The following is a 72,089-nucleotide window of genomic DNA, read 5'->3' as shown; positions in this document are numbered from 1 at the left end:
TAGGGACGGCAAGGTGAACTGCAGCTTGATGTATAATATTTTAAATGCTTATTGCATTTGCCTCATCAGGGACATCTAGGGACGACGAGGTGAACTGCAGCTTGATGTGTAATATTTTAAATGCTATTGCATTTGCCTCATCAGGGACATCTAGGGACCTTGAGGTGAACTGCAGCTTGATGTATAATATTTTAAATGCTATTGCATTTGCCTCATCAGGGACAACTAGGGACGACAAGGTGAACTGCAGCTCTTTGTAGAATTATTTGGATACTATAATATTCACTTCCCACTGCTAATCTCGTCCCATAATTCTTTGCAGGGGCTTGATCTCAAAATCATCACCTCTCTCACTGCTTGCTGGAAGCTAATTTCACTTTATGTGAAATGACTATATGCATTTTAGCATGTAGAAATGCTTGTTATTTTACCTTGAATATATGAGGTTTCTGTTTTAATAATTGGAAATCTGACGGAACGAAACATTGCAGATTTATTGTACCAAGTTCCGCCAATTCTGCACACCCCTACTTTAAATACCCCTGCACCCCATAATCATAACCCACCCTTAAAATACCCCAACACCCTTAAACACTAACTCATCTTAGCCCTATAAATATACCCTGTACCCCAAAACCCAAACCTATCCCTAAACCCTATAAATAGCCCTGTACCTCAAAACCCAAACCTACCCCTGAACCCTAAAAATACCCCTGTACCCCAAAACCCAAACCTACCCCTGAACCCTAAAATACCACTGTACCCCAAAACCCAAACCTAGCCCATAACCCTTAAAATACCCCTGTACCCCAAAACCCAAACCTACCCCTGAACCCTAAAAATACCCCTTTGCCCCAAAACCCAAACCTAGCCCAGAACCCTAAAATACCCCTGTATCCCAAAACCCGAACCTAGCCCTGAACCCTAAAAATACCCCCGTACCCCAAAACCCAAACCTAGCCCTGAACCCTTAAAATACCCCTGTACCCCAAAACCCAAACCTACTCCTGAACCCTAAAAATACCCCTATGCCCCAAAACCCAAACCTAGCCCTGAACCCTAAAAATACCTCTGTACCCCGGAACCCAAAACTATATCTGAACCCTTAAAATACCCAAACACCCCAAAACATATACCTCAGTACCCCAAAACATATACCCCTATACCCATACTTGCCTTATCTAAACATTTAAAAAAAACATGCTTTTATCATTCATGCATTTACAACGAATTTTGTTGTAAATGTATGCGTGGTAAAAGCATATAAAATGTAATGCCACGCGTTATAATGGCACTGCGGAGTCATGGTACTTTCGTAATGAAAGTATGCGGAGTGATGGTATGCGGAAATAAAGATGCGGAATAATGGGTGTTTACCCTCCCCCGTAAGTACATTGCTGGCACGGCGGCCCACATCTCCAGCAACATACTCATATTTTTTCACCACCAATTGGAAAAATGCACAGGTCTCTCTCATTGATGCCCAGCACCGACATACACTTTTAGACACACCTCCCACCACAAGTTCTAGAATTACGAACTTTAGAGATGGGGAGCTACGTTTGAATCTCGGCATCAGCTCAACATCCTGTGATTCCAGACAAATCGCTTTGTCTCCCCGTGCCTACCACAAATGAATGTGTTCTTATGTAATGTAAATTGTGCTCATGCCATGTTGTCGAGTTCGCGCTATATAATATTGCAAGGAAAATAAAGTAGGGAAACTCGAGTTCACACACTACTGAACGCGCACTCTTAAGTGCATCAGCAGTGCACTGTGAATCGGAGCATTTCACAGGCCTGTCACAGATAAGAAATGCTATCAAAACGAAATCCTACGAAACAATATACTACTGGCCGGCAGCAAATCATACCCGGACAACGTTGGGACGGGCTGCTAGTCCATACTACTATTATAAAGAGAGAACAGACACCTTTTGGCAAGGTAAACTCGGGAACTACAGCGCCAATCCACACACCCAATACAGCGTTGGAAAGGCAGTTGCAGCAGAAGGACATAGGCTATGCAGACTCCCACCATATACATTTAAAAGGTAAAAGAACAGTGCCAGGAAAGTAGTCCCTTGTGGGCGTGTCTGCATTGTGCTGTGGGTGTGTGCTGGGGGCGTGACAATCGCTGGGGGCATTCCGTCACGAGTTTTGTTTTTTCTTCCCAGGTTCTATACATTCCTGCTCCCTTTAAATAGTAATTCAGTGGAGGTCCCATTCTCTTAGAACCACCCCAAGCACAGTTATGGGCAACAATACAACTAAAAGGCCCTGAAAAGCATTATGGGATAAGATTAGCATAATTTTTAGCATTCATGAAAGGGTTTCAATGTTTTTGAATTTTACTCATCAGGGACATCTTGGGACGACGAGGTGAACTGCAGCTTGATGTATAATATTTTAAATGCTATTGCATTTGCCTCACCAGGGACATCTAGGGACGGAGAGGTGAACTGCAGCTTGATGTATAATATTTTAAATGCTATTGCATTTGCCTCATCAGGGACATCTTGGGACGACGAGGGGAACTGCAGCTTGATGTATAATATTTTAAATGCTATTGCATTTGCCTCATCAGGGACAACTAGGGACGGCGAGGTGAACTGCAGCTTGATGTGTAATATTTTAAATGCTTTTGCATTTGTCTCATCAGGGACATCTAGGGACCACGAGGTGAACTGCAGCTTGATGTATAATATTTTAAATGCTATTGCATTTGCCTCTTCAGGGACAACTAGGGACGACGACGTGAACTGCAGCTCTTTGTAGAATTATTTGGATACTATAATATTCACTTCCCACTGCTAATCTCGTCCCATAATGCTTTGCAGGGGCTTGATCTCAAAATCATCACCTCTCTCACTGCTTGCTGGAAGCTGATTTCACTTTTGTGAAATGACTATATGCATTTTAGCATGTCGAAATGCTTGTTATTTTACCTTGAATATATGAGGTTTCTATTTTAATAATTGGAAATCTGACGGAACGAAATATTGCGGATTTATTGTACCAAGTTCGCGGCGATTCCGCCCACCCCTACTTTAAATACCCCTGCACCTCATAATCATAACCCACCCTTACTCTATAAAATACCCCATCACCCTTAAACGCTAACCCATCTTAACCCTATAAATATACCCTGTACCCCAAAACCCAAACCTATCCCTAAACCCTATAAATACCCCTGAACCTCAAAACCCAAACCTACCCCTGAACCCTAAAAATACCCCTGTACCCCAAAACCCAAACCTACCCTTGAACCCTAAAATACCACTGTACCCCAAAACCCAAACCTAGCCCATAACCCTTAAAATACCCCTGTACCCCAAAACCCAAACCTACCCCTGAACCCTACAAATACCCCTGTACTCCAAAACCCAAACCTAGCCCAGAACCCTAAAATACCCCTGTATCCCCAAACCCAAACCTAGCCCTGAACCCTAAAATACCGCTGTACCCCAAAACCAAAACCTAGCCCTGAACCCTTAAAATACCCCAAAACCCAAACCTACCCCTGAACCCTAAAAATACCCCTATACCCCAAAACCCAAACTTAGCCCTCAACCCTAAAAATACCCCTGTACCCCAGAACCCAAAACTATATCTGACCCCTTAAAATACCCAAACATCCCTAAACATATACCTCAGTACCCCAAAACATATACCCCTATACCCATACTTGCCTTATCCAAACATTTTTAAAAAACATGCTTTTATCATTCATGCATTTAATACGAATTTCGTTGTAAATATATGTGTGGTAAAAGCATATAAAATGTAATGCCACGCGTTATAATGGCATTGCGGAGTCATGGTACTTTCGTAATGAAAGTATGCAGAGTGATGGTATGCGGAAAGAAAGATGCGGAATAATGGGTGTTTACCCTCCCCGTAAGTACATTGGTGGCACGGCGGCCCACATCTCCAGCAACATACTCATATTTTTTCACCACCAATTGGAAAAATGCACAGGTCTCGCTCATTGATGCCCAGCACCGACATACACTTTTAGACACACCTCCCACCACAAGTTCTAGAATTACGAACTTTAGAGATGGGGAGCTACGTTTGAATCTCGGCATCAGCTCAACATCCTGTGATTCCAGACAAATCGCTTTGTCTCCCTGTGCCTACCACAAATGAATGTGTTCTTCTGTAATGTAAATTGTGCTCATACCATGTTGTCGAGTTCGCGCTATATAATATTGCAAGGAAAATAAAGTAGGGAAACTCGAGTTCACACACTACTGAACGCGCACTCATAAGTGCATCAGCAGTGCATTGTGATCGGAGCATTTCACAGGCCTGTCACATATAAGAAATGCTATCAAAACGAAATCCTACGAAACAATATACTACTGGCCGGCAGCAATTCATACCCGGACAACGTCGGGATGGGCTGCTAGAATGATATATTTATGCTTGTCACTCATAGTAGACTGTTTTTCTCAGCAGTTGGTTTCTTTATTTCTTAATATTTCTTGCTTGTATTTTTGCATAATGTTTTATATCTCAATATGTAATGTGCTTTTTAACCCTTTATGTATCCCTTGTTCTCCTTACTCCACAGGTATTTATGATGTTATTATTGCAACATTTAGCGTGTCTCTAGTTTGCCTGCCTTCTTTAGCATATTTAGATTATATGACTATGCTCGTTTCAACTAGTAGACTGTTTTGCTCAGTTGATAGTTCTTTGTTTCTTCATTTTCTTGCTCATGTTTCTTCATAATGTTTTTATCCCATTCTGTTATGTACTTTTTATGCCTTTATTTATTTTATCTGGTGATGCTATATTGACTTCTGTCCTCCATTTTAGAAGATATTTGATATTATTGTGAATATTTTCTTTTCTTCTATACTTTTCTTGGTCTGTTCCCCTGACTCAATTTGGGTTGCGTGGTCTTGCTTTTATCAATGTTCGTTCGCTGGTGGTCCCACTATTTGACTCCTCCATGTCCCCCCTGGCATAATGATGGTCGTCTCTAGACCTCCCCTTGTGGGTCTTTCTCTCTATTCCTTTCTTCCCCTTTTTCTTCTTTCTTTCTATCTTTTTCTTTCCTTTCCTTTCCATTTCTTTTCTCTTCTTTTCCTGTGCCTCTTGGATCCTCTGTTGGTGCGTTATTGTTTTGTTACTATCAGTGATGTATTTTTGTTGCGGTGGTTGTGATTGTTTCATTTTATTTGCATTTATGGTTGAATGATGCCTGGTTTGAATGTGGTTTCCCTTAATGTAAAGAGACTGAATCATCCAGTCAAGAGGGCAAAAAATCTTGATTATGGTAAATCTTTATCTGCAGACTTGCTTCTATTACAGGAAACAAAAGTCTCCCGTACGGAGGCTCTGTGGTTGAAGAAGGATTGGGTTCTGGATGTGGCCTTTTCGGACGCCCGTGGCAAAAAGAATGGAGTGATAACACTTATATCTAGGAATTCTGGGCTATCGTTTATCTCTACTAAACAGGATTCTGAGGGCAGGTTGCTTATTTTGAAGTTATCTGATGGGGTTTCGGATCTTTATGCTATGAATATTAATGCGCTGAACAATGATGACCCTGGTTTTTGGCAAAACATTATTAAAGTTCTTGCTCATTTACAGCATAATGGCAATTTAATAGTTGGTGGTGACTTTACCTTGCCTTTGGACCCTCTCTTGGATAGAAACTCAGCTTTTACCTTCCGTCCCCCTAGGTCCCACAAGCAATTGTTGAATATGTGCTCTTCTGCCAACCTTCAAGATATTTGGCGTCTTCAGAACCCTACGGGTAGTGAATTTTCCTTTTTCTCCTCTCCTCATTTTAGCTTTTCTCCTATTGATTATCTCTTAGTACATTCGTCCTTAGTACAATCCTCGTCTTCACCGTATACTCATCCTATTCTTGTTTCGGATCATGCGGCGGTTTCCTTCTCCTTGTCAAGTTTTGCTCCCAGGAAAAAATATTCTTCATGGAAATTGAATACGGAGATTCTGCATGATGCTTCTCAAATTCAGGCCATACAATCTGAAATCCAGCGGGCCTTCTCTGAAAATGTAGGTTCCGTTAGCTCTCCAGTGGTCTTATGGGATGCATTTAAATGTACTCTTCGAGGGCAAATCATTAAAATTATGGCTAAGAGAAATGCTGATATTAAAAAGGAACTGGTTGTTCTATCAGATAGTATTCGCCAACATGAACTTCTTTTTCGGCAATCTAGAGATAAACAACTGTTGCAAATCATTAAAAACTTGAAATACTCCTATAATTCTATTGTTACTAGGAGGGTGCATATTGGGGTTCAGGCCCAGAAATCGAAACGGCTTCTTTTGAAAAATCGGGCTGGTAGGATCCTTGCGACCACATTAAAGTTTCAAGAGTCTAGTTCTAGGTCCTCTCAAATTTCTTCTATCACTGACGGTTCTGGTACTAAGAGATTTCAATCTAAAGAGATTCTTGAGGTTTTTTGAGATTTTTATAATACTTTATAAACACCCACTAATCAGTCGACTTTTGAGGATTGTCAGGAGTTCTTGAAATCTCTTCCTCTTAAATCTGTCTCCATGGAGGATGGGAGATATTGGGTTCCCCGATTACACATAATGAGATTATTCAGGCAATTAAATCCACTCGATCTGGCAAGGCTCCTGGTCCGGATGGTTTTCCCATCTTGTTTTAAAAAACCTTTCTCCCTTCTATGGTTCCTCGCCTTAAAGATGTTTTTGATTTATTTATTCAACAGAGTGCGGTTTCTGGGACGGCGGCGGATGCTACTATTGTGGTAATCCCGAAAGAAGGGAAGGATCCTTCTGATCCCAAAATTTTTTGTCCTATATCACTCCTCAATATGGAGGCTAAAATATTTGCTAAGATGCTTGCTAAGAGATTGGAATACTATATTCCCATGTTGGTTCATCCATCTCAGACAGGTCTTGTTAAGGGTCGGCTTGCTAGAGATAACATTCGTACTTTTTCCCATATTCTAGGCACAGCCAAATATTCCACACTTCCGGCTGCAGCATTAGCCTTAGACGCCGAGAAGGCTTTTGATAAGGTCTCTTGGCCTTTTCTTCATGCTGTTCTTCATGCACATAATCTTGGGGATTCTTTTGTGAACATGGTTATGTCCCTTTATGCCAACCCTAGGGCGAATATTAGAGTTAATGGGGATACTTCGAACTTTCTTAATCTTCGTCAGGGTACGCGCCAGGAGTGTCCGTTATCTCCGCTATTGTTTTTGTTAGCTATTGATCCGCTCCTGCGATTACTTGATCTCCACCCGGCGTATGCGGATGATGTTCTTATTTTTTCTGATGATATCGTTTCGGCTATCCCGGCGATTACGGATACTATTGTTCTTTTTTCTAAGGTATCTGGGTATACTCTTAACAGAGATAAGACAGAGATGTTTCAGCTCAATGCATATTGCTTCCCATCACATATGGGATCAGCGGGTTTTAAATGGCAATCAAAATACCTTAAGTATTTTGGGGGTCTGGTTCTGTGGTACCCTTTATGACACTGTAGCTTATAATGAGGCTCAGACCTTAATTAAAGTACGGCGTCTTTTAGATACTTGGTCCCCTAAGCTTATTTCCTGGTGGGGTCGGGTACAAACCTTTAAAATGATGATCACCCCTATCATTAATTTTATTTCTTCTATGCTTCCTGTGAAGCTGTCTTCCTCCTTCGTTCGGGAGATTGATTCTATTACTTCTAAATTTCTCTGGAGTGATAAGCGAATTGCATATAAGTCTTTAAGAAAGCCCTACGAGTTGGGTGGTTGTAATTTTCCAGGCTGGGAAAAATACCAAGTGGCTTTTTTGGAATCGCAGGGAGCCTTGTGGTTTTCTTCTCTCCCTGGTCTCACACCTTCGTGGATGTTCATTGAACAACATCTTTCTTCTCCTCTACCGGTCTCTTCCTTTTTAACCACGTCCACATTAGCTATTCCATTTTCTCGTACTATCGTACTGGATACTATTGCTGCTATTAGAGCCATCGACTAGAAAGTGACTACCCCGATCCACAAATCAAGGTGGTCTTCCTTGTGGCATAATCCTAAATAAAAAATGTATATGGATCCTTCTCTGATACATTCCTGGGCTTCCAAGGGACTTACGTTGGTTCGTCATTTATATGACTATCATAATGATCCGCTACCGTTCTCCTCCTTGGCTCGCCAATTTGCGCTCTCGAATTTAGATTTTTACGCCTTCCTCAAAATTAAAGTGTCCCTCGCCAGGGTATGTTTGGTGCCCACTTCTTCCACTATCGCGTTATTCTCTTTGTGGCTTAAGACTGGTCATACTGCTTCACGAATTTATACATTTTTACTATCAACTTCCTCTGGCTCAGATACCGTTGCACAGCAGAAGTGGCTACGTCACTTTGATAAGGAAATTATTGACCATATTTCTCCGGAAACATGGCAGCTGATTGGTAAGCTCTCTCTACGTGATAAAATTGCTCCCTCTTTGTTTCAATCTAAAAAAAATTCTGTTAATATTGTTCATTGGACTCCTGTGCGATTACATACTCTCCACTTAAAAGATGATGATCTTTGTTGGAGTTGTAGTTTAGCTGCTGGGGATTTTCCGCATATGTTTTTCCACTGCTCGCTATTGCAACCCTTTTGGGATCTTATCCATAAACATCTTATATTAATTTTTAAAATTGAGTTCCAGCTTTCCTTCCCTATGATTTTGCTGGGGCCTTTGGCTTCTCGAGATCCTTTACCGCTGGATACTGCAGATATGCAGTTATTAGATTTGTTATTGACGGTTGCTGTTAAAGTGATTCTTATGGAATGGAAGTCTTTCCCTTCGGTTTCATATCATACATGGTGGGCATGAGTTTCTTTCTTGCGAAGTGCACACACTTCTGTTGATGCTGCTCACCTCTCCCCCGCTATTTCCAGTAATGTATGGAGAGTTTTAGATATATATGGATTTGGCCTCAAAGGGCTTGGTTGATCAGTATCCCTTTCTGCCGTCTACCTGATTGCTGTTTGTCTTTTTGTGTATATGTGGCGCCACAGTACATCCTTCTCTTTTCCTCTTTTGTCTTTCCTCTTTTTCTTCTTCTTCTGGTTCTTTTATTTCTTCTTCTCTCTCCTTCTGATTTCATTCTCTTCTTTCTTTATTTCTTTCTTACCTTGCTGACAATGATATTTTTGAGGGGCTGTACGGTTCATTACTGTGACTATGTTATTTTTCCTCCGTACTTGATATGAATATTAATTGAAATGTTTTACTTATCCTCTGATCAATTCCTTTAATGAACTGCTGTATTTCTTTTCTTTCCCTACCTCAATTGTATCATTATATATTGTATTTTAATTATTCTTACTCTTTTAAAAAATTCTAATAAACTTATTGAACTAAAAAAAAACTAAATAGCACACAAACGATATGTGGAAAATAGGTTTGAATGAAAATGTATCGTTTGCACATTACCAAGTAAGGTGTCTTGATCTGTTTTGATCCTATTAATATTTTCATTTTTACCACACTTCAGAATTAAAAATATGCCTCATTTATGATACATTTTGAAATATTTGCACAGTTCATTTACAGGTATTTACATTTTGTTGAGAGTTAGAAAATAATGACGTTCTACAACTTTTCCTTTCACACTCCCTTATCCTAGTTAAATTGTCACCTAGTTTACTTTACAAGTCACTCTTTAGCGTACCTCTGCTGCTTAAGTTCTTCCAGTTCGCATTTGACACAGTTGTTGCCATGCTCGTCAGCACAGCTTTAGGCCAATCAGTGGAGCATCAACTAGTCGTTAGTTGATGTTATTTTATGTGTAAATCGCACTATCTCCCAAAAGGCTATCCTGGTGCTGAGTCTATCCCTGCGTAGGGTACTTTGGTTGATTGAAAAGCCAAGTCTTCAGCTTCTGGCGGAATTCAAGAAAAATACAAGAGGCTCTGTTCACCTGTATTATGGCAATCGCCGCTGTGAAGAGGAAATACAAGTTTATGAGTAAATGCAATTTGTGCTGAATGGACATCGCTTCTAACAGACCATTTGGATTCATTTGTGAGTGAGTGAGTAAGGATTTGTAGAGCGCAACTTTGCCCATAGGCATCAAGGCGCTGAGGATGGTACTAGCTGTATGGAGGGAGAAGGGGTGCACCAACTATGGGTAGGCCTCCCTGAAAAGCCAAGTCTTCAATGCCTTTCAGAAGAGAGGATAGGAGGTTTGTCCTTTAAGCTCAGCCGGAAGTGTGTTCCAGATCCTGGGGGCGAGGGAGGAAAATGCTCTCCCGCCCCATCTGGCTTTGATGACTCGTGACACAGAAAGAAGATTTTTATATGCTGAGCGAAGTGCCCTGCCGGGGGTATAGAGGGACACAAGGGGTCTGATGTCTTCAGCACCGGATCCATACAGGGCCCGGTGGGTGAGACACAGGACCTTAAACTCTATCCTGGCCTGCATGGGGAGCTAATGCAGATTCTTCCTGATAGAGGAGCCTGATGAGAGCCTCTGGGCATCAGCAACGAACCTGGCTGCTGCATTTTGCACTGTTTGAAGGCGGTGGACTAGTTGTTTGTTGATTCCTAGGTGTAATGCATTGCAATAATCTAGCCTTGAGGAAATGAGGGCCACAGTGACCTGTTTATGGGCCTCGATGGAAAGATAGTGTACAATTTTCCTCAAGATTCTTAGGACCCCACAGCAGGTTGAGGCAGTCCTGCTGACTTGTTTGTCGAAGGAGAGCTTAGTGTCAGAAATTACACCCAAGTTGCGGGCAGACTGTGAGGACGTGGGGCATGCTCCAAGAGCAGAAGGCCACCAATCCATCAACCAGATCTCCTCCTTACCTCCAAAGATAAGGACCTCCGTTTTCTCCCCATTTAATTTGAGGAAGTTCCTTATCATCCAGCCCGCCACTGCTTCTGCATTTGTGAAACCTGGTTGGGCAAGAGAGACTTCATCATACCTATATTTAAAATACTAGCCCAATGTCTGCAATTTTTGATAATCTTATTGCCACAAGGGACATGAATTCAAGGCAGTGTTGTTGGACCATAAAAACAATATTAAGATAATCTCATTAAATTACAAAGTGATGAAGGGAATCCTAACTAGCTTGCTAACTAACTCACTAAAGCAGGCCAAAAAAGATGCCTGCAAAACTCCAAACCCCTTCTCCTCATTCCTCCTAAATTCAAGAAAACCAAATCCCTTGCTCGATCCTTCTCTGGAAACGCCCCGAGAATTTGGAATGTCCTTTCTAAAGAACTGTGTGCCTACCAATCCTACCTTCACTTCAGGAAAAACTTAAAACTGTTTCTTCTCAATAAATTCCTAAACTTATCCACCTAAAGCACCTTGCTTGACCTACCTAGTACCCCATCCAACAAAGTCAATGATGACTCTGAACTCAATTCCAACGCTCCACTAGATACCCCACCACTGCCATACACTGAGTCAAAATATGCGTCCAACCTGTATCCATATCCTGTAAACGAGCCCTGTTTACCTGCTTCCTGCCCTATTTTGTACTACTTTACCGTCCCACTTCTGTTATGCCTACAGCAAACAATGTAAACGGCACACATGTAACTCTTGTAAAGGCGTATCCTACGGTTATAGCTCCTATAATCAATTAATATGAAATTCTTGTGAAGCGCTTTGATGCCCTTGAGTCTATTTTGCTCTATATAAAACTCAAAATAAATACCCATATAAACTGTGTAATAGTTGTGTGGCTCTCCATCACAACCACCCTATTCAGGGTCCATATATGTGCATCTTCTATCTTGACTGGGTTCTTAAACACCTTTAGCACCCTCATGTGTGTGTTGAATTTTGACCATTGATTATTGCCTACAGGTGCTTTGATTTTAACTAAGTCACCAACCTGAGCTTTTATACTCTTCATTGATTTCCCTTGTTTCAGAATATCTTTTTCTAGCTTCAATGTTCACTTTTACCTTTCTCTGCATGGTCCACTATTACCTGCATCCACTCTGCCTTTATCAGGATTTATCCAGCCAGGAAACGTCAAGGCATTTAGTTTTATTCCCCTAGCAACTTAAAGTGACACTCTCCCTTAGTACCAAGTTGTGTCAATCGGTAAATATCTATTCTTATATTCAATTGGCTTCTCCAATACTTACAATCGGTAAATATCTATTCTTATATTCAATTGGCTTCTCCAATACTTACAATTATACTTAGCGGTTAGAATGACAACTTTCAAACTTTTATTCAGTCTCTCCAAAATTCTGTTGGCTTCTGGATAGTTATTGAGCCTTTTTTTGAATACCCCTCTCTCAAGTAACCACGTGTTTTCTTTGAGGTAGGAATACGAATTGATTTAGAAAACCTCTCAGGATTGAGCACCTCATTTCAAAATTTAACGATCATTCTAGTGCCGATCTAATTAGCAATTGTCACTTCCTGACACCATGAGTATAAATCAATTAAGGCCCTGATTACAAGTGAAGGTGCTATTTATCACACTTGATCAAGAACAATAATGCAGGGTATGGTATTTTGATAAATACTGCCTATACCAAATTTGCGGGGAATAACTTGTGAATTTTGGTGTTCAAAGTACTAAAATTGGCATGGTACCATTCCCATTTGCACTGGTAAATTTGACCAAAGTTGAGGTATTTATTTATAATTATCAGATGTATTAAGTAATCTACACTCATAACTCCAGCCTGTGCACAAGCGAGGGTTTAGATAAGGGTCAGAATACACAACCCACTAGTAAGCAGGCCACCAGTATTAAATATATACCTTGCCCAGCTTCTTGTTAGAGACCCATACTTCATGACTTTCTTCTGCCACTGCTCATATAGATATCATCTGTTGCTCTCTGGTTTCGTGAATTTTGTTACTCTGTATGTATTCAAAACAATTCCATACTTTCCTCTCGACGTCTCTGTCTAAACCCGGCTTCCAAAAATCTAAGCAAATCCTTTCCTTTGAGCTACATAATCCTTGATGCCCATCATTAGCCAAATTGATCAACCTCTTTTTTTAAGATTCATGTGCCAACCTCATGCTTCTAAGTAGCATCTCATCACATTCAGATACTTCTCTTTCCACCACAGAATAGGTTTTCTAGGCATTACTCAAAACCCTTCAGATAAAAACAATTGTGCTTTTAGAATTCCCCACTATCTCCAGCACCACAGAACCTAAACCTGATGTTTCAGCATCCATCACTACAATGTTCTTTACCTCGACATCAAAGCTATATAGACTTTTGCTTCATCTATTTCCTCCTTTAGTTACCTAACTCTCACTAACACCTATCATCACATTTAAATTCTGTTTGACTTAAGCAATGCTCTCATAGTATGTCTTGTTGGGAAATTTGGCTACAAATTTCCTGCAAAATACAATCAATGCCATACATGATATCAACTTCATCTTCTTGTTAGGTGCAGGCATTCTCTTAATGGAACTCAATAGTCATCGTTATCTTTTATCCCTTCTGTGATCAATCCTTGACCCAAAAATTCCACCTCTTCCCTTACTGTCAGGAGCTGAAGTGAACTCTTACCGCCAAAACTTGCACAGGAACAGAAGTCGCTAATCCCCCGAATTCATCTAAAAGATTCCTCAGAGCCCGTTATAAAACTTGGCTCCCAGGGACCCTCCAGGGGGAAGGGGAAGTGGATAAAATAATAAACAACAGAAGAGACTGCTCTGAAACTGTTCTTGCTGCTTCTCTTGTCTGGTCCGTCCCGCAGACTTCACTTCGGAGAAACCTCATATTATATTAAGGGAGAGGTTGACATGCTTCCTAATCTACTCTAATAATCTATCTCTTCTCGTATCTATTTTTACCTAATGTCCAAGAAAACTTGCTCCTCTTCTTCTCTTGTTTTATTCTCTTGTTTGTTCAATTTATTGGTTAAGATGATACCTAGTTAACAGGATAGTGGCTATTTATTTATATTTCTTAGTCTTTATCTTTTATGTTTTGTTTTTAGAATTTAATCTCTTACCATCTCAGTCTTTTTAACTCTCCAAAATTCTCCTTGTAAGAAGATTTAAGAACTAATCCTAAATACCTAAGTCTAGTGTAACTAAATCTAATTATTGCCTAGCATCAGTCTTTAGACTGCCTAACCTAACCTACCCTAAAGTGTATGTTCCTAATGAATTATTTAGAGTACCTTAGTTATTAACTAAGAGAACTATTCTAACTATTAATGTATTTTTCTCTAGTACAGGTTGTCAAGGATGTCAATACTCTGGTAAGTGTCTTTTCTTATTTTCTTTCTTCTTCGGAGAGCAATTTATATTTATCTCTTCTCTCTCATTGTCAGGTAGACCGCTGCCGGTGGAGACCTCTTGACGAATTGAAGATTCGAAGATATGTCCAAGGTTCGCTTTCTCCAAACAGGATTGTTGACATCCAGAAGGCAAGCGCAACAACCACGTTCTGTGACAAACGCGATAACAGGAGCTTGCGCATGGTAACTACAAAAGGGGCAGGAATACTCTCAGAGCACAGAACCTAACGTCTTACTCGGGAAAGTTCTCTAGTGAAGTGCGCATTAATTCTATCTTGCGCGCTTCACCTTGGTTTTAGCACCTTTGGAAGGACCGCACCACTAGACCGCAACATCGTCTTCAAAAGCGGTAGCCATCTTGGAATTCCGCTTGTGTCACAAATACAGCCAATGATTGCTTAAGGTATGGTCTTCCCTACAAATAGAACGTGGTTAACCTTTTAAAGTGGATACCACATGGATGGCTTGATTAGGAGTTCTGACAGTACCCCCCCAACAAGGAGGATCCTTCCATCTTTGTTTTTTTCGGAAATTTTTGGTGGAAGGCCTTCACCAGTCTGGGAGCGTGTACATCCGAACAGCATTCCCAAGATCGTTCTTCCGGCCCACAACCTTTCCAGTCCACCAAATAATACAGTTGTCCTTTGACCTTGTGGAGAAGTGTGGCTCACTGGTTAGAGGAGGCAGACCCTGATGCAGAGGTCAGACCCGGGACCAGGGTTCAATTCCCAATGCGGCAGGGTCTTGAGCTCAAAATGTCCACGGACTCGATAATTCTCGCCTCGGTGCCTACTCGAATCATGGGTTCACACTCTGCAACTCTGGGCACTAGCTTGCTTAATCTCCACTATGGCCCTACCGCGATGGGATGCCTGGTCTTCACCTTGGGGATGCCCAGTAGGGGTTATTATCTCGCAGGGAAAGCCAGGACGGGTTCCCAAAGCAAGCGCTAAGAGACCTGTCGGTGATTTGGCGCTATATAAATCGAAATTAACATAACATAACCTTTTTGGAGTCCAAAATTTCTTTAACTTCATATTCAACTCCAGACTCAAACTGGATAGGTTTTCGAGGTGAATTTTTTCGTAGATCTGGTGATGTCTTTTTTAACAAAGAAACATGGAAAACGGGGTGAATTTTCCATTTTGCAGATAGTTTCAATCAGTAGGTCACTTGATTTATCTGTTTCTCAATCGGATAAGGATAGCATTACTGTTTCCTTTTAACCCCAAGTTTTTAGTACTTAGCCACACATTGTCAACTTCTTGTAAACAAGGGGCCTCTCTTCTTTTTCTGTCAGCATAGATTTTGTACATTCTCTTAGCCTGTTCTAAATTTTGGGAAGCAGCTTGGTGAACCTTCTTCAAATGAGTCACCAAATCCTGTACTGCTGGGACAGAAAAGTCTGCATGGGTCTCTGTAGAGTTCGGGTGTCTACCATAATTTAAATAGAATGAAGAATGACCTGTAGAGACATTTTTTGCGTTATTGTGTGCGAATTCAGCACCCAAAGGTAATCTGACCAATCTCCAGCTTGTTTCAAAAGAAACAACCCCAGATACTGCTCCAATTCCTGGTTCACTCTCTCGGTCTGTCAGTCTGTTTCAGGAGGGTAACTGGTGGAATATCGAGCCTCAATACCTAAACTCACCAGGAATGGCCTCTAGAAACGGGATAGGAATTGAGAACCTCGATCCGAGATGATAACCTTTGGAATTCTGTGAATTTTAACTATGTGTGTACTAAAATGGTTAGCAAGCTGTTTTGCAGTTGGAACCTCTTTTAAGGCCAAAAAGTGTGCCATTTTGGAAAATGCATCCACCACCACCAGAATTGTATTATACCCCTGACTAGAAGGCAAGTCAACTATTAAGTCTAATGTGATCGTGTGCCAAGGACCCAGAGGAGTCGGTAGGGGCTGTAACAACCCCTTCGGGGCCTGTCGTTCCGATTTTCCCTGAGCGCAGATTTCACATGCTTAACGTAATCCTCAATATCCACAGCCATTCTTGGCCACCAATAGTGTCTCTTGACCAATTCTTCGGTCTTGGCTTCACCCTTATATCCTGCTAAGGGGCTGTCATGACATTTGTACATTACTTGATGTTGCAATTCCTTGGTAGGTAATTACAGGAACACCTTGTGATAAGGCAGTTGGTGTCGAATTTCTCTGTCGGGTTCTTCCTTGACCCATTCCTGCATATCCTTGGGGCTCATGGCCTTGACGATCTGTTTATTCAAGGCGACGGGTACTGTGGTACAAATTATCTTAGAATCTGGTATGATTGTTTGGTCCTTCTCCAAGGGTTTGTGACTATCCGTTCCTATCCTGGATAAGGCATCTGCTTTTCCATTCCGAGTTCCAGGTCGATAAGTAATCACAAAATCATATTCAGCAAAATACAGCAAGCACCTCAGTTGTCTGGGCGTTAGAGTCTTGGCTGATTTCAAGAACTTTAGATTCCGATGATCAGTGAAAACTGTTACTTGATGCCTAGCTCCCATAAGGTAATGTTGCCATTCCTTAAATGCATCTTTAATCGCCAGCAATTCTTTTTCGGTTATCATGTAGTTGACTTCTGCAGGTGTGAGTTTTCTAGATCTATACGCGACTGGATGCAGTTGTCCAACTGCTTGATCTGTGGTAAATATAATTTACCGTACTAGTTTTACCATATAATTACTGACAAGTAAAAGAATAGCTCAATCAAATGAGAGTCAGAGTCCGGGGTGTCTGAGTCATACGGGCTTTAATCAGGATGGCTCGAGCCATGGAAATCAATTCCATCAATACAAAGGATCGGGGAATATGCAATGATGGCAAAAAGATGTCAACGTTTTATTAACAGTACATGACATATATAGTAAAACTGTACAATGGCGATGGATACAATAGGCGTGACAAGTGATAAGAACACATGTGCGTAGCAGAAAGGCGTGTACAAGGGTGTGCACAGAGGTGTGTGCTGGAAACGTCACAGAAACGTGTCATAAGTGGGTGGGTGCATAGAGGATTCTGCAGAGTCAGCAGGAAGTGCGGATGCGCGCGCAACTAGCATGACGTGACATAAACGTGTAACTGGGGAGAACTTTAACACTAGTAAAGGAGACAGAAGTCTGGGATGTCAGAACGACCTGGACCTATAACATATCTGGTATCTTATGTTTGGAGGATGTATTATCTGGAGTAAAAGGTCTCTCGGGCAGAGGCTATACTATACTGAATGCTAGTGCGTGCATATGTGTCTACGTGTCTACGTGCAGGGCCATGGGCCTACTATGGTAACGGGAACTGTAAATTACTTTGCATAGAGACAGGAAGACTTGCTCTTTGCTCTGCAGCCGGGGATATGTTTACCTAACTCACTAGACAGGAATGTGTTTTCGAGGAGGCTGGACAGATAACTTGAAGGCAAAATACTGTCTTGGCAGGCAGGCCAGGTTGAGCCAGGCACTGCTTCGCTTGACAGAAGTGGCTTGAGGGCAGAAATCAGGGCCTAGCTCGGCAGAGCCAGGAAAACGTGAAAATGCACCATGTAAAGACGCTGGCATGGCATAGTTTGGAACTGAATTATCAATCCATTCATGGTGGATCTGATAGAGGACATGTTGACGTTGGACGCAAATGTATTTGCGTCTTCAGATTCGGTTGCGGAGGGAAGTTACATGCACTTTAAATTCGTACATGGAGACGTTGGGGTACACGTTAGGGGACATATCTGACCATAAAAATGTCAATTACCTCATTCCCTCCTTGTCCCCTACGGACCCTTCAGGATATATCTATTTTCATGAGACCATCTATTTGTTCATATAACATCATCTGTTCTTCTTTCTTGATTCGGGAATGGGAACGTGAACTTGGGCGAGGAATACAAGCTGTGGCGCATAAGCCGCAAATCGCTGGCCCACATTGAAGACACAGACAGCAACTGAATACTATGGCCAATATAATCCCTAGGAATGACAGGAGCTTCCATCCCCAGGCTGTTATTACACTCCAGAGCCAACCGGACCAAGTCCAGGAGCCTGGGTTCTGATGTATCTGATGGGCAATTTCGTGAAGTCTGGTGATGGCCTTATAGACTGATGGCGCGTTATTAGGAATAAACACGCAACAACTGGATCCGATGACTCTACAAGCTCCGCCCCTATCGGCCAGGATGACGTCAAGGACAAGGCGGTTCTGAAGAACAACAAGTCTCATAGCAGACTGCTCCTCTGTTAGGTTGCCCAAAGCGGAAGTAGTCTCATTCACTACTGCTTCAAGAATTCTGGTTAATTTACGTATCAGTTTACTATTTGAGACAGTGCCTAGATAAGGAAAGAATCCTTTATTGAAATCTGTATATTGTTCCCATGTAGTTTCAGTCTGATCAACGATTGGGAGACCTCTCCTTTGTCTAACATGAGTGAGGCGGGAATTCCTGTGATAATCAGATGGGGCTAGAAAAACTGGTGGCAATAGGAATGCAATGAAACAAGTACCATCCCAATCTAGAGGTAATCGTACATAGGCCGTCTGACCACAAATGAAATATGAATGTCGGGAAGCTTTGAATGTAGACTTGCCTTCATCACGGAATTCGACCACAGTAGTACAATCACTATGGCCTAGATGTACTGAACCAATCTTTCTGACGCATAATACACCTTTTGCTGGTAAAACTGATATAGATGGCAAGTCTGGACTAGTTTCTGACTGAACATTTAGAATCATGAGGTCAAGTGTAAAATTTCCTAATCCATACACTTCATTTTCTAGATCGGTCCCTGTCATTTGTGGAAGACCTTCCTCGTCTGGGAAACATGCTTTGCTCATGACTGTGTTCAGATTTCCCCATATCCATTTGCCTTGGGAAACACGGGATTCAGTGTCTAAAGAGGATATTAAACTAAACCATGCACCACAGGAACCATTATGTGTAAACGGGTAAGGAAAGAGGGGCAGAGCTCCCTTGTAGTCCTGATAGGGAGGGAGTCGGCCACATATCCAACAATTAGTAGCATTGTTGATCTGGTGAGAATGGTGTAACATACGGATGAATGTATTGTTGCGCAGTGCAAGTCGATAAGACAATTCATGTGGGGGTAGTTCACTAAACGTGTGCTCTGCAGTGATATTAGAAAAAGAATGTGCAATGGGAAAGTACATATATAACATCCAACTGATGCATATTAACGTAAGACTCAGAAAAAACATAATAAGTAACGTGCAGATACAACGGCTTCGGAGATTCTTACAATAACGTTGTTTCTTGATCTCCTGTCTATCTCTCTCTCTATTGGGGTCTAACTTATACATGTCAAGAAACTGTCTAACCGCTTCACCCAGGAGGGGACTTAAACAATTAAACTGTCTGACTTACTAGACCTCAATTTCATTCGATACTCCTGCTGAGGAGTTTTCTCTAACAGGGGGAGTTTAGTATCAGTGTCTGGAATGCGAAAGTCCTGGGAATCAGTCTTTGGCGGAAGTCCATAAAAATTTTTGACGTGGCTGGAGTGGATCCAGCCTTTCCTTCCCTCGACCTTGACTGCAGTCCTTGTAGTTAACAGAACGATCTTCGGCTCTTTCCAGCGGGGCTCCAGAGGGCTTGACCGATCGAAGTTGCGGACTACGACGACATCTCCTGGGACCAGCTCATGCGGCTTCACCTCGGTGTTGTCTGGAAAGGCTGCCGCGACCTGTGAACGACATGATAGTAGTGCAGACATCAAGGAAGCAAGGTAATCTGTCAGCATAGTACTGTCAACATCGGTTATTTTACGTGGCATAGGCGTCCCCCACATATTAGGAGGCCTACCAAAGACCACCTCATACGGGGATAGCCCTGTCCTAGAATGGGCTACCATTCGCATATAAAAGAGAGCAACTGGCAAAGCTACTATCCAATCTACTCCTTTCTCTTTACACACTTTGGCAAGACGGGTTTTCAGAGTCTGATTGTGTCTCTCTACTAATCCAGCTGCTTCAGGATGTCGAACACAGTGGAACTTCCATTGATAACCTAACAGAAGTGAAACCTGCTTCATGAGTTCAGACGAGAATGGCTGACCATTATCTGAATACACGACACGGGGCAAACCGTACCGTGGGAAGAATTCACGAACCAACTGCTTGGCAGTGGTCGGAGCAGTGTAATCTGGGACGGGATATGCTTCTGTCCATCGGGATAGGGCACATACGACTACGAGGACATACTTGAATCCTCAGCAACGTTCCATCTGGATATAATCCATCTGGAGGACTTCAAAAGGATGGTCGGGAGGATGAAATCCACCTCGTTCCACGGGAATACCTTTTCCTGGATTGAACTGACAACAGATCATGCAGGTACGCACTTTCTGTTTTGCTGCTGCTCGTAAATGTTTGTTAAACCAGAGGTTCTGTAAACTGTCTAACATGGCTTTCTCTCCTAAATGTGCTGGACTGTGTGCGGTGTTGATAATAACTTGAACCATAGAGTCGGGGAGAAACCACGTGGTCTTTCCCTTCGTCATCCATCCCTGTTCAGTCTGGACCCCTCCTTGTTCAGTCCATTTCTCTATCTCGTCTGGAGTAGCATGTGTCTGTATGTCAATAACATCTTGTGTGGGGTCCCTAATTGTCATGCAATGTGTCAGTGAAGATACGTCAGTCTTTGTCATATCAGTCGTATGAGTATGAGTCTGGGCTGTATGTTTCGCTGTTCGATCTGCCAGGTCGTTACCCTGGGAAATAGTGTCTGTGACCTTTGTATGTGCCTTGCACTTCATGATGGCTATTGCTGTAGGCAAATGAATTGCTTCCAACAGAGCTTGGATGAGGGGACCATGCTGCATTTTGGCTCCGTGAGAGGTCAGGAAACCCCTCTCTTGCCAGAGAACACCGAAGTCGTGTACGACTCCAAATGCATAGCGTGAATCTGTGTATATGTTTACTTTAAGGTTCTTGGGTCAGAGCAATGAGCTCTGCTGCTTGAGCAGACAGTGTGTCAATACGATGTGTTTCTAAGACTTTAGTTTCAGTGGTCACTGCATATGCGGCCACTAACTCTCCTGTACTTGTTCTCATACATGAACCATCTACATAAAGTGTCAGGTCTGGATCGGGTAGTGCAACATCTATCAAGTCTTGTCTGGGCTTCGTGATTGTGTTAACCCCTTCCATGCTCATGACGAGCTCAGCTCGTCATGAGGCACGGTTGAGCTGTGCTGATGACGAGCTGAGCTCGACATGAACAATGGAAAATCTGGGATCCCAGCACCGGGGGGGGGGGGGAAATGCACAGCAGCGATGTGGTTAATGACATCCACGCAGTCATGAGGAGTAGGATCTGTTGTACTCGATGGTAAAAGTGTAGCAGGATTTAGTGTATTGCAGCGTCTGATCTCTATGTGAGGTTGGAATAATGTCAATTCATAACCTGTCAGTCGTGCTATGGTCAAGTGCTGGGTCTGTGTTCTGTTTAGGAGAACCTCCACAGAGTGTGGAACCTGTACTGTCAATTGATGTCCCAATACAATGGAATCACTTTGTCTAATTGCTAGAGCTGTTGCTGCAACTGATTTTAGGCACGTAGGCAAGGCCTGTGCTACTGGATCCAATGTACTTGAAAAATAAGCACACGGTCTGTGTTTGTCTGCTTGAACCTGAGTGAGAACCGACAACGCTGTGCCATCGCGTTCTGTGACAAAAAGTGTAAAAGGTTTGCTGTAACATGGTGTTGCTAAAACAGGTGCTTGACATAAGGCTTTCTTTAATTCGTCAAAAGCTTGTGTATGTTCCTGAGTCCAAGGGAGGACAGACGAAGACGCTGCCTCCTGTGTTGTCAACTGTATAAGTGGTTTAGCTAGAAATGCATATTGGGGAATCCATTGTCTGCAATAAGAAGTGAGTCCAATAAAGGCTCGTACTTCCTTCTGTGTCTTGGGTTGTGGCATATGTACAATTAACTGGATGCGATCAGGTGTCAGCTGCCTACCCCACTTGGACAGCAAGTGCCCGAGGTACACCACTTGCTGGGCACAGAATTGTAGCTTCGAAGGAGACACCTTGTGTCCCTTGTCCGCCAGGAAATACAAAACTGTCAGTGATGCATGTTCACATTCTGGTTCACTTTGGGCGGTGATCAACAGATCATCGACGTACTGTAGTAGGGCAGTGTTAGCAGGCATGTGGATACTGTCAAGTTGTCTTTTCAATGCTTGGCTGTAGATGCTGGGGCTTTCTGTGAATCCTTGAGGGGCGCGTGCAAATTTGAAGCTACGGCCATTTAAACAGAATCCGAAAAGGTATTGGCTTTCCGGATCAATGGGGACACTAAAGAAGGCGTTCTTGAGATCAATTACGGTAAAGAACGTCGCCTCTGAATCAATAGCTGTCAATAATGAAGAGATGTCTGGGACCACTGGGTACTGTGGTACAATGCATTTATTCAATTCACGTAAATCAATCACCAAACGATAGACTGGAGGTGCATTCGGATCAGTGCGTTTAAGAATCGGAATGATGGGGGAATTACAAACATTTAAGTCGGTTTCTACAACCACTCCTTGTGCAATGAGCTCGTCAATGATTTTCAGTAAAGCCACTACAGCATCAGGTGGTAACTTGTATTGTCGGATTCGGGGCAGTACAACTCCTGGCTTGAGTGTAACACGGTATGGTGTAATGTGCATACAACCTACATCAGTGGGGCCTTGTGCCCATAAATGTGCAGGAACATTCTGTAACCTGGGATCAAAATCTCTCAACACATAATGACCCTTAAAATCACGAAGGAACAGCCTTACTCCTTCCGGAGAACAACAAATTACAGCTCCTAGAGCTTTTAGCGTTTTAATACCAAGCAAGTTTTCTGGACATGATTTCGTGAGCAATAAATCTGTAGTACGGGATAATGGACCAACTGCAAGAGGAACTGGTTTCGATACTTCATTAACAATAGGCTTTCCTGAAAATCCAAGGGAAACATTCTGTGAGCCTGAGAGGGGTGCCCCTGGAACCTCGTCATGACTAATGGTAGTTCTGCTTGCCCCTGTGTCAATCAAACATTTTCTATCCTTTCCTAATACCTGACTATGTACATAAGGACCCTCTGGATCTACAGGAACCTCAATAAGAGGCAAGCCAACCTCCCTCTCTAGGCTGTTTCATGTGTACTGCTGATAATCAGGGTAATCGGATTGTGCATACTGGTACATCTGCTGTGTGACATGTTGTGTCGCGGCAATGGGCTGGGGCTGTGGTACCGCTACGGTCTGTTGTGGAACCTGCATAGGCTGCACATTCTGCGGAATATGTTGTTGGACCTGGTCCTGTCTAGGTGGACGTGGTCTCTCTTTGGTTTTACCTGTGGCTATATTGTGTTTCAAAACTGCACAATCGTTAACATAGTGACCTGGCTGTTTACAATAGTTGCATGTCCCTTTAACAGGAGCTGCCGAATTATTGGACTGTGTCGTACCCCTTTTCTGACCATCAGCTGGAACTGACTGAGCAACTAGCACTTTCATTTTCGTGTCTTTCATACGTCTCTGTTCGTGATCATGTTCCTCTCTAATTCTGTTCTGGTGATACTGTAACACTTGTAACATTTGGGAAGGCGTATTTGCTTGCCATGTGCTCTCGACTTTTAATACACGGTTCTTAACCTGGGGTAATGAATTCTCGACTAATTTGGTCACAAATAGGTGTGGGTAAGACTCGCTACTTGTTTTCAGGCCACTATTAATAATAAAACATTTCTCGAATCTAGAATAAAAATCACTAGTGTCTTTGTCGTGTTTCTGTTTGCAGGCTGAGATTGCATCCCAGTCCTCCTTTTTAGTTGTCAACAATCTTGGCAAAACCTGTACTAATAATCCTGGTAATGCTTTAGTTTTCTCCCCAAGACCTAGACCTGGGGTTCGAGCCGTTTCCTCGTTTTCCAATTCAGCCCAATTAATCTTTTTGTCTCCCACCTCCCATTCCTTTTCTTTGAGTTTTGAGATATGTATAATCTCCCATCAGTAACATGTCTTTTATTTCACGGTGAAACCCTGCTGGGTCTTTATCATGACTCGGCACTATTTTCTTCATTTCCAATAATTCCATTTTAGTTATGGGTGTATATACAAATACTCGTTCAAGTGTATCATCTGGTTTCCGGATTGGATGTACTTCTCGTAAAGGGTTCTGTCTATCTAGGTGATATGATTGTCTTACTGGGGGTGGAACGGAAACAAGACGTGGAGTCAGAAAGGTTCTGTATTTGTGACGTTGTTCTAAAATGATGTCAATTAAATCTGTACCTAGGCCTCTCCATCTTCTCAGGAGTAAGTCTTGCAATAGATTATACAACGGACCTGGGTCAGATTGTTGGTTTTCATACTGTACAATAAGATGTTGAGTCATGTATATACTAGCTAGTCGCTGTTCTTCTGGAGTGAGACTTAAAAATGTTTGTACTACTGAATCATCTTTATATATACTGTCATTCCCGGCCCATTGGACTGCTGACCGGGCTAGTTCCTGGTCACGTAAGGTATTGAGTTCATGATAACCTACTCTTTCTTTCAGGATTTTATCAGTAACTTGGAAAATATGTTCAAGGGAACATTGCTCTGGTATCGGGGAAAGGTAACGTTTCTTGCTTTCTGGACGAATGGGTCTATCGAAGGGTCTATCAAGAGAATACTGTTTAGGGAGTTTCGCCCTACCTACGTAAGCTATCGTGTCTTCAGTCGCTGCTGGATTCTCTGGTTCTTCCTCCTCTGAGGATTCCCTTTCGTCTGACTCGGGTGTTTTATCAGCTTTGCGTCGGGCATGTATGGCTACTATTTCTTTACGGATCTTTCTGAACATGGCATCTATACATTTCTCTTTGTCATGCTTACAATCTGCAATATTCTGACTCCATTTTGTCAATCCTTCCATTTCTTTTTGAGAATATCCTGGCTGATCTTGTTCCCTTATCAAACAATTAATCAAAAATCGCAATATTAACCCTTGAGTCTCGACTTTCTGATATGCCATGGCTTCACGAACACATTCTGGACCCTCCCCCGATCGAATAAAGTGATATATTTTGTCTAGATGTTCTGGCATTTCTGGTAATGTCATCAAGTAATCTGTAACACGCCTCAAACGTAATGATGCTAACAACAGGTCCCCTTGCTTGCCGGGGACAGGATCGTACCTACAATCTCCAATTATTTGTTTGAGCTTTTCAGCTGGGCTTGCTTTAGGTGTACGCTGCATTGCTAATTCTCTCATTGTCAATCGATGTAATTGTGGCGGAGTGCGGTAGGGACCTCCTGAGGCCCCGCCTGAGGCATGAGCATGACTGGACGTCATTGGGTGTGGGAAAGGTACATTTAACGGGGACGACTGACCCTGAGTCGCATCTGTAGCAAAAGGGTTAAGAGGACCAATAGTAGGGGGACCAATAGGGGAAGTGACAACAGGTGCGGGAATTTGCTGACGTGGAGGGGTCGTGGCTTGATCAGCAGGGATATGCTGTGGCAGATTATTATTAGCAGGTTGTACGGGTACATTGGTATATGCGGGAGCCACATCATCTAAATAGGAAGAAAGGAAAATGTCTGCTGCGGTCTGTCTATGACGTACTTTAGTCGGAACCAGGTGGCAGATCATGTGGTATTTCCGGGGTCGCCTTGGGCAGGCCCTCGGCCAGAACTGGATACAGTCCTGTAATAAGGGCATTTCTCTGTCGGTCTTGTTGTTCTATTCTGACTCGCTGTCCTTCTTCTAGTAGTTCCTTTTCCCTAGCTTTTTCGGAATCTTCTCTACTTTTCTCTGCTTTTCTGAGTTCTTTCTCTGTCCGTCTATGCGATTCTTTGCGCCACAATTCTATGGCATCTTTCTGCGACTGTCTGGCTTTCTTTTTCCATAACGCTTCTTCTACTCTCATGATGCACTCGGCATCCCATGTCCCTGTAACGGGCCATCTCTGATTCTCTTCCAAGTCCTTCGTATAGTCCACCCATAAGTCTAAGTACAGTATGGCATCTAAGCCATGCTTATGGTACATAAAATGACCTGGAGTGTCCCTAGGTGGGACGGGAACTGCTTCTTCGAGTATCCCTTTCCTAGTTCCTATCTGTCGTAACTTTGAGAATAACGGCATGATTACCTTACTCTGGACGTGTACACAATAAACACAGTAATGAAATGCAAACAATCACTCATACCACGACATTAAACACATAGAACATTTCGAACAGATGCTGACTAATAAGTCCTATAACAAAAATACTGAATCACTGAATAACTGAATTACTAGATGTACTGCTAAACAGTACAGATACACAGCTAAAACAGTGCAGACCGGATCTGTGTACCCAAACCCGTCTTGACCGGATACAAATTAATGCACCCGTCTTGATGCGTCCCCAGCAACGGTACTCACCGGGAAGCACGGAACGGAAGGCCTCGGAAACTTGACTGGACTGGACTGCTACGACGTCACTGCTGCTGCGCACTACGCATGCGCCTCGACGCTTCGGACAGGTGGGCCTCTGGACACCTCGGACACTGCACTCTCGGCTGGGCTCTGGTCGGGATCCTCCGCACTCCTCACCGCCTCGTCTGGATGTCGACCGCAGTCTCCGTCACCTCCGTAGGCCTGAGGGAGATACAGGAAGACCTCCAAATGCGCATAGGAGTCCGTCACGGCTGTGGTAGGGGGCAAGGCCTGCGACGCATCGCCGGCGCGTGGGGTGGGGGAGGGGTCCCTATTCGGGCGCCAAATTATGTGGTAAATATAATTTACTGTACTAGTTTTACCATATAATTACTGACAAGTAAAAGAATAGCTCAATCAAATGAGAGTCAGAGTCCGGGGTGTCTGAGTCATACGGGCTTTGATCAGGATGGCTCGAGCCATGGAAATCAATTCCATCAATACAAGGGATCGGGGAATATGCAATGATGGCAAAAAGATGTCAACTTTTTATTAACAGTACATGACATATATAGTAAAACTGTACAATGGCGATGGATACAATAGGCGTGACAAGTGATAAGAACACATGTGCGTAGCAGAAAGGCGTGTACAAGGGTGTGCACAGAGGTGTGTGCTGGAAACGTCACAGAAACGTGTCATAAGTGGGTGGGTGCATAGAGGATTTTGCAGAGTCAGCAGGAAGTGCGGATGCGCGCGCAACTAGCATGACGTGACATAAACGTGTAACTGGGGAGAACTTTAACACTAGTAAAGGAGACAGAAGTCTGGGATGTCAGAACGACCTGGACCTATAACATATCTGGTATCTTATGTTTGGAGGATGTATTATCTGGAGTAAAAGGTCTCTCGGGCAGAGGCTATACTATACTGAATGCTAGTGCGTGCATATGTGTCTACGTGTCTACGTGCAGGGCCATGGGCCTACTATGGTAACAGGAACTGTAAATTACTTTGCATGGAGACAGGAAGACTTGCTCTTTGCTCTGCAGCCGGGGATATGTTTACCTAACTCACTAGACAGGAATGTGTTTTCGAGGAGGCTGGACAGATAACTTGAAGGCAAAATACTGTCTTGGCAGGCAGGCCAGGTTGAGCCAGGCACCGCTTCGCTTGACAGGAAGTAAGGCAGAGGTCAGGGATGCATCTCCACGCTGCAGCTTTCAGAGGCAGAGACAGAAGTGGCTTGAGGGCAGAAATCAGGGCCTAGCTCGGCAGAGCCAGGAAAACGTGAACATGCACCATGTAAAGACGCTGGCATGGCATAGTTAGGAACTGAATTATCAATCCATTCATGGTGGATCTGATAGAGGACATGTTGACGTTGGACGCAAATGTATTTGCGTCTTCAGATTCGGTTGCGGAGGGAAGTTACATGCACTTTAAATTCATACATGGAGACGTTGGGGTACACGTTAGGGGACATATCTGACCATAAAAATTTCAATTACCTCAGATCCGAGGCTTCGGTTTCCACATAAAATGGTTCGGATGGGTCTGCATGTAATAGCACTGGGGCTGAAGTAAAACCTTTCTTTAGAGAGTTAAAGGCTTCTTCAGATTCCTGTGTCCATTCAAAACAAATGCCTTTTCTCAGTAGTCTTGTGAGAGGTAGTATCTTCTGTGAAAATTTGCTGATAAATCTCCTGTAGAAATTTGCGAATCCAATAAAACTCTGCACCTCTTTTACACTAGTAGGGGACTCCCAATCTAGTACTGCTTTGATTTTACGTTCGTCCATGTTCATACCGGTTGGCGAAAGAATGAATCCCATAAATTCCATCTTGGAGACAAAGTGATGGTCTTCCATATAAATCCAACGTGGTTTACCTTTTAAAGTGGATACCACACGGGTATATCGGGCAGTACGCTCAATGATGGATTCACATGGTCTGAGGGATGTCTGGGGTAGTATTGATTTAGGGAATGCAGGCTTTACATGTTTTTCGCACCCATTAAGGAAATATTCCAAGCTGGATTACTTTATGATTACCACCACTGAGATTAGCACAGTACAAATCCGCAAATTACCTATGATAATATCAGACCATAATCCATTGTTATTAACAATAGCTTCGAATAGACCAGCTAAACTACTTTTGACAAGAAGCTTTTAACAGATAGCACATACATAGCATATATGAAGAACTGGTCACAGGCCTTTTTTGATGCTAATAGATACAGCGCATCGCGAAACTCTGTTTGGGACAGCTATAAAGCTGCCCTAAGGGAAGAAACCAGCAGCTACACCTCTCGTAATTGGAAACGACTTAACTTAGAAAGAGAGCAATTAATGAATAAATTAACAGCAGCGGAGGAACAGCATAGGAAAGATATATCTGAGAGAAGGCCGGACACCATAAGCCTAGAAAGAGTGAGCACTATCAAAGCTGAGATACAAAAGCAATTAGCCGAAAAAGCTGCTGCTGAATATCAAACACAAAGAAGGAATATGTATGAGACGGGGGAACAAGCTGGGAAAGCATTGGCACTACGTATTAGACAAGAGACCTCGAAAAATATTATTTCACGCATAGAAGAGCAGGGCAGGATCTACGAGGAGCCAAAGGACATTATAGATGTCTTTAAAAGATATTATCAAACATTGTATCAGGAAAATGTGGTGACAGAGGAGCCAATTGCTGAGTGGACAGGATTGGGGATCAAAGTGGCTCAGAATGATAGAGAAATCTTAGAACAATCCATTACTATGGATAAACTCTCGGAGGCCATACAAGAATTATCAGCAGGGAAGTCTGCCGGCCCCGACGGTTTACCAACTGAGTTCTACAAAAGTTTTTTTGAAGAAACATCTATACTTCTGTTAAACCTTTTTAACGGGGCTATAAATACAGGTTTAATCCCTGAGTCATGGATGAACACTAATATAGTGGTATTCCATAAAAAAGGCAAGCCCATGGAAAATCCGGGTTCATAAGGACCCATATCTCTAATAAATGCGGACAATAAATTATACGCTAAGATCTTGGCAACGGATCATTGGGCCCCTGGTCTCTCCCTGGCAGCATGGTTTTAATCCTGGTAGGGGAACAACAGATCATATAAGACGAGCTATTACGTTGTTCGATATCCATGCTGCCGGGGAGGGAGGGGTCGCAATGATCCTCCTAGATGCGGAGAAAGCTTTTGACCGTGTCAGATTGGAATTCCTGTGGAGTGTGCTCGCCGAAAGGGGGTTTGGACCAAGGTTTATGAAGGCTATTTAGGCCATGTATTCCACCCCAGTGGCGAAAATTCAAATGATGAGCGAGAGCTCAGATAAGATTTTTATCACTAGGGGACAAGGCAGGGATGCCCATGCTCACCCATTCTATTCGCACTATATATTGATCCTCTAATACGCCAAATAATCAACAACATATCAATTAAACCGGTAGTTACGAATGGATTTCAAACAAAACTTTTGGCATATGCCGATGATTTAGCTGTCATTACTACTGATCCCCAAGCAGCTATGCTAGAAGTAGTGGGTATTACGAGCAAATTTGGCGGACAATCAGGCTATCGTCTAAATGTGGGTAAAACACAGGTGCTCTGCTCTAAGAACATAAACAAGTCAGACTCCAGATTTGTCGACTCTGTGGTTTACCTGGGGATAACGATCAATGCACAACCGGAGTTTATAATTAGAGACAATTTCATTCCTCTCATGAAATCCATGAGGGAAAATCTGAAAAGAATGGACACGCTACAACTCTCAATAATTGGTCGTGCCAATGTTATCAAAATGACTATGTTCCCCAAGGTGTTATATAAATTTCGGTGGATACCCTTCAAAATAGAGGAGAAAATCATTAAAGAAATAGAATCCATCTTCATGAACTTCTTGTGGCAATACAGCAAGGTTAGAAGATCCATGCAATTTATGTCCCTGCCACAGGAAAGGGGTGGTCTGGGAATGCCAAACGCCAGATACTATCATTGGTCCTGTTTACTTACGCAGATGGCTATCTTATTTAAACCACTGGGAGGCAGCTCAAACTCCCCGAGAAGACAAGATGCGATTCCATCTATCTTTGAATTACTACTTGGCAGCGAGGCTACCGGGGTATTATTAAGGAGAACAGAAAGGAAATATTATAGCAAGTCGAGACTTAAGACTTAACTTAACTTGAGACTTAACACACCCCACTCTGGAACTCTGGTCTCTTTCCAAATTTAAGTAATGATGGGTCCTGGAGACACTGGGTGGGAAAAGGTATCCTTACACTAGGGCATGTTATTGTCAGGGATGAGTGCAGAACTCTAGAAGAATTAAGAAATAGGTACTCCCTCCAGGGTATACAAGACCATAAATATGCTCAGGTGTTCAGTACAATCAGATCAATAAGGCCCGAATTATCTTAAGGGAGAGGTGCAAGATATTGGACTATCTGAAGGTGGGTGAACCCAGAATTAATGGTGTGTGCAGGCTTTTTTTAGAGGAATCCCAGGACGATATGGGCAAAAACCGAGGCAGCCTGGGCTACAAAGCTGGAGGATCCGGACATTGACCTGGACAGAGCCCTGAAATGGATAGAAGATTCCTACGCTCCTCCAATTTAAGAGCTCAACACTTTAAAACATTATTCAATCTTTATTATACCCCTTCTAAACTCTATGATTGGGGTAAGAGGGAGAACAGTAATTGCCCCAGATGTTGCAAAGGCCCAGCTGACATTATCCATATGTTTTATCAGTGCGAGAAACTAGAATCAATCAAAATAGAGATTGAATCATTCTGGTCAGGACTGTTGGATGCTCAGATAACCTTGTCTCCGACACTCATGATTATAGGATGCCAAAGTCAATTGAAATTAAATACTGAGACTGAAGCTTTAATTTTTATCTCCACAGCTGTACTTAGAATTCTAATTTCAGCATCTTGGAAAGATACTGAGGCCCCAACCTTTCAAATGTGGTTATCCAGATTATAGGGTATACATAATGTGGAGGCGGCTTTGTATCAACTCAAGGGTAAAAAATTAAGAGAATTGGGGATGAAGATATGGGCACCAGTGGCTGCTTGGCGCACTAGTAGATTGTAGAAAACTCATTGATCTTCAGGATTATGGCTACGGCAATGTGCTTAATGCTCTTACTTGCTATATTTCCTTTTTCCTTTTCTGTATCGGATAATAGCAATGTAATTTGTTAACCGACCTCTACACATCATGTTTTTGTTTTATTTATTCTTTATTGTCAATTTTTGTGGTTTACCTACACTGTATCAAGTCTTTTTCAGTCAAATTTACTCATATTGCTTTGTTATTATGTTACATGAATTCTCAATAACAAAATAAATACATAAATAAATAAATAAAGTGGATACCACATGGATGGCTTGATTAGGAGTTCTGACACTTACATTTACCCACTTTTATTGCTAACCCCTTTTAATTTGATATTCTTAGAAGAGATTAATCCTTCTATTTTGCTCCTTCAATTTTTTTCCAAACACCAAAATGTCATATTGACATACTCTGATGCCATTAATTCTCTCTAGCATGTCATGTATTTCCTTCTAAAACATTGAAGAGGCAGATATCAAACCAAACAGCATCCTTTTGAACTTGAATGTACTGTCTGGTGTTACAAATGCTTTAATCTCTCATATCCTCATCAAGTATATTCAGGGGAACACTGACACCAGATCTAGGGTGAAAATAACTTGCCTAATTCAATAACGTCATCATTTAATCTATGCTGAGAAGCGAAAGTCTATCAACAGTTACATTAATATGCAATGCTCTAACATCTCGGCATAATCATATCTCCCCTCTCGGCTTGTGCACCAGGGCCGCTAGGGCTAGCCATTGAGGGGCCTCCACACTTTCTCTAACGTTCATATCTCTAACCGCTTCAATTCCCTTGACACAGTCTCTCTCAATCATTCATCGAAAACAGAATGCTCTTTACCTTGCTCACCACACTTAATTTTCCAATAAATGCTTCTGGAAATTCTTCTTCAATGTTGTACTTCTAAGCACCTTTCTGCGATATCGCCTTTATCTCCTGAACCTCCTTCATAATTATGGATTAATCAGAAATTGTATCCTATACAATACCTAACAGCTTCTGGGGGAGTCATCTTATCACTTTGTCTCCCTTAATGACAATGTAAATCTATCCAGCTGTACATCTTCCTTTGTTATTCCATCTCACATATGAAGTACCCTTTCAATTTTATAGGCTCACCCTCCTATCCATCAGATCTTGTGTTTGGTTTCAAAAGTTTCACCCTGCTTTTCAAACCTCCTTCAAATAGTTTTTGTGATATTAATGTCAAATTAGTCCCTGAACCAAATATCATTTTCGTTTAGAAGTCCTCCGCATGAGCGTGGATTCACTGTTAATGTTAAAATGTTAATGTTAATGTTAAAAAGTATTTATTGAGCGCACTGCCACCGGTTGGTTTCCTGGTGCTAGAGTAGATAGAGAACAGATCCTGAGGCGAGAGGAGAAAGGCAATCAGTAATACGCTTGTTTAAAAAGCCATGTTTTTAAGGCTTTCCTAAAGGACATGAGATCCGGGCAAGATCTGATCTCAAAGGGCAAGGTGTTCCAAAGGCGAGATGCAAGAACGGCAAATCTGCAGCCACCAGAGCGTTTGCGTTTGAAGGCAGGTGTCTGGAGGAGGGCTTGGTGCGCAGAACGCAGATTGCGGGAGGGGGTGTACCTGGTGAGGAGATTCTCTATGAATTTAGGGCTTTTGCAATGGAGAGATTTAAAGATCATGCAACCAGTTTTAAACGAGCAACGTTGGGCCAGGGGGAGCCAGTGGAGGTCCCCAAGCAGAGGAGAGGCTGGGTGCCATCTGGGTTGCGCAGTGATCAGCCTGGCTGCATAATTCTGGACCATCTGGAGGCGCTTTAAGAGATAAAGGGCTAGGCCTAGGTATATGGAATTTGCATAATCCAGGTGGGACAAAACCGTGGTAATCACCACCTGGGTCAAGGCTGCTGGAGTGAAGAAGCGTCGCACCTTCTGGATTTTCCTGAGCTGGAAGAAACACTTGGAGACCACTTGACCCACTTGAGTTTTTAAGGAGAGGTCGCTGTTCAGGGTCACTCCGAGTGTCTTTGCGGCAGGGGTAGGGTTAGGGGCTTATTGGATGGCCAGTAGTGAGGGCCCCAGAATTTGGTACTGTCCCCTGTGAGCACCAGCTCGGTTTTTCCAGGGTTTAATTTTAAGTGATTTTGGTTCATACAGGTTTGGATAAACCACATGGTAGACTGGAAATGAGAAATGGAGAGTGTGGAGTTGTCGACCGTAAAGAGCAATTGAGCTCGTCTGCATAATTAAATACAGATACCTGCATATCTCTTAATGCTTGGATTAACGGGAGAATGTAGATGTTAAACAGGTGGGGTGACAATGATGAGCCCTGAGGGACTCCACAGGTAATGGACCGTTTAGGGCCAACCAGGGTACCAAGACGGACCGACTGGGAACGATTCTCCAAAAAGGGCTTCAGCCAGTCTGCAACCCCTGATGCCAGCCTGGTTGACACGGTCGATCAATATGTCATGGTCGACCGTGTCAAAAGCGGCCAACAGATCTAGGAGCACCAGGGCCTGAGGGAAATGTCTGTCAGCCGCAACTACCAGTGCCTCTGTTGAGTGGGCAGGGCGAAAACCTGCCTGGTGGGAATTTAGACAGTTTGAGCTCTCCAAGACGTTGGGCAGATGTTTCGCAACATGGGCTTCTAAACCTTTAGCCAAAAAAGGGAGCAAGGAAATTGGCCGGTAGTTTGCCATGCAGGAGGGGTCCGCCCCAGATTTCTTCAGAAGTGGGATGACTGTTGCCTCCTTGAATGCAAGGGGTACTAGGCCGGAAGTGAGAGAAGTGTTCGGCAATGGGCCGGCTTAGGGACGGAGGACAGACATTCTTTGAGAATGTAGGGGGGCATTTATCAGAGGGTGCCCCGGACTTGACTCTTGTCAATAACTCTAAGAATTGCTCAGAGGTCATGGTAGGAAACCTGTTTAGTGTAACCTCGATGGTGGGGGAATGGTGAACAGAGGGGGTGACGCCAGGGGAACTGGGAATGCTCGCTTTGATGTCCACAATTTTATCAATGAAATATGTGTTGAGGGCATCGCAGAAGGTCTGGGTTGGAGCCACTTTAGGGCTGACACTGTCTAAGTCAGTCAGCTCATTTAAGATTGAGAAGGTATCCTTGGGTTTGTCGATTGAGTTTAGAATGCGGGAGGAAAAATAGGCAGATTTAGCGACCAGAATGGCCATCATGTATTCCTTCCTGGCCGTGATGAACTCAGATTTTAGGTCAGGGGAATAACAGCGGCGCCACTTTCGCTCAAGTTGGCGCAGAGATAGTTTTTTAGCTTTTAGGTCTTGGGAGAACCAACCCTGAGCGTCAGCTCGCCGGGCCAGTTTAATGTCTTTGAAGGGTGCGTGGATGTCGCTAGCATTTTGGAGCCAGCCCGCAAGGTTGGACTCGGCAGGGCAGAATTAATATCAGAGTGTGTGAGAGGAATCGTATTGTTTAGTGTTTTTATGAATTCTGGTTTGTCAAGTGTTTTCCATTTCCTTGCCCTGCAGCAAGTTAGAGCAGTGGGTGATTTGATCGCAGACCAAGTAAGTTCGAATTTGAGGAGAAAATGGTCTGACCAGAGGCAGGGAATGGTGAGTGGGGATGTGTTGAGTGGAAAGTTGGACCAAATGTGGTCTAGAATATGACCTTTACAATGGGTAGGCAAGAGAACTTGTTGGCAAAGATTTAAGTTTATGAGGAGCTCAGTGAGCTCACAGGATTGAGGACCTCCCGAGGGGTCATTGAACCAGTAATTAAAATCACCTGCCAAAAGGATCTGAGAGTGTTCCATGGCTAAGTTGGCGATTTGTTCACTAAACAAAAAAGGGAAGGATGGCATAGATTTAGGAGGTCTGTACAGAAGTACGCACAACATCGTGGTGTTAGGGGTTTCGAACTTTAAGACAAGATTGTCAATGTCTGGTAAGTTGATAAAGGTAAGAGTGGTAGTTTTTAAGGAAGAGTGGATGATTGCTGCCACCCCCCCACCAGACCTGCCATCGACACGATCTGCATGAATGATATAATAGTTTGGGGGAAGTGCAGCTAAAATGTCTGGGGCAGAATCTGGAGTCAGCCAGGTCTCCGTTAATAAAAGGACATCAGGGTGCTCTGTAATCAAAAAAAGGAAGATATCCTGTTGATGTTTGACAAGAGAGCGGGTATTTAAGTAGAAGAAGGTCAGGGAGTGAGGTTGGAGAGTGGGCTTGGGCCGAATGAGACGGGCATTGTACGGTGTGAAAAGCATTTCACCAGGGCATGTGCAGTCCACCAAGATCCCTAAATTGGTAGCTTTAGTGTGGGTGACTCTCGATATGTGACCATGTCCGTTGTTGTGGGATAGAAGGGCAGAACGAGAATAAGGGCAGAACGGGCAGCATGCCTCGCCCCGGGACCCAGTGGGGCGCGGACGGGTGCAGACGGGCTTGCCTTAGGCGCGCCTTCGGCACGCAAACGGAGCGCCCGCTGCGCTTTCCGCAGTGTGACCGGAAGATACACATTTTTTATACAGGACGGGAGATGACGGCGGGGACGTGGCCTCTCGAAAAATGTGGTACACGCCCTGCCTCCAGGATATGGCATACAAAGAGTAGATAGAGGGAACGAACAACGGGGTGGAGGAGTGGCCATTATACATAGGGACACTCTCAGCTGCTCGGTGACACAACTTCACGAGTTAAATGATGCGGAAGGGATGGGTTTTATTATAAAAATTAATGATAACTTCTCCTTCACTGGGGCATTGATATATCGCCCACCAGGACCATGCACAGGCTTTCTAGGGAGCATCGGAGAAGTGCTCAGCCCACTGATACTTAGGTATTCTATTTTTACCTTGTTGGGGGATATAAACATCCATTTAGAGTCCACAACAGACGTATCTACTGCCTTCTATCGGGAAACCATGGAGGTACTGGGCCTCACTATTTGTGATACCCAAGCCACCCATGAGGCGGGTCATACAATAGACTGCATCGCCACTAATTTAGACAGTCTAACAACCGACCCCCTTTGACCCCAAACATGGACTGACCATATGCTGATCCCTTTTATGCTTCCCCTTGTGCTCAACAGAAAGAATGAGCATGAGGAAGAATGCAGCCAGGCTAAAAGGGATGAGTGGAAAACGATAATGTCCCACCCAGAATTAATCACCATGGCCAGAGATTGTAGACCCCAGCTGGCAGGACCTCCAAATCCCACTACTTTCAGGACATGGATGAATGAACTGAAAGATATGGTTGGGCAGGGAAGAAACAGAACGAGGCGCGAAAGAAAGAAGACATCCGCACCTTGGTTCGACCGAGAACTCAAAAATAAACAAGGGGAGCTAAGAAGAGCTGAACATAGCTGGCGGAAAAACTATCGTAGCACAGAACGTAGCAAATATAAAAAGATAGAGAGTGCTTACCATGCGCAAATTACACAGGCAAAAAAGAGGTATTTCTCATCGGCAATAGAAACAGCTAACAGCAAACACAGAGAAATATTCAAAATTGTGAATGATTTTAATAAACCGAAATGTTTAGAGCAGGTTATTCCGCCCTCACAAACGCTCTGTGATAAGATCGCAGACTTTTTTGAGGGAAAAGTACAGGGTTTGACGAAGGACTTTGAGGTCCCAATATTAGAGCCAAGAAAAGAGGATGACATAACAAGGCAAGGGGCTACCCAATTAACAACTTTCCAACCAATTAGTCTGGAGGAGACTAGAAGAACAATTTTAGCAACAAAATCAGGATCACCTTTTGACCCATGCCCTGTTAGACTCCTACACCTCATTGTAGAAACTGCCAACCCAGTAATAAATGATATTGTCAACACCTCACTGTCAACGGCCAATGTCCCCCTAGAGTGGAAACTGGCAGCAGTTACACCACTGCAAAAAAAACAACTTTCTGACCCCACCACACTGTCAAACTTACGTCCCATCTCACTACTTCCGGCTCTGTGTAAAATCACAGAGTCAATGGTAAATAAACAACTTACACGCTTCTTGGAAGATAGTGAAGCATGGCACCCCAACCAAGCAGGTTTCAGGACCCAACATTCCACGGAATCGGCCCTCCTGTTCACTACCGAAACTATCCGCTCAGCTCTAGACCAAGGTAAGAAGGCCGTCCTGATCTTATTAGATCTGTCGGCGGCCTTCGATACGGTCTCACATGTCATCCTAATAGACCGGCTAATAACATCTGGCGTTACAGGCATAGTCCTGGAGTGGATAAAGAACTTTTTAAGTGACAGGAGACAAGTGGTGACCCTGGGGGAATTCTGTTCCAGTGAAAAATCACTGTTGACGGGAGTTCCTCAGGGTTCAAGCTTGAGCCCGACACTGTTTAATGTTTATACCGCACCTCCGATAAAGTTGATATCGCCATTTGGCATAGATGTAATAGCCTATGCCGACGATACACAACTGATCCTGGTAATGGATAAGGATAACCAGGTCTGGGAGGAAAAACTCAAAGGTTGCCTAATGGCCATTTTTGAATGGATGCGGATAAATCACCTAAAATGCAACACTGGTGAAACTGAGATCATGCCAATAGGCCCAAAAAATGATTTCATCCCCAGACTATGGTGGCCAGAAAAGGCAGAAATACCGCCTCATACTACCAACTCGGCCCGCAATCTGGGGGTGTACTTCGACGCTGATCTGTCTTTCAGACAACAAGCGGCTAGAGTGGCAGGCATGTGCTTTGGGGTGATAAAGGGGCTGAGGAAGTTCTTTGATTTGTTGCCCTTTGAAGCAAGAAAAACAGTTACGGTTGCATTAGTAACATCACGCATCGACTACTGCAACAGCCTCTATGCTGGTACCAATAAACTTCAGATGGTGCAGCATGCAGCAGCAAGGCTGGTTCTGAAATGGCAGAAAAGAACATCAGCAACCAAAGCTCTCAATGCATTACACTGGTTGCCCATAACAAAAAGGGTCTTGTTTAAAGTACTAATAATTACTTTTCGAGCTGTTCATGACCTAGGTCCATAATACCTAAGGAAAAAATTCAAGAGATACTGCCCAACTCGAGCATTACGATCCTCAACTGCCAAACTGCTTACCGTCCCAGGGTTCAGACTCAAAACCCGAGGGGGCAAGTCCCTGGCGGTATTGGGTGCAAAAGCGTGGAATACTCTCCCCCCACATCTGAGAGTATTGGACAAGGAAACAGATTTCCGTAAACACCTAAAAACCTGGATTTTTAATCTCCAAGATACAACTGCCAGAAGCCTAGTGTGATTCTGGATCTGGTCAAGTAAGCAGAGAGGCAACCTGACATCTGGTTGACCTTACACGGGCGCCTAGATGCTCCTTGGAGCGATTGTTGATCGATACAAATTGGCAATTACATTACATTAAATTACAAAAAGGGGCGTGGCCTGTGTCTGTGGCGGGAATGGCGCACTGGGTTTTGCGGTTTGTTCTGCAGCAGCGCTCAGATCCGCTGTGCGGGTTTTTTTATCCAAAGCGTGTGGAGCCCTGAACAGGGTACAGGAGATGAGTGCAGGTAGGGTTAAAACAAAGTATTAGTGACACTCAAAGTATTTTAAAAGCTCGTGCAAACCTACTCCCGGCTTCCGCCTCAGGAGAATTGACTATCACTAAAATGTCAAGGGGGGGAAGTGATATCACATACCCTTTGCCCTTCATGACACCTTAGGAAGTAACAGCATATGATCCTTGACTGTCGGGAATGTATGCCACGTGACTCCAACAGCACAACAGCTGACATAATTGGATTTCAATAATAACTTCACGATTAGTGCCAATTTATAACACAAATAAATGTCTATTTTAGGATTTAGATCTATTTTATTGATTTTAAATAGAAGAAGCGATACAAAACAACCCACCTACATCCAGGGGCCGGTGGTGATCTAAATATTAGGCATTGGCATGCATCACAGAAAAGTAAGAACGAATGGAAAGAGTGAAAAAGAGGCAATATAGAGATTTAGGACAGGGAGGAAGTGGCTTACAGGAAACAAATGAACCTGAAGGTAGTACACTAGGGACCTTGGCCGTTTAACTTATTATAAAAAACAGTGGACCCCAGTAGTTTGGGTGATCAGGGTAAGAATAGACACAAACTGGAATAGTATTTATGTCCTTTGTCCAGCCGGACAGGAATTTATTTGGCGATGCACACAATCAGAAAGTAATGTCAAGGGTCGCCCATGACCCACAGTGAACAAGACAAAACAAGTATAGGCAAGAGCGAGCAAATCGGTCTGTATACTTATAATCAGTGAACAGACTTGATTGTAGTTTGAGTGACCATTGTACATAGTATTCACAAGCATATTCAGTACATATGATCCTATTGTGTCGACGACGTTTCGATGCCGAAAAACAAGATAAATGGCATCATCTTCAGGACAAATATATAAATCATGTTTGTCTTGGAATTATAAACAATTGCCTTTCATGCAAGACAGATCCTTAGGCGGGGAGGTAGTACAGGTCGAGAGAAGTGGATCGATTTGGACCAATGATAGCGTGTATTTCAGATTATCCCGCTTTTGAGTCAATTAGATGGTCCAGATCACGGCTCGAGTTGTGCCGGTTGCAGAATCACAGGACGCGGCATCTCTGGCGGCGATCGCCGAACTACGGCGCTCAGACCAATCACAACGCTGCATTGCAGCATTGTGATTGGCAATGGGGAGCCTGGAAGCCCGGGTGCTTCTTGTTTCCACAGACAGAAGAGGACGGAGGAGAAGAGGAGGTGGACAGCCGGCCAGCCGGCCGGCAGGTAAATGTTGTAAAAAAAAAAAATGTAACCACCCTTCCCCCTCCCCAGCCCACTGCTGCTTAGAGGGAGCAGCCGCCTCTGGGTGCACTGTATTCTTGAGAATACGGCCCATCCCTGTGTTTTGAAATGTCCAAGCACGGTTTCTTCTAAATATGGCACAGCTCCACGCTCCAACATTTAATTGTAAATATGTCTCCATATATTTAAGCCAAAGCTCTCATGGCCGAGATGACGTAGACAAGATGACGCTGCACTGCGTGAAGTACTGTCCAGGGTGCCATTGGATCTACCATGCCTGAAAGTGACAAAATCCACACATCTTAGCAAGGGACGTGCACACTATCAAAGTACAAAGTGGGACCTCCCTGGGGTCTATAACACAACAAATATATCCGTCATGGAAGAGCTAACGAGCAACCCCCAGAGGCTCCGGTGGGTGGCGCTGTCAGTCACTGCAGCGAGGGACGCCAATTATGGCGCGCGGCTGTCACACCAAGATGCTGATATGCAGAACAACAAGGCCTTGTGACTAAAGCCCTGGTCCTGCTTTCCAGGGTTGAGTGTGATCCGCGGAGGATTCGGAGAAATGATTGCTTCTTAGGGGAACTGGAAAGGCAGGGGCTGCGTTTGACTTTAAAAGAAGCAGCATGTGCTTACATATGTAAAAAAGTAAACAACAGAAACTTAACGTAAAAACATACACAAAGCAATATAACAAAACAAAATATTATGGAGAACAACTCAACAAAAGAGTAAAAACAAAACGCCACCCAACCGCAGTAGAGCACAAAACATTGGAAGAATAATGTGGCACAAAAACTCTGCAACGTTAAAAAACAAAAGAGCACATCACCACAATGCTGTACAAGAAATATGCATTCACGTTCTTGTCTTGCATTGCCCCCTCAAGAAATCTGCTTTCATGATACATAGATGAAGGGTGGTGCACCAAATCCTACCACAAATCACCGCAAAGTAAAGTGGCTGATGATTTTAGTTGCATTAAGGCCGCATAGCTATTGCTGCTTGTCATCTTACATTCTACTGATCAGATACAAACAGGGCAAAACATGTCTGTGATTGTTAAATATCTTTGAGCGAAGTCACTCTTTGGGTATTAATCGTCTTTAAAGTGGCGCTGTCTAAAAATGTAGGGCCCGATTTACAGAATGAACTTAAGACTCAATCCTAAACTTACTACTATTTTGGTATTCACAGAATTAACTTACTACTTTTGGCATTCACAGAATGAACTTACTACTTTTGGTATTCACAGAAGTTAGGATTTTGTCTTAAGTTTCTCTTAAGACAAACTTAAGACAGACTTAAAACAGACTTAAGACAAAATCCTAACTTCTGTGAATACCAAAAGTAGTAAATTCATTCTGTGAATGCCAAAAGAAGTAAGTGCATTCTGTGAATACCAAAATAGTAGTAAGTTTAGGATTGAGTCTTAAGTTCATTCTGTGAATCGGGCCCATCGTTCATACTTACATCTTCCACCTTAGCCCGGGTTCTGCTACGATCTCTCGCTAAAGGGCTAGGGCACGATTCACAGAATAAACTGAAGACTCAATCCTAAACTTACTACTATTTTGGTATTCACAGAATGCACTTACCACTTTTGGTATTCACAGAAGTTAGGATTCTGTCTTAAGACAGACTTAAGACAAAATCCTAACTTCTGTGAATACCAAAAGTAGTAAATGCATACCAAAATAGTAGTACATTTAGGACTGAGTTTTAAGTTCATTCTGTGAATCGGACCCCTAGAGAGGGAAGGGGGATGTGTGGACGACCACAGGAAGCTCTTATGTTGTTTTACAGCAGAACAGCACATGAGAGCTATATCCACCTCTCTGAAGGCGCAGATGTGAGGCATGCTGCCTCCTGCAGCAGAGGGGTGAGTGTGATGACAAAGATGCTTCAGGGGTGTCACCGCTCAAACTTCCCGCAGTAGTCAGAGAAAGAGAATAACACAGAGAGATGAATCTGGTAACAGATCATTGTATGTGGGGTCGAGGGCAATGCTTAATTTGTAAAAACAAAAGTAACAGAGGAGTTCTCAACAAGGTACAGTGGTGGAGAATACATTTCACACCCTTGCTCTGTGCTCCTACAAAATAACAAGGCCAGCGCAGCTTCAGAGTGAAGGTTTCCGGCTGGCTCCTTAGTTTCCTAACTGCCTGTGGTCTGTGCCATGCAGTGCTTAATTTGAGCCAGTGTTTTCTGGGGCTCAGCATCGGCACTTAACTGTCAACACTGGCACTTGTGACAGTCTTCCACAAGGTGGCACCATCTGGTTAATTTAGAGATGACCACAACAACAATTCCATTTACATTAAAAATTACTATTACTTGTCGTCCAAGTCATTCTTATAGCTTTGGAGGCCTGGAATAGTCTGAACTGCCACACTTGTATGAGTGTGATGATTAATAGTTGTGTTGTTACTATCATTGGCAGCATCACAGGGGCAAGGTGTGGTTAAAGCTGGTATGGCCTCTTGAGGAGAACCCTGGCACTTCTGTTTTTTACAAATTAAGCACTGGTGACATGCACATCTACTGTTGACTCAGCAGGGCCTTTGAGGGGGAGGCAGCCTTTGGACTGGGCTCTAAAAGACTATGGGGCCCGATTCACAGAACTAACTTAAGACAAAATCCTTTACTTACTACTTTTGGTATTCACAGAAGTTAGGATTTTGTCTTAAGTTTGTCTTAAGACAGACTTAAGACAGACTTAAGACAGACTTAAGTTAGGATTTTGTCTTAAGTCTGTCTTAAGTCAGTCTTAAGACAAACTTAAGACAAAATCCTAACTTCTGTGAATACCAAAAGTAGTACGTTTAGGATTTTGTCTTAAATTAGTTCTGTGAATCGGGCCCAATGGAGGCAATCCAGGCCTGTCAGAAAGATACTCTCACTGGGGCAGGTGGTCTGTATCACAGGGTGGTGAGCAGGGATGGTGCGGTGTAGGCAGCTGCACAGGACTACTTTGGGTGTGTCCTGGTCTGGAAGGTGATGTTAGGGAGTGAGAGGGGCAGGTCCCCTAAACCTTCACAGGGCAGAAGATTGACAGCTGGGACTTCTAGGGCATGTGCCACAGGAGCACTATGGTGGTGGGGGTAGTTCTGGTGGTGGTAATAGTGGTGGCTGTGGCTATGAGTTCTGGTGGTGGTAATAGTGGTGGCTGTGGCTATGAGTTCTGGAGGTGGTAATAGTGGTGGTTGTGGTTATGCTGGTGGTGATAGTGATGACAGTGTTTGTAGTAGAGGTAGGTGAGCTTCTGAAAGCTTGAGTCCGGCTTGTGCTAGGTGCCTGGCTCTGGCTCTGGCTCCCCTCAAGGTTCTTTTGTAACCTCGAGCCCAAAACAAGCTTCCACAGCCAGCGATGTGGCCTAGTGCCTACAGCTGCTGCCATGTAACATGGGAAACCAAGATCAAATCCATATCCTAGCACAGAATCCAGTGAATTGTGGCAAATATCCCTTTACTGAGAAAATGTCAAACGTGTGGTGCAGTCTGTGTCTGTGGTGAAGCGTCACATGTCCTTAGGCAAGGTTTGGTCTGTGCAAACTGTCAACGATAAAATGTGGATAATGGTTATCATCTGTACTCCAATCTCACCATGCGAGAATTCAGTACAAAGCATTAACATTTGATGTGAGAAAGAAACCCATACCTAGTGGCTGAACTGCATGTGTGAAACTAGTCAATGCCAGCTGCCCTGCTTGACCGCACTTTGGGCCCGATTCACAGAATGAACTTAAGACTCAATCCTAAACTTACTACTATTTTGCACTTACTACTTTTGGTATTCAAAAAATGAACTTACTACTTTTGGTATTCACAGAAGTTAGGATTTTGTCTTACGTTTGTCTTAAGACAAACTTAAGACAGACTTAAGACAGACTTAAGACAGACTTAAGACAAACTTAAGACAGACTTAAGACAGACTTAAGACAGACTTAAGTCAAAATCCTAACTTAAATCAGTCTTAAGTCTGTCTTAAGTCTGTCTTAAGTTTGTCTTAAGACAAACTTAAGACACAATCCTAACTTTTGTGAATACCAAAAGTAGTAAGTGCATTCTGTGAATACCAAAAGTAGTAAAATTAGGATTGAGTCTTAAATTCATTCTGTGAATCGGGCCCTGAGTGATCTTTGGCAATCACTTTATTTCCCCGAGTCTACTTATTGTTCATTGCAACATATGAGAGCACCTTCTAATATCCAACTTCATAATGAGTCCTCTACAAAAATCTCTCTTTTTTGTTTGACTTGATTGACAGTAATGCTGCTCTATAACGGGAATCGAGTTCATATGCAGGGTATGCATGACCCCTGACCTACCTCTAAGTTCACTAGTCATATTATCATCAGGGCGGGTGTAGAAATATATCTCAGTTCATTTTTTTAAACTCTGACTTTTTTGTACCTACTTCTAAATGCAAGAATATAATCTGATTTGCTATTGTGAAACTGTTCCGGGGGTTAAAGGAATAAAAAACATTTGAGTATTAAAGGCAATTTGTCATACTCTAACTTGTTGAATTATTTACTTGCCAAAATATTTAAGGCGCGGCTCGTGCATGGGCTCTTAGAGTCAGAGCCCATCATTGGCTCAGCTCTGGCTCGGCTCTCCCTGGTAATCTGTTGGCTCTCCCAGCTCTAGTCGATGATGGCTGTAGTAGTGGTGGTTGATAGCGCCTGGATTCCCTCTTGGGGGATTAATGCACTATACACATCAATATAACATAGCATAGTGAGGGTGATAGAGATAGTGGTGTGGTTATAGAAGTGTTGAGGGTTTTAATAGTGGTAATGGGGATGTTTATACTAGTGGTGATGGTAGTAGTAATGGTGATGACAGGGCTGATGGCATTTTTGTAATCATGGTGATAATAGTGGTAGTGATAGCCATGATAGTGGTAGCAGTGATTGTGGTATTAGTGGCACTAGTGGTGATGTTGGGGATAAAGGTGGTGGTGGTGATAGTGGTGAAGGTCGGGGTATTATTGATGCTGGTAGAGATGCTGGTAGTGGTTTTGGTGTTAGTTGTAGTAATGTGATGGTGTTGGTGTTGGTGGTGATGGTACTGGTGACAGTAGTGGTGATGGTGATATTCGTTGTGATGGTGGTGAAACTGGTGGGGATTGTGGCAGCAGTGGTAACAATGGAGACTGTAGGTAACAGAGGTGGTGATGATAGTGATGGTTATGATGGTGAAGTGGTGTTGAAGGTGGTGATAGGCGGGGTGGAAGTGCTGGTGAGGTTGATAATAGTGGTGGTGGTAGTAGTTGCAATTATAGTAGTGGTGATAACAGAAGTGTTGGTAGTGATAATGGTGTGAATAGAGTGGCATTGGGGCTGGTGGTGGTAATAGAGGTGATAGCAGTGGGCATGCTAACACAGGATATATAACATCTTGTTTGTTTGATATTTAAAATGCTGCATGATGGAAACATTTTTCATTCTTCTTCCTCAAAAAGATAGCCATCGTTAAGGAGAAGCATATACATATAGGGCCCGATTCACAGAATGAACTTAAGACTCAATCCTAAACTTACTACTATTTTGGTATTCACAGAATGCACTTACTACTTTTGGCATTCACAGAATGAACTTACTACTTTTGGTATTCATAGAAGTTAGGATTTTGTCTTAAGTTTGTCTAAGATGAACTTAAGACAGACTTAAGACAGACTTAAGACAAACTTAAGACAAACTTAAGACAGACTTAAGACAGACTTAAGACAAAATCCTAACTTAAGTCTGTCTTAAATTTGTCTTAAGTCTGTCATAAGTTTGTCTTAAGATAAACTTAAGACAAAATCCTAACTTCTGTGAATCCCAAAAGTAGTAGGTTAATTCTGTGAATACCAAAAGTAGTAAGTGCATTCTGTGAATGCCAAAAGTAGTAAGTGCATTCTGTGAATACCAAAATAGTAGTAAGTTTAGGATTGAGTCTTAAGTTCATTCTGTGAATCGGGCCCATACTCTTGTGTGGATTTATTAGTTTTTGATGCTGTGTAAATTAAAATGTTTGCTTATAATGCACTACATGAAATATAAAAAATTCCCAGTATGTAGAAGAAGAAAAAGAATGGTTTATTAATTAAAGTACGTGCACATACCTATCCTTAATAATAATAATAAAAGACCCCTATACTGAGGTGTCTGCATTAAGAGAGTTGAACAGTATGTTTAAAGAAGAGTTATGAAAATAAGTCAAAAGGGCCCATTGTAGTGGTGAACCTGAAAGATATATAGAGCAAAATATTGCATAGTGGATACATTTGACAAAGGGTCCAATTTTGGTTACATTTTTAGGAAAGTCTGTGGGCCCGATTCACAGAACTAACTTAAGACAAAATCCTAAACTTACTACTTTTGGTATTCAAAGAAGTTAGGATTTTGTCTTAAGTTTGTCTTAAAACAGACTTAAGACAAAATCCTAACTTCTGTGTATACCAAAAGTAGTAAGTTTAGGATTCTGTCTTAAGTTAGTTCTGTGAGTCGGCCCCTATGTATGAGCATATCTTTAAATCCAACAACAGGCTATCATGATAGCAAAGTAAAACAAATGAAGGTGCAAGGGGGGTTAGTGAACAGCCATGTGCCGGTATGGAAGGCTATGGCATCCAAACAGCATAAACTCCCTAAACAAAAAACATACATCAGCCAATAAAATGTCACGGTTTCAGCAAAGTAAATATCCCTTGGGCTGTCAGTTACATGTCATGCCATGTAACAAATGGACTACTTGATGCCCCATCACCGAAACCTAACGGGAACTCAAATGGGACAATGTAATCATCCACTAAATGATGTAACCTTGATGAACATCTCACCCGAGCATTAGCAACTGTGACAATTATCTGAAAGCCAACAGATGAAGGGGCTGGACTCTTTTTAGATATTTTATGAAACTTTTTGAATAACCGGTGGCACGCGGCCCTCCACACTGCTAACACTGACTGTAGTCAGGCCTAAAAATAGGTCGCCATTTTTTGGCCACAAACTCAACTCCAGGTTTGTGCCTGAGCGACTGAGCAGTATTTCCACGAATGATCTGTGGTTGCCATTTGAACCTTTCTTCTAATACCCCGCTAGTCTCCAAGATGTCAGATTTCTCTCAGTGTTGCTGTTGTCTTGCCATCCATAGAATGTGATCAAAACACTTTCAGTGAAGTACAAAGAAGAAAATGCCCTTGTTTGTTAGTGTGGCACACCACACTAGTGTGCTAGTGACACATAGCTCCTCGCATTGGTTCTAGTCCAGCTCCTTTTTTAGGAGCCCGGCACACAGCAATTTCTACACTTTAGTACCTCACCTTAGGCTGCTTGCTGTAGGTACAGACGTACGTCAACTCATTTGGGTCAATGGCAGGAAGGCTGCTCCTGTGTGCGTTTATGCTTCTTTCAGTAGGGGATTTCCACTAAATCACTAGACGGCCATGAGGTTGTACAAGGGCAAGAGATGGGGGCTTCATGTGCACACACTAGTGCATGTGTGGGGGCACAGCACATTGATAGATAGAGCCTTGATGGCAAGTGTGTGTTTGTGTTTGCAAATGCCATAGAATGTGCATGACATTAAAGGCCTTTTAATATACCGACCACCAGGTCCGATCTCACATTTCGCTACCAGTCTCAGAGAACATGTAATACAACTAGCACTGCGATATGCCAAAGTGTTGGTGCTGGGTGACCTAAACCTACACTTTGACGACATGGATAATGTCCCAGCGCAAGAGCTCTGTTAAGAACTGGCTGCGCTTCAATTAGTGCTACAATCCACTCTCCTGACCCACCAGCATGGACACTTATTAGATTCCCTTTTTTCCAACTGGGGAGAGCTAAGGGTGGATACTCCCATTGCAGTTCCATGGACAGATCAGTATATGATCCCTTTTAGCATTATGATTCCAAAAACCCAAGCTCTGATAAAATCAGACACAGGCAGACCTCAGAGGAAATAGGCCAGCTTTTCAACAACCAAGTTCAATCTTGCTCTACAGCAGGGGGGCCACCAGGAGGGAGTGATGTAGAAAGTGTCTGCAGTGCACTAGATAAGTGGATTAGTGAGGTGCCTGACATGGCGGCTCCTTGGGCCACCAGTGCTCCTAGGAGACAGTCTAGATCCGCACCTTGGTTCAATGAGGAACTAAGGACTGTGAAGTCTTCTTGCAAATGTTTGGAACGAAGGTGGAGAGAAGATTTCTCAGAAAGCAGAAAGGTCACATAAAAAACCAGCCTCAAACACTATCATTCATTAATAAGGAAAACGCGAGCTGCTTATTATAACATGAAGATTGAACAAGCCGAAAACTCCTCTAGAGAGCTATTTACAATCTTTAAAGAGTTATTGTCTCTTAACAGAACCTCTGCTCCTAGTAATGATTCAGTAGAATCCTGCAACTTGATAGCAGATTATTTCTCTGAAAGGTAGAGAGGATTTACTCAACCTTCCCAGAGGAGGCACGTAATGGGAGGTCAGATAGGACGGGAGTGCGTAACCAGGAGGAGGCGTCCTGTCTCTCCAGTTTAAACTTTCCCTCCTTGGGCGACCTCAAAACCATAGCTTTGAACATCAAGTCAGGCTCCCCGAGAGACCCTATGAAACCTAGAAATATGAGGGAGAGCATGAACATCCTGGTTTCCTATATTAGGCACCTCATCAGACTCTCTTTTGAGTCAGGGGTGGTTCCCCAAAGGTGGAAAGAGGCAGTGGTGGTCCCCATCAAAAAAAAGATTTGGGGTTTGCGCGAGCCAGTTGGAGAATTTACGACCAATCTCACTCCTACCGTTTCTTGCCGATATTGCAGAAAAAATGGTCAGTGCTCAACTAACAATACATATGAACCAGGCCAGCCTACTCCATTCCACGCAATCGGGCTTTCAGGCAACTTATTCCACAAAGTTGGCGCTGCTTCTGTCCACAGAAACCATCTGCAGACAGGTTGATGAAGGACAGACGGTGGCACTGATTCTGTTGGACCGTGGCGCCGTATTCGACACCGTTGCCCATCCCATATTCCTTCAGCGCCTTAAGGAAAGAGGACTGACCAATCTGGCCCTGAAATGGTTAGGTTCTTTCCTACAGGACAGGATCTTTCAAGTATCTCAAGGTCCATACTATTCCAAGAACATCAGGTTAGAGCGTGGGGCTCTATACTGAGCCCCACACTTTTAATCATTATATGGCCCCTCTGTCAAATATCATTGAAAAATACGGAATTAGTGTAATGTCATATGCGGATGACATGCAACTAGTAGTATCTCTAGCCCAATCTCAAGAAGAAGCAGCCAGTAATTTCTCCACATGCATGTAAGAGCTTGCAGTCTGGATTTCTAACAACTGCTTAAAGTCGAACGGCGGCAAGACCGAGGTCCTTATTGTGGGTAAGGCACCCTCGATATGGTCACCAAGGTGGTGGCCATAGACTCTGGGCACCACCATCACTCCTAATGAACAGGTCAAAAACCTGGGGATGTGGCTAGACTCTAAGCTCTTTTTTGACCACCCACCAGGACTGTGGCCGGAAGCGCTTTGGAATAATGAAAGGCCTTCGGAAGACCCTAGATGTGCTCCCGGTAGCTGCCGGAAAAACCTTAGTCCACGCACTTGTCACCTATCGCTTGGACTACAGTAATGCACTCTACATAGGCGCCAGTGGCCAGAGTGTTCAAAGACTGCAATACATTCAGAACGCGGCTGCCCGGCTAGTCCTGATGCTCCCAAGAAGAGCTTCGTCCAAAAATGCCCAAACTATTTTACATTGGCTCCCGGTAAAGGAAAGAATTCTATTTAAGCCCCTATGCATTAGTCAACAGATCCTGATGGGGAAAGGTCCAAACTACCTACACAACCTACTGTCCCGCTACACTCCTACCAGGACCTTCTGATCCTGGGGCTCGGGGACAGGTTCAAGTCCCAGTAATTAAAAGAACGAGAATGGGGGGGGGGGTGATCCTTTCGCTGCTTTGCCGCTAAACAGTGGAATGCTCTTCCACAGGATCTTCGAATGGAACAATCTGAAAATATTTTTCATAAAAAACTAAAGCCTTGGCTCTTTCAGATATAGAACCTTTCTAAGTTTCAGCCTGTTTCTTATTGCACCTTCTTCAGCATCTTCGGGCCACAGCAGGGGGACACACTAGTTAGTGTAACCAGGCACTTTACAAGCTCTTTTATTATTATTATGCCAGTGTGTGCTGTGTTTATCTCTCCCCTGATCCCACTGCCGCCCATGGCTAAGAATCCTGATCCTTTCTGCTCACTCATCTGAGGCTGTGCCAGAGAGGACCAGGATCTCGGGGCAGAGGGTCAGCCGGCCATGCTTTTGGGGTGGGCTGCAGGGATTGGTCGAGTGAGACAGGCCTCCACCTCTTCTCCAGCCTTCAGCAAGTAGAAACTTCAGGGCACAGCATAGCCTCCCCTGTCAGTCTGTCACCTGACTGTAACCTTCCCACAGCACCTAGCAACAGTGAACTACAGGCAAAGTACCTCAACAAGGAAGCTCGCTGATGAGTATTTGTGTAGTGGAAGGTGCTACATCTGGGTACATTTACAATGTTTGTTTGTGTGTGTGTGTGCGTGTGTGTGTGTGTCTGTGTGTGTGTTCTTGCTTCTGCAATGCACTCTACCTCTGACTATGTGTGATTTGCTATGTGCGCCTGAGCTTGCTATACATATGTGTGTCTTGGTGCCTAAATATTTCTAAGTTTGTGTGTATGTGTATTTCTGCAGCTCTGTGCCTGAATGTGCATCCGTGCATTTCTGTTCACCCTTTGTGTGTGTGCATTAATGCATACCTGTGTGTCTGTGCTTGTCTCTGAGCTTCAGCGTACTGCCAACTGTGTGAGATATGCTGGGACAGATTTACAAGAAATGTAAAGATGGGTCAGTTTCCCTGCGTCTCCCTTCGGAACCCTTATGACACCATGGATGCGCCATAGTTATAATATGGCGCACCATGGCGCAAGGATTGAGAGATGCGTCAGAAATTCTGGCGCATCGGTTGCCGCAAAAGTCAAGCATTGCTGTAGTTGTGTCGCAAGCACGACACAACTCCAGCAAAGCATGGGGAGGCTTATTTCCAATACACTGTGTCGCTCCTTATGTCTTCTCCAAGCAGGTAGAAGGTTTTGATGCAGTGGCGTCCTAGAAGTGGTGCAATGAAATTTTGTAAATTTGACTGCATCACTTCTGCAAGGCTTTTCTACGTGTGAACGCTCAACCTACATACATTATACCTGACGCCGGTATAAAGTGAAGAAAGGGCTTTACAAAGTGATGCATCTCCTTAGATGCGTCACGTTGTAAATGGGCTGCAATGTGGCACATTGTTTCCGCTGCCGCTGCATCACAAAAAGTGAAGCAACGGCGGTGCAAAAGTGACACAAGGGGCTTGTAAATCTGCCCTGCTGTCTGGGCGTGGGTTTACTCTTCCTCTGTGTTTCTCTGTATGCCTAAATTAGCCTGAATTTTTGTGTATGTGTATTGGTGTGACGTTGCTCGAGCGTTTGTGTGTGGGCATGTATAATCCACACTGAAAGGAAAGAGAGAGAAAGAGGCAGAGAGATAGAGTGTTTGTGTGTGTGTGTGTGTGTGTGTGTGTGTGTGTGTGTGTGTGTGTGTGTGTGTGTGTGTGTGTGTGTGGTGTGTGTGTGTGTGTGTGTGTGTGCCTGTCCCCGGTGCGTGTGTGCGTGTGTGTGTGTGTGTGTGTGTGTCTGTCCCCGGTGTGTGTGTGTGTGTGTGTATGTGTCCGTGTCCATAACAAGGGTCTGGTTGGCAGAAAACTGGGCAGATGTAGCATTATGCAGAGTGAGCAGTACAGTGCTAGTATTGGAATGTTGATTTTTCAGAATGAAGCTAATATTGATGGTTAGTGGATGTCCCTGGCGTGTAGCTTAGTCAGTGAGATTCAGGTGTTGTGAATCTCAATTTTCCCAACTAATAAAATATTGGGCTGCAGGCCGAGTGAGTGAGGTGACCAAAGTTCAGTGCAGACTGTTCTCATCAGGAGCAGGACACTACTTTTTTGCATGTTGGAGGATATTAGCAACAACTTGCGATAATTATCGCAAACCGCGCTTAGCGCGATTTTTATTATTGCCTCCTATCGCTGGATCTTATCGCGGAGATAACGCAGTATTACCAACGTTTATCCCCACAGCGATAAAAAAATCCAGCGATAGCAGCGAATCCCATCTATAACGCAAGATTTCCAGTGATAAAAATCCTATCGCTAAGGAAAATCTCACTAATAGGCAGGTGGGGACTTAGCCGTGGAATCCGCCTCCCATTGACTGTCATGGCTGTCAGGTTTTTACCAGGTGTAAAATCCTGGCGTTTTTTTATCACGTCACGGGTATTGCTAATAGGCGATAGCTGTGTTAGCGACTGCTTTCATTCGCTACCAGTTTGGGTAGGCCCACTTTGCATGTCATTAGACATAAATATCGCTGACATGCAAAGCAGGTCCCAAACCGGTAGCTATTGCCTGAAATCTGTTGCTAACTGCTGTTAGCGACAGCTTGGTAATTGGGCGATAATAAAAATTGCTGCTTTATTTGCAAAAAGTGCCGCTAAAGCGGCGATAACGCCCTTGCTAATATGCCCCGTTGTGAGCCTCTGGTGCTGAGTCTGGGAGGAAGGTTTTCTTTTGCACCAGCGACAGAGTACTCTGTCTGCCAAACTCAAGTCCGATTTTCAATAGAACAGACAGCAAGTGTCAAGGTCTGCGGCTTCGGTGGCGTGGGGCCATCGGAAATAACGGGCTTTCAGCGTCTAAGACTACATTTCCCGGCATGCCGTGCATACGTCACGCAACAACGTGAGATGCGCGTGCAGACCGGTAAAAAAAGGGCTGCTGTAAGCGGCGGGGAAACGCCGATAATTTGTTTCTGTGGAGGCGTTCTTGGTTCTTGAACAAGCCGCGGTAGGATTCCTGACTTGTTTTCCAAGTCCTACGTGATCGTGAGTAACTTGTCCTAGTTGGGGTGCGAGGCGTTGGTTCCACTGATCCCAACAGCGCACCCTGCCTGCTGTGTCGTCTTGGTGGTTTCTCTCGGCTGAGAGGAACACAGGTATCACAGACATTCAGTGGAAATATCAGAGGGTTTGTTTGGGCAACTCCGGCCACAGGGATAGAGACCATTGTGTATGTGGCAAAACCCTGCGATAACTGCTTTTGCCCAAATATTGTAAATACCAGGTACTTTATTGCAAAGAGGAGAAGAGTGATGCGATAGGACTCACACGTGTGAGAGTAACACAGAGCCTCGCAGTCCAGCTAAACGGAGCCTGAGCATACAGAACTATTGTGTGTTCATGTTAACAGGGGGAAGTTAATCCATTGTGTGAAGTATTTACAAAGTGCTAACACGAAGGGACCTACACGCCTGTACTCTCTTTGTGGATTCATTCTACATGCAGGGTTCATTATTATTTATTTATCTCGTTTATTCAGGAGACATGAGGGGTAATGCAGTATTGGAACAGTGAAGTACCCATCCTAAGAGATTTTGATGCATAGTAAATGGTATGTGTATTACAACCTCACACATGATAGTCTGGAATTGCTTCTACCTATCAGAGGACCTTAAATGTGTATTGTTTTATCTTCACAGTTGGGTATAGTTCCTGATACCTCCTCAAGCTACTGTCTCCATTGGATTTGGTCCTTTGTATTTTCCCTTACAGGTATAGCCTACTCACATTTGGGGTTTTCTTGTAAGGGACAGAAGGAAGGTGACACTTATAGGTTAAGGGAGGTGGGGTGTTCTAATTCCCTGGTATTTGTCATTTCAGATCCCCCTCCCCGCTGTCCCCTTCCTTTCCCGCGACATCTGAATTGTCTCGGTTGTCTGTATCATTGCATTCGGACTCTGAGGCAGTTCAGAGGGGGCGGGTATTGGCCTCTCAGCACGGCCCCGAAGAAGTCAGAAAGCAGAGGCTGATTATCGGCCCAAGAATTTTGCCTCTTCTTGGCAGTGCTGAGATTCCGCCATGACTACCTTAGAGGATGTCTTGGATGCTTTGGCCTTAGTCCAGGTGGAGCTGGCAGCTTCCAATAGAGAGGTGGCTGCCTCAAGGGCTGAGAATGCACAATTACGAGCCAGGGTAGATAGATTGCCCACTACTACTGCAGCACAGGGGGGGGGCAACGAGTGGCTTGTCCCCTACTACCTCTGTGGTGGTTGAGATGCCTGCACAAATCCCTCTAGCTCCTCCTGAACGATTCTATGGGGATAACAAAAAGGTACAAGTATTTATGACGCAGGTCCAGTTGCACTTCATGTGTAAGCCTAAGATGTTTGCTACGCACCAAGCGAGGGTTGCTTTCCTTATCTCGTATCTAGGGGGGGAAGCAGCACAGTGGGCGGTTCCGATAGTTAGAAGGGACGACCCACTCTTATATCATTGGGATAATTTCAGGGAGGAATTTGAAAAAACCTTTGATAGGAGAGCGGAAACTTCACGGCCGACAGGGAGTTGTTAAAACTTAAACAGGGAGATGCTGATCTGGTTACCTATTTAAACAATTTCAGACGACTAGTGGCCGAAACAGATTGGGCTGAAGCCAAGAGATCAGCCTTATTCTATCAAGGCCTTAGTGAAGAAATGAAAGATGTTCTGGCCCACATAGACCCCCAACCCCGTACATGCTCTGCCCTGATAGAACTCGCCCTACGCCTGGACCATCGAATGAAGGAAAGGAAAGGGGAACATAAGAAGAAAGAACGAGCCGTTATGCCACATGAACCGGCGAGTAGTGGAGACAAAACGGTTACATCCCCAGAGCCTATGGATATAGGAGCAGTGCGAGCCTCCTTGACCGCCATTGAAAGGGAACATAGGCGTAAACAAGGACTATGTTTATACTGTGGGAAAAAAGGACATTTCCTACGTGAATGCCCGGTGAAACCAAAAGCTAACCGGTTTAGGGGAGGACAAAATCTTGCAGGAATCGATGACAAGGAGACGGAAAACTCCAAAGCTTGAAGGCAAACGAAGGGAGGCACTCAAGCACACATATTATCCCTTCCCTTGCCCCAAAAACAGAATATGAGAGGAAACACCTCTTTTTGGACATGACTATTTTGATTGATGAGGTGAGGAAAGACATTCGAGCAATGGTTGATTCAGGGGCTACCGGATGTTTCATGGATATTGCCGAGGCCCGTCGATTGGGAGTGCAGCTAGTTCCCAAAGAAAGTCCCGAAACTGTCTACGCGGTTGATGGGAACGAACTACAAGCGGGACCCATCACATACCATACTCTGGAGTATGAGGTTACTCATGATCACACCCACCATGAACACCTGGAGTTCAACATTATCGAAGCACCGCAATATGGGATCATATTAGGGCTTCCGTGGTTACAAAAACACGATCCTGAGATAAGATGGACCACAAAGACGATTCGGTTTCTTTCTCCCTATTGCTTGGAACACTGTCTTTCGGGGGTCTGGAGCCCGGCACAAACATTGTCTTCTTTGCAAACAATAGCCACAGCCGCAGAAAAACAAGTGTCTCTTCCCCAGTGTTACGCTGAGTATGAAGCAGTATTCAGTGATAAGGAGGCTGAGGTTCTTCCTCCACATCGATTGTATGACTGCCGCATCGACCTCATACCTGGCTCTGAAATTCCCAATGGGAGAATTTATGCTCTTACCATACCCGAAAACGAGACATTGCGAGCCTATCTGGATAAGTATCTGGCTCTTGGATACATCAGACCTTATCGATCCCCTGCAGCATCCCCGTTGTTTTTTATACCAAAGGCCAATAGTGAAAAGAGATGCTGCATCGACTACAGAGCGTTGAATTCCATCACCGTAAAAAATCAGTATCCACTACCCTTGATCCCAGTGTTACTGGAACAGGTCCGTGCCGCGCGCATATACTCCAAGCTAGATTTGCGTGGCGCATATCACCTTGTTCGCATTAGACGGGGTGATGAGTGGAAGATGGCATTTAAGACGCGGTACGGGCTTTATGAATATCTGGTCATGCCCTTTGGCCTCTGTAATGCCCTGGCCGCATTTCAATTCTTCCTAAATGAAGTGCTTCGCGAATATTTGGATCATCATGTTGTTGTTTATATTGACGACATCCTCATATATTCAAATTCAACCGAGGAACACGTAACACATGTGAAATCAGTGTTGCAAGCGCTACAGAAGCATCATCTATTCTGCAAAATCACCAAGTGTGAATTTCATGTGACGACGGTGGAATTTCTTTGGGTAATGCTTACTCCGTCGGGGCAGGTAATGGCTGAGAGAAAGGTGCAGGCTATTGTGGGGTGGCCTCGTCCAAACAACGTTAAAGATATCCAGAGCCTGTTGGGGTTTGCCAACTTTTACAGAAGGTTTATATCCGGGTTCTCTGGAATGGTTTCACCACTCACTTGGCTCACGAGAAAAAACGTACGGTTTGCGTGGGATGAAGAAGCACAAACCGCTTTTGACAGGCTAAAGAACGCTTTCTCCACCGCACCGGTATTGACACATGCCAATCCCGACATCCCTTTCATTGTCGAGGCGGATGCATCTGAAATAGCACTGAGGCTGTGCTATCACAAAAAGATGTCGCTACAGGCACGCTCCATCCTATAGCCTACATGTCACGCAAGCTCAGTCCCGCGGAAATAAACTATACGATCGCGGAAAAGGAGCTGTTGGCCATTCGAGATGCATTCGTGGAATGGACACACTGGCTGATGGGAGCTAAGCACCTGGTCACGGTCTACACTGATCATCGGAATTTGCAGTTTCTACGGGCCGCCAGACATTTGTCTCCCCGACAACTCCGATGGATGATGTTTTTCGAGGAGTTCCGCTTTGTGGTTACATTCCGGCCTGGTTCTAACAATAGAAAGGCGGACGCGCTAACACGAAGAGAAAATCGCCTGCTTCCCTCAGAGAAACCCATCCGATCTATTGTAGAACCGGCCAACGTCATAGGAGCAACACAAACCAGCGATTTTCTGTTGGGGGTCAGGAGAGGAGTACAGACCTGTGTTTGGCGCACATGGCTTAGACACCATCCGGAATGGAAGATAAAAGATGGCATACCTATGAAAGGAAAGCAGGTCTTAATACCCTCGATTAAGTTACGTAAAACCGTGTTCTCCTGGTGCTACGAAGTCCCAAGTGCTGGACACATGGGTTTTATCAAAAAGCTGGAGAAAACCCAGAGACAATTCTGGTGGCCTTCCATCAGACCTGATTTAAGCCGGTGGGTGGCAGAATGTGTCACCTGCAATCGGATGAAAACGGACAGACAAAAGCCTCAGAGATTACTGCAGCCTCTGCCCACTCCGGAGCATCCGTGGGAGAGGTTTTCAGTAAACTTCATAGTTGTACTTCCGAAAGACCAAGGCAAAACCGCCATTGTAGTGGTTGTGGATTTCTTGACCAAAATGGGCCATTTCATCGCTTGCACGCAGGTGCCCACTGCGGGCCAATTAGCTCATTTACTCCTTGTGAACATAGTAAGACTACACGGCCTTCCCAGGGACATTGTATCTGATCGAGGGGCCCAATTTACTGCCCGTTTTTGGAAAACTTGGTGTGCTGCATTGCGCATAACGTCTTCGGTGTCCACCAGTTTCCACCCGCAATCAGATGGGCAAACGGAGAGATTGAACCAATCTCTGAAACAATATCTCCGCTGTTATGTGCAGGAAAGCAGTGACTCTTGGGTAAACTGATTGTGGGTGGCGGAAGTAGCCTATAACAGCACGCAACACGCATCCACTCTACACTCACCATTCTTTTGCTCCTATGGGCATCACCCTAGATTCACCCCTATGCTTTTGCCGAATGACAATGTGAAGCTGCCTGAGGTGAAGGACAGATTGTTGCGGGTACGCAAAGTGCTTTTGGATACGCGCAAGAATCTGGCACAGGCCAAGGCAAGATACAAACTCCAAGCAGACAAACATCGGAGACCCAATCCTGTGTATAGAAAGGGGGACTTGATGTGGTTGTCCACCAAACATATCAAGTTCAGGAGACATAGCGTGTTTAATCCCCGGTTTATTGGGCCTTACCGAGTGTTGGGGTACGTAAATCCGGTGGCTGTTCGGCTGCGTTTACCTGCGCAGTTGCGCATTCATCCAGTCTTCCATGTTTCCCTCTTGAAGCCCTCCAGGTGTCCTGTTCATAGGGCTCCTTTGCCTATCTGGGTGCAGCAGGATAGTGAGTATGAGGTGCGACGAATCTTGGACTCTAGATGGGTAAGGGGTCGTCTACAGTATTTGCTCTCCTGGAAGGGGTATGGTGCGGAGGAGGATTCCTGGGAGCCTGCAGGTGCTGTTCGGGCTCCTCGGTTGGTGGCCCAGTTTCACCGATTGTTTCCGGATAAGCCGTGGGTGGGGTCAGCCCCCCTTGTGAAGGGGGATGTACTGTCAAGGTCTGCGGCTTTGGTGGCGTGGGGCCATCGGAAATAACGGGCATTCAGCGTCAAAGACTACATTTCCCGGCATGCCGTGCATACGTCACGCAACAACGTGAGATGCGCGCGCAGACCGGGAAATAAAGGGCTGCTGTAAGCGGCGGGGAAACGCCGATAATTCGTTTCTGTGGAGGCGTTCTTGGTTCTTGAACAATCCGCGGTAGGATTCCTGACTTGTTTCCCAAGTCCTACGTGATCGTGAGTAACGTGTCCTAGTTGGGGTGCGAGGCGTTGGTTCCACCGATCCCAACAGCGCACCCTGCCTGCTGTGTCGTCTTGGTGGTTTCTCTCGGCTGAGAGGAACACAGGTATCACAGACATTCAGTGGAAATATCAGAGGGTTTGTTTGGGCAACTCCGGCCACAGGGATAGAGACCCTTGTGTATGTGGCAAAACCCTGCGATAACTGCTTTTGCCCAAATATTGCAAATACCAGGTACTTTATTGCAAAGAGGAGAAGAGTGGTGCGATAGGACTCACACGTGTGAGAGTAACACAGAGCCTCGCAGTCCAGCTAAACGGAGCCTGAGCATACAGAACTATTGTGTGTTCATGTTAACAGGGGGAAGTTAATCCATTGTGTGAAGTATTTACAAAGTGCTAACACGAAGGGACCTACACGCCTGTATTCTCTTTGTGGATTCATTCTACATGCAGGGTTCATTATTATTTATTTATCACGTTTATTCAGGAGGCATGAGGGGTAATGCAGTATTGGAACAGTGAAGTACCCATACTAAGAGATTTTGATGCATAGTAAATGGTATGTGTTTTACAACCTCACACATGATAGTCTGGAATTGCTTCTACCTATCAGAGGACCTTAAATGTGTATTGTTTTATCTTCACAGTTGGGTATAGTTCCTGATACCTCCTCAAGCTACTGTCTCCATTGGATTTGGTCCTTTGTATTTTCCCTTACAGGTATAGCCTACTCACATTTGGGGTTTTCTTGTAAGGGACAGAAGGAAGGTGGCACTTATAGGTTAAGGGAGGTGGGGTGTTCTAATTCCCTGTTATTTGTCATTTCAGATCTCCCTCCCCGCTGTCCCCTTCCTTTCCCGCAACATCTGAATTGTCTTGGTTGTCTGTATCATTGCATTCGGACTCTGAGGCAGTTCAGAGGGGGCGGGTATTGGCCTCTCAGCACGACGGAAGACGGAAAGCAGAGCCTGATAGCAAGTTGCACTATGCAGCAAACTTTACTCTGTCACTGTAAAGATTCTTTTGACAGCCTGACAGATTAGGCGCCATCAGAATGTCCTCCCTATTTAGAGTGGGCAGCTTAAAAAAAAAAAATGACTGTCCATCACCAACAGTATTTCTGGGTAATGAGGAACATTAAAAAAAGAAAAATGGCCCCCACATCATGGGAGAAAACTGGTGTGGGGTCAGTTATATTTTATTATTTTTTTAAAACAAACTCCCGCTTTTATTTATTTATTTATTTCTGAATTTATAAAGCGCATGGTTACACTTTCAGTGTGTCCCCGCGCTGTCAGCTGTTTGAAGTTTGTTTTTGAAAATAAAATCTTTGGAAAAGTTTGACAGCCATCCATTAAACTTTTCCTACAGTGATAGGAACTGCCATGGCAGGGGTTCCTGCCAATATATAGAGCTGTCAGCTGCGCTGGCAGAGATCTCTAAATCTGGCAGGCGGAGTAAAGCCAGCACAGCCCTCCACCAGCCTGTCGGCTATACTCCATCTGCTAAGTCCTGAATCAGTCCCTCTGTCTGGAGTGGCACAGCAGGGGAAAACAAAGGTTATGATGCTCCCCCGAGGGATTGCCAATGGAGGGAAAGCTTTAGTCCCATCACCTGTTGGGTGTTTCACTGCCAGTAGTATGTCTGGAAACAACAGACTGGCGCAGCCCTCCAAGCGGCCTACTGCCATTTTCTTGTGGGTTGTAAAAAGTAGTACATTTGTATCCAGTCAAGGAGTACTTCTATTGGTCAGATTTGCACCTACTTTGGTAAAGCGGTCACTGAGGGCAATATTTACAAAAAAATGGAATAATGTAGTGCAGCAAGCAAAGTTGCTGCACTGCGTCAATTGAAGAGAGCAGAACTGTGCCATAACTTCACAGACATGCATCAGTCTTGGTCTCCATGCACTGAAGCACTTTGAGCTGACTCGCGGCAACGCCGGCACCCTTGCACCATGGTCCAAGGGGGTCTGTGTTATGCTCAGGACATGTTTTGGAGGGAAGTGATACCTTCTTGCACCAAAACTATCCGTGGATGCATTTTCCTCTCTGTATGTGGGCTTCAGAATGTAGCACACATGCACAGAGGAAACAACGTGAAGGCAGGTGCTCAATTTCGGTGCAAACTCATGTCTACAACTCTGGAAAAATCTATGGGTGGATACCTATCACACCCATGCTCCACCCATGGAATGCCTATTTGATGCAAAGTAACACAAGGCAGCAAATTGTGCTGCGTTGTGTTACTTTTTATTACAAAGCCACACAACTTGACATTCATAAATACCAAAAAGGATTTTGCGTCGAGGCCGCGTCAAAAAAGTGATGAAACCCAGATGCAAAATATTCATAAAGCTGCGCCTATTGAAATGTGGGCTTGTGTCAAACTCCATGGATGGATTTAAGGGGCACCCACTTTTAGCAAAGTAACACAAGGCAGCGCAATGCATAACATCATTTTGTTCTTACAAAGCAATGCAAATTGACATTTGGCTAGCTTTGGAAATATCAAAACTGAATTTTTTGTGTGAACTGCATCAAAAAAGTGACCCAACCTCATTTGCTAAATCTTTGTAAACCTGGTCCTAAATATATTTAAGTTCCTGATCCCAAAAAATGAACAAGTTAAAACCTCTTAGTGAAATCAGGATGAGAAGAAAAACCAATAGAGATGGAGCAGACCCGACTCACGCCCAGGCCCAACTACTGAGTCAAGAATGTACTTATTTGGGAGTGTCATCTCCTCCTTCACCCCCATCCCCATGAAGTTATACCAAGGGATGTCCCAGTAAATTAAGTCTGTTTATGAACAGATCAGCTGCATAGAACTAGGTATGATTCATGGTCAAAGGTTCGAGTGCTGCTGGGTCCACTCCACCCTTCCAAATACGAATGAACACTAGCACACCGTTGAATAGCGGAGGCGCCTGGTGTTACTGTGATGTCTGACTTGGAGGATGGGGCCCTGTATAAGAAATAATTACTTATTATTATAAGCATTAGCAAAGTAAGAGGAATGGAGTGTCGACATCCAGAACTATGAGGATGGGCTGATGGGGGGTGGCTATTACGTGCCATAATTGGTCTATATGTTTAAGAACAATGGGCCAGATTCACAGAATTAACTTAGGACAAAATCCTAAACTTACTACTTTTGGTATTCACAGAAGTTAGGATTTTGTCTTAAGTTTGTCTTAAGACAGACTTAAGTTAGGATTTTGTCTTAAGTCTGTCTTAAGACAATCTTAAGGCAAAATCCTAACTTCTGTGAATACCAAAAGTAGTAAGTTTAGGATTTTGTCTTAAGTTAGTTCTGTGAATCAGGCCCAAGGTGCAGACTTGAGACTATTTTGCACTCCTTTGGGGCACTGTACTTTACTGAGGGATTTACAAAAAATAACAAAGGGATCGTTGCAAAACGAATTAATTTTGAACGCTGGTGATCTGATGGGGATGCATATCTGTCCATCCTTGTTTACCTATTGAGACCAGCTTTTTCCAATCGGTCTTGTTCTGCTCTAATAGGAACAGACAGACAGAACTGCCAGACCAGGTCCCCTCCAGACAGGGGCATATCACAGACCCCTGCAGTCCCTGTGGTGCAGGGGTCCCTAGCTCTTCAGATGACCCCCAGTTTAATGAATATCTGTGAGATATGAGAGACTCAGGGGCCACTCTTCACATTCTGCAGGGGGCCCATCATTCTGTGCCGTACCACTGGCCCCAGACAAGAACACAGGAGCCACAGAATGGTTTCAGTCTGTTTAGGCCTCTCTGAAAGGTTCAGTTTGAGCCTGATGGCATAGTGAGCAGGAGACATGTGTCACCTCAGGGGATTGGGGCATCAGAAGATGGATTGTTGGAATCTCAGGAGTGTAGACCATCAGGAACCTTTGTTGCTACCATGTTTGACTTTGTAGGAAGGAGAGCAGGCTGGTTCAATGGTCGTACCAGGTTTCAGGACCCTCTGCAATGGGGGAGGATGCTACAGCTTCTCCTTGGCCTTGTGGTCAGTTTACGCTTTACCTCCAATTCAAGTGTCCCCTCAGGCGCTTCAGAAGTCCTTCAAAGAGGGGACAGAGGGCATCCCAAATCTCTATTACTAGATCCGGAGGGAGTCGTTTCCCAGGTTTTTGGACCTTTCTGTGGCTTTCCAGGGTGGGTCTCAGCCCTCTTCAGGACCTGGAACTGCCCACTCTCCCTTGTCCTTTCTGATGGGGACACTGTGCAAGCTGCAAGGTTAGGATTGCAACACCCAAGCCCATCCAGTGAGGCTGATGTTGTGCCATTCCAGGCTGTCCACGAGGACCACTCACCACTTGGTCTCCTTTCAGGCTTGGTGTTTGGCAAGGTGGGTGTGTATCTGTTCATCATCGCTGGATCCAGGGTCCTGAATGGATTCAAAGGGTGTGGGCAGCAGCAAAGGCTCGGTGCATTGCATTCAAGGCCTCCCCCTGTCATGGAATGTCCCCAAGGTTATGCAACTCTTGGCTGTTGAATTATTTGTATCTCTGTAATGCACCTAAGAGGTTTCTGGCACCACTTGAATTTGCGGCTGGTTCTGTGTGCAGTGCAAGGTCCCCCCTTTTGACTTCTAGATCCAACTCCCTTGGACCTCTTTTTCTATAAAGTGGCCTTCTCTGTGACCATATGTATGCACCTTTCTGGATTCTTCAATTCTTAGGCCTGCTCCGTCTTGTTTCCTAAAACCCTCTGTTGGTTCGACCCAGGTTGGAAGGCGGTTCTGTCTGCTGTAGATGGGGCAGTTGTGTCGGAGTCCTCATCACGGTTGGTTGCGCGGTGAGATATACTTAGTGCTCAGAACTCTCTGCTTCCTTTCGACGCGGAGGGACTTTTGGTTCATTTAGGTCGTGTTGAGGGTGGAAGTCAGCTACAGCTGTGTCAAGCTGCTGGCTTTGGAGTCCTATTTCCAGGGCCTAGTCTTTGAAGGTTGGTGTCCTTCCTTCTGTATTTTCACAACCGGAATTCCAGTTCTCAACATCAGTTCAGATGCTGATTGAACCACCCCTTCACTTTGATTGATTATTATCTCCTTTGGGGGCTGATGGAGCAGCTTTAGCTGTGTGTATTGTTTTGTGGGCCTCCTGTTCTTGATTGTCTTGTTCTAGTAATGTTCACAAGTGTACTGCACCAATTTTGTTGATGTGCTGTTTCTACACTGGTGAAATGCCTCAAGCTGGCATCTAGTCTTTGTTATTGTGCCCCTTTGAGTGAAGTATGGCCAGAGTTGAATTGGTCTACAGAGCATTCAGTTATTCCCCAATGGGTTGCTCTGACAGGTCGGTTTGTTGTCTTTTTGAGAGCCTGGTTTATAGTCTGATGGGCCAGTTTTTACTTTTTATTTCCCAGATACTAAATGTAAAAATGTAAATCTAGTATTTGTAAGGCGCGAACAGTTACCCGGAGGCATCCCAGAGCTGGGGGCCTTCGGGAAGATTAAGCAAGCTATTGCCCAGAGTCACATGGTGCTGGGCTGACCTCCCGCCAGGGATCGAACCGTGGGCCCCAGATTCCATCGTCAGTCGCCCTGGCCGCGGCCCCACACCTACTAAAACAAACATTGCTTTAAGCAAGTTCAAATCCATGCAGTCTTCTATATCGTGCAAACCACTTATAAAGTGTGTCTTTACAAGTTCAAAATGCCTGATTTCCAAACAGTGACCACTTTTGACCACTTTTTTAGGTACCTGATTCAGTAATGGGAGGCACTTGTATTTTGCTGCCCAGGCCAATTTTCTGTCCAAGTACGACCCTTAACCTCTTGGCGCGGCGGTAAAAACACAATACATACATATTTACAATTTAAGAACATTTCAACAATATATAGAAAATAGAATTAATCACATGTGATGAATTCTATTTTCTATATAGTGTTGAAATGTTCTTAAGTATATATGTTGTCTTTGATGAAATAATACAGAAACATTTAAAAAAATAATGAAATAAAACAGGTATGAACAATGTATACCTTACAAGCTCGAATTGATATAGGTTTGTAGTTCTCAAACGTGAGATATGAAAGAAATGTGCAGCTGGTAATTTTTTGTATAAGTATACTTCACAATATTGCCACCAAGCAGAGGATACCTGTGGAGGTGTCTGGTAGTGAGCCAGAGGGGGACAACCTGCCACCTGCACATGTGCAACAGGCACACGTGCAGAATCCAGCTGAAGGTCACAGGCGCCGTTCCAACATCACACAGAACTACTTCTAGTGCACCCATACCCCTCACACAACACTGCACTCATTGTAGTGTAGTTCCTAGTTTCCCACTAGGCCCTGCGCATTGGAATAACATAAACAGTAGTATCGACGTGGAACTGCTTATATTCCAGGCCTCCACTGACTATGCTAAACTTAATTGGGTTGTGTTACCAACTAGCTCAGAGGTCACTGGAAACTTTCTTCTCTGCATAGGAAGTGATCAGCTTCCTTGGCACAGACAAGAAGGGATTCAGCTTTCCAACAACCGTGCAACATGACAACTTTGCAGTCATATATACATTAGGCTAACATACTCAACTGGTGCTTCTAACTAAGCCTACCCCAGTGTGCCTGACCTAAGCCTAACACGTGAAAGGGGAGTAAGTAAGTAGCTTTAAGTTAAGTTGGTTTTGCCAAGGTTTGTTTCAAGAATTCTCGTTTAAGGGTTTAGTCAACACCATACCTCTGAATAGAATGATGGAGGATTGGTATCTCCTTCAGGGGTCACTCTCGATATCCCAGTCACCCGCGAAGGTAGACCGGAAACGCCGGAGCTGGATTTCTCTGCACGAGAAAGGCAGCCGCTCTCTTCAGCGCGTCGAGGAAGGAGGGGGGACAGCGTCCGCGGGCAGCTGGAATCTGCTGGATGTCTTCGCAGAGGGACGGCTGTTCAACTCCTAAGCGTACTGCACCATCGTTCGCGCTTTAGCAGCGATAATGGTATCAGCAGCTTCACCACCACAGGGACAGCAGGCTGCAGCGACAGGGTGCTAGAGTCACCAACACGGGGTCGTGCAGACAGCTGGCATCAGTAGCTCGTACAACAGCAGGCAACAGCTCTTTTGCTTAAGGCAACGTTGGTAATATTTATACCTGACAAGTGCCGGGTTTGACGCAAGTTTGCTGGACATAAGACGTCAATTAAAGATGTCACTAGGAAGTGATAGTTATCAGTTGCTCATTAGAGTTCCATTACTAATCAAAACATAGCAAGCGGGGATTTCCAGGTTTGCTGAGTTTTTATCTTGTTGAAGAACTCGGAGTGTTATCTAGGAATATCAGATAGTGACTACTGCTCTGTCATTGCACTAATTGGTCGCAAAGGAAGTGGCAGAGAGAACTATGCTGGAATGTGGCTCTGTTCGTGTGAGGCCAGAGATGACTTTTCAGAAAATCGCACTTGAACGGTTATGCCAATATAGGGAATAAATGGATTTATAGCCGAATAGGGGCATAAGGTCACAGTATTGATCAGGAACCTAGATAAACACGCAACATCATGCAAGCCACATGAATGATTGACTTGAGGAAGATTTGTTTTCAGAATAAAACTTTTGTTTAATTCACAAGCTCTGGATGTGCTTTAATAAGCAAACAATAGTGCAACTGTATTCAGACATACAGGCTCATGTAACCTGAGTAGGCGTGCATGGTTACCTCACCACGGCACTGCCGGAAATGTCGAGTAACTACCGCCTCCTGCCGGACGCACCCTGTCGCCTCTCACCCTCCACGTTGGGCTGGTTTAGTCGTGATGCAGTGTTGGCACGGGAACTGCGCCGCCTTTCTGATTGCACCGGCACAGACAGGCTGCTGAGGCTAGATGTCCCTCCGCTGGCATCATCCCTCCCCTTGCATTACCATGGTTGGCCGCCTGCTGGTTCTCCACAGCAGTGGTGACCTGCTCCAGGGCCCTTGCAATGTCAGAACAGCATTGGACCATCTGGATCTGCATAGCCAATGATCTGCGTGAGAGCTGGGAAGTGGCGTTCCCAATCAGGTGGTTTGAACGTGTGTAGGCTGATAGCCGTGTGAGCAGCTGCCTGTGGCGTCTGCGGCTGATGTCCTGCTGCTCCACCATCAGCTGGCTGCTCTCCTTCACCACTGTCGTCAGCTCCTGTACACTCTCAGTGAGTAGACTAATGTTGAGTGCAGTTTTATATTGCTGCAGATGCATTGTGCCATGTGCTGCGCCTGTTTACGGTGCACAGCAAGCATCCGAGCCTCAATGCCCAGGCCCAAGTTGTGTGCCTGTTGCTCCATATCTGCTGTGGTGGGCACAGAGCACTGCTGCCTCAATCTGCTGGTGGCGTGGGCCCGCAGACTTTCTGGGCGTCGTGTCTGCCTACTGGGTGGGATTGGGATCTGCTCCACTGCCATGCGTGCCGAGTGGTGAGCTTGTGCTCCACCTGTAGCTGCAGGGGTGTCCCTGTGTCTTGCTGCAGGTGCAGGTCCAGGTGCTGGTCCAGGTGCTTGTTCAGGTGCTGGTGCTGGCTGGCTCTCTTCCTCCGTCTCATCAGGTGTCTCCGCAATGTGGAGGATCTCACTGTCAGACGTGCCAGCATCTGCAGCACCTGTGATGTGGATGAGTGCATTATTAATGATACAAGTCAGGCACCTGGGATGTAGCAACATGCATGCAGGCTTGCTATTGCTTGATGTCTGCATTCCCTGACTGGCTTTAGGGGTCTGTTTCACTTGACTATTTTGACTGTGTGTGGCTATCAGGGCACAGTGACACACTACAGGTCCCACAATGCATTTGGACGTTTGGGAGGAGCAGGGACTGGATTACAGGGGTTGCAAATATGGATTGCTGTGTGGGTATTGGCAATGTTAGGGTACAGGGTTGCAGTAGCATGGCTCTTACCTTGAGATTGGTATGCGGCGCGGGAGGTGTCCAGTTGAGTCACGCCCACGCAGGCTGCAGGGTGGATGGTGTCCTCCACTAGGTCCTCCATGGGTGTGTTCTCAGGGACGGTGGAGTCTCCTCCTCCTGTAGACAGTCTCTCCCCCAGTCTCTCCGGAATGCGCTCCTTGGCACGGCCTCTGAGGTCGTACCACCTCTTTTTTAGGTCATCGATGGACCGGTGCGTGACTCCCACCGCGTTCACCTTAGCCTTGATGCGCACCCAGATACGCCTCTTGGTAGCCTCGGGCACCTTCCAGGACAGCTTCCCAAACAATTGGTCATGGTCCCTGCTGACTCCTTCTATCAGGTACTCCAGTTCTTGTTCTGAGAATTTTATTTTGCGCTACCTGGGTTTTACACTTTGCCTTGCAGCTTCCTGGGACATTGTGGTATTTATTTCTATCCTGTATTGGAACTGCAGGGTGTGTCTCTTGGAGCTCAGTGCTTTGCCTCCTCCTGTATCCAGCTCTGTGATCCAAATGATGCATGGAGCAGGCGACTTCCTGGCAGTGATGTCATCATTGTGCTCAAGATGCGACTTCACGTTTTTGCGATCTTGCAATCTGCGAGATCGCTAATTGCGATTTCGGTAATTGCAAAATTGCTATTTGGGGGTCGGAAACAGACGATTCTGCGATTTTATAGCGATTTTAGCGAATTCGCATTTGGCGATTGCGGGCAGTTGCGATTAGCAGATATTTACCGATTTTGATGATGCATCCCATTCTGCGATTTCTAAACAGTGATTCGGTATTTTGCTCTATTTAGGATTCGCAGAGTGGGAGCTTGATGCATCTGGGGGTAAATACCCCCCTTCCAAATACAGAATCGGTAGTACGGCGCAAACCCAAATTGCAACTGGGTAAATTTCACCGAATCACAATTTGTGATTTGTAAATACCAAAAGGCATTTTTGTTGATCAGGCCATTTGCAGCCATGAAAAGCCTTTATATATCTGGCCCAAAATATCGACAAATGAGATCCGGCAGAGTAAAGTGGGGTGAAAAGAACAGTCTGAAATGTTTGGAAGACCACTACCCCTCTCACAGACCTCAGTAATATTTAAATCACAGTCTCAAATGTTCTGGATTGAAGCATTTTAAATTCTAATTTTTGACAACAGTCCTAAGCTGGGCCCAGGGTAAGGGGTGGTGCCAGGGACGGCTTTAGAGCTGGTGGTGCCCGGTGCGAGAATCATTTTTGGCGCCCCCACACCCCATAACCGCCTCCTCGGATTCTCTCACTACTACCGTGCATAAGTGCTCCTCATCTCTCCAATCCTAAATTGTTGCTAAACACAGAGCCCGCCCTGAGTTTGGCACCCCCTCCACAGGTCAGCGCCCAGTGCGACCGCACCAGTGCCACTGCCCTAAAGCTGGCCCTAGGTGGTGCCTCAGTACAGTGCTCCATGATAAGTAGTTCTAGAAAAGAGCTTCCTCTTGTGAGCACTGGGTGGTGCCCTGGTCCACTCTGCACAACAGGGCAGTCACTGTGGGCCCGATTCACAGAATGAACTTAAGACTCAATCCTAAACTTACTACTATTTTGGCATTCACAGAATGCACTTACTACTTTTGGTATTAACAGAAGTTAGGATTTTGTCTTAAGTTTGTCTTAAAACAAACTTAAGACGGGCTTAAGACAGACTTAAGACAGACTTAAGTTAGGATTTTGTCTTAAGTCCGTCTTAAGTTTGTCTTAAGACAACCTTAAGTCAAAATCCTAACTTCTGTGAATACCAAAAGTAGTAAGTTTAGGATTTTGTCTTAAGTTAGTTCTTTGAATCGGGCACAATGTCTTTAAATTAGTTTTTTATCTGGTAAAATTTGATGCGCTTCAAAGACAGAGGTCAAATGTCAGGCAATATCTTCTAGCAATGTTTGTTCATTCTTTTGACATGGAGACTGGTGTTTATTCTCTTTGACCGCAAAGTGAGACATCATTTTTTTCTAAATACCTGTATGTGAGCTGTACACTGTATGAATGTTTCAAAATATATCAGCTGTTCAGAAAGCACAAACAAAGCACTTTTTTGTAATTTGTAAGTTTGTTGAAGCAAATATTTTAATAGGATCAAAATAGGTCAAGACATACTTATGTATTGAAATCCGATTTCTACACACACTTCACTTTTATCAGTAAAACTGTACAGGGCAGATTTACAAGCCCCTTGCGACACTTTTGCACCGCTGTTGCGTCACTTTTGTGACGCATCGGCGGTGTAATAAATTCAGGTCAATTTACAACGTGTCGCATCTAGGGAGATGCGTCACGTTGTAAAGCCCTGCGTCACATTATACCTGCGTCAGGTATAATGTATGCAGGGTGGGTGTTCCTAAGCAGGAAAGTCTCATAGAAGTGACGCAGGGAAATCTACAACATTTCACTGCGTCACTTCTAAGAAGTCATTGCGGCACTGAGTGACACAGTGTTGTGGGAATAGGCTTCAAAAATACATTGCTGAAGTTGCGTTGTGCTTGCGACGCTACTCCAGCAATGCGTGACTTTTCCCCAACAGATGCGTCAGAATTACTGACTCATCTGCCAATCCTTGTGCCATGTTGCACCGCATTGTCAATACATGGTGGCCAAGGGTTTCTCAGGGTGGCGCAGGGAAAGTGATGCATCTCTACAGATGCATCACTTTCTTGTAAATCTGCCTCTATGTTTGTGCAAATTTGGTGGCCAATTCAATGAAAAATGTATTGTCTGTAAATAACACTGCTCTAGCATACAATGTTCTAACAATATGCTTCAGACAGTGTTGTCAAAAAAGCACCACCAGCAACATATTACACCCTTGCCACTGCTCTGCTGAATACCTTTATGGACATACTTCTGAAAGGGTTCATCGCTATTGCACCACGCAATCGGTTGCATGCGTGACGCAGCCCGTTAAATGTGATTTTTGAAGCCACGCAAGGCCCCCTACCGCAGTCCTGATTGGCTTGCTTCAGGATATTGTTTTTGTGCAGGAAGGTGTCCTTTCTGCACAAAACAATCCTGCTTACAACGCAGGCACCGTTGCACCGTGGTGCAAAAGTGCCTGTGTTGGTGCTAGGCAGCATTGTGTGCCAGTGCTGGGAAAAGGCAGGAATGCGTTGCATTATGTTAAATACGGCGCATTCCGGCCCTTTCCCTGTCACACAGTGCTGCGCGACATATTGGTAAATATACCTCATACTACACTTGTTCTTGGTGTTATGCGTGGATTGTTCACAATCCCTGTGACTTCACCCGACTCTGATAATTGTTCCAGCATCACTGAAGAGGAGGCATGTCCCAGGCTTGAACCCTGGACTGCACCTGCAGGGCACTCAGTGCTGCCACCTGCTGCTAGTGAGGCAGGCTGGCAGCTCAGGGCTCAAGGACAGGGCACAGAGCTTCCAATCATGTACACAGGAGTTTAACTCTCCTGTGACCTAGCACCTTGACGCTGGATCAGTAGTGCTGTGAAGAGGGCAAAGTGTAAAGTCAGGAGAGTCACAGTAAGGAGATCTGGAGAGGTGAGGATTTAGGAGCAGAGAGGGAGCAGGTGCAAAATGAAATATAGCAACAAGGTGAGAGTATTGGAGATTATGAGGAGAGTGAGGGACAGAGCTGGGTAAGGGCAGGAAGAGAGCAGGGCCGCTTCACAAATAAGGGTAGGTTGAGGGATATGTGTAAGCTGGGTGCTTAGAGAGACCTGGGCCACAATTCATGGAAGGTCAGCGGGGCCTAGTGGGAGAGCGAAGGGAAGAAGTGAGGGGAAGGTGTGACAGGCTGTCAGCAGAGTGAAGGTGTACTGGCAGAATGTGATGGTAGAGGGAGGTGGTAGGACACAATGAGAGGGTAGTAGTAGAGTGATTCAGTAGGGCACAATGAGATGGTAGGTGTCGAGGGAGGGGGTAGGCACAATAAGATAGTAAGCATAGAATGATGCAGTATGGCACAATGAGAGGTAAGCGCAGAGTGAT

This window comes from Lissotriton vulgaris, chromosome 1_2 (genome assembly GCF_964263255.1).
Source record: "Lissotriton vulgaris chromosome 1_2, aLisVul1.2, whole genome shotgun sequence".
Taxonomy (NCBI): domain Eukaryota; kingdom Metazoa; phylum Chordata; class Amphibia; order Caudata; family Salamandridae; genus Lissotriton; species Lissotriton vulgaris.
The sequence above is the reverse complement of the archived record's forward strand: the minus strand, read 5'-3'. Positions refer to the sequence as shown.